Genomic DNA, 71,718 nt, shown 5'->3' with positions numbered 1-71,718 from the left:
AAATTCCATTGGTGTACAGTTGGAATGGAGACGAACTCTATGAATGGCCTAACCTTGCAACTCAACCTACTACCAATACCAATACCACGATAGTGTCTACTTGTACTTGGCACAATCGTCTCTCAGACATCCTCATTCACAAATTTTTAAATGTATTTTGAATAAATTTTCTTTACCAATCTCCTCTAAAATGCATCATTTAATTTTTTATCATTTTTCTTAAAGCAGCAGTGATGCTCCATTTCAAACTTTGTTCAGTGATTTGTGGGGACTCTCACATGTTCTTTCTATTGATAAGAAATACTACTACTACATTTTCATTGGCCAATATATCAAATATATTTGGTTTTACAACCTCCAACAAAAAAGTTTGGTTAAAGACGTTTTTTGCAAGTTTCATCCATTAATGAAAAAATATTTCAATGCCAAAATTTTATCTCTTTATAATGATGGTGGGGGAGAGTACAAAAGCCTTGGCTCATATCTTAATGCCAATGGAATCTAAAACCTAATATCTTCTCCTTATACCCCTCAAAGAGTTTCTTTGCCTGAACACAAACATTGGCATATTATTGAAACTATAAAAATACTTATGCATTAAGCTTCTTTACCCTCATCTTTTTAGTCTTTTGCATGTCCACATGCTGCCTATTTAATAAACAGACTACTACTCCACATCTGAATTATCAATCTCCCTTCGAAAAATTATTTGGTGTTAAATCCAACTATCACTCTTTAAGAATCCTTAAATGTCTGTCCGTGGCTCAAGTCTTATACAATGCAAACACTTTAACCCAAGTCTACTCCTTATGTTTATTTAGACTTCTCTCATACACATCAATATTTTGATCTAATTAGCTCTAAATTTTGTGTCTCTCAATATGTAAATTTTATTGAGCAAACTTTCCTATTTCAAACCATTTTCTCAAATGTTAAAAATTCCTTTCCTTCTGCCACATGAGAAATTATTGATGAAATATTTAATGTTTCACAAAACACAGTAGACTTGCAAGTCTCATCTTCTCTACCACAACATTTTCGCATCAAGGATCAACCACCTCAATCTGTCTCCTCCAGTCTACATCAAAAGAGTTCCACGGGTTCAGGTAATCTTCTATCTCCTTCCAATTCCTACTTAAAATCAATACCAACTACTCCTAACATACTAACGCCGACTACCTATACCACATGGGTTTGAATATTCTAATAAACCAAAGCATGTTTATCAACTACAAACAGCCATCTATAGGCTCAAACAAGCCCCTCGTGTTTGGTATAATGAGTTAATGTCACACTTAATCTCCATAGGTCTTGGGAACAATCGTGTCAGTTGGTCTTCAAAGAAGCAAAAAACTATTGCCCGCTCCTCTATAGAAGCATAATTTCGAGTGGTTGCAAGTACACTTGCTGAAATAACTTGGGTCAAGAATCTTCTCATGAAACTTGACATTATTCTTTCTCAGTCACCTATAATTTATTGTGACAATTTAGGTGTCACTTACTTATGTCATAATCCTATTTTTCATAGTAAAATGAAACATATTGCTGTCGACTTCTATTTTGTTTGGAAAAAGATTCAGAATCAAAAACTTATTGTGACTCACATCTCTACTCCATATCAGCTTGCTCACAGTAATGAAATCACTTTCCAAATACTCATTTCAATATTATCTCACCAAGCTAGATTATTGTTCGACATCATCTATCTTGAGAGGGTGTATTATCATATGTGAACTTTGTAATTATTTTCTATTGTACTTTGATTCTTTGACCATATTTGTAGGTGTTTTGTTATTTAAATTTTGTTTTCATAATTTACTTTTATTTGGATTACTTTTCAAGATTTTAGGAGTCTTTGCAGTATTTTATATTGTAAAACTTGTATATATATATCCTCTTATACCTGGCCCACTAAAAAAGAAAAAGAAGCCCATAAATATAAAGAAAAAGAATATTAAAATAAATAATAATAAGAGTTCTTGTTTTGGGAAGGGTCCCAAAACCTCATTTCCCCTTCCTCCCTCCCGAATAACAAAGGAGGTTTACTTTGTTATTTATAAAAAAAAATTCCTTTTTAATTCAAATTTTCTCCTTCTCAATCCAATCAATTCATAAACTTCCAAAAGTTTCAGCTAGATCCTTATTTAAACCAATGTCCTAACTAGAAATTTAATAACTTCTTCTAGAAACTCCAATATTTTGATAGGTAAGTTTTATTAATTTTATTCGGATTATTATGATTTAATTTATTTTCTCTATCATTAAATATTAATTTTTGTGATTTGAGAATTAAAAAAATATAAATTTTAGTTAGAACAATTAATGAGATTCTATTTTCAGGATTTATAATTTTTATAAGTTGATCTAATAATATTCATAGTTTATTAAGTGTTTTTGAGCTTATGAAATTTTGAGAGGTCTAGTTATATCGGAATACTGTCAAATTTTTTTTCTTAAAATATATATATATTTAATATTTAAAATTCACATTTCACGTTTTATATTTTCATCATAAAATATTTATTTATCACTTGATATTTTTTTTTAATTCTAAAAGAGGATCCAACTTCTAGTATAGATAATAGGGGTGTTCCTGAAATTTAAGTTTATCTTGCCCTCAGTACAAGTTAGTGGATAATATATAATATTGATATTTTTCTTTTGTATATATATTATTTTATTTATTTAAAATGAAAATGGATAAAATGAATTCGGATTTATTGAATTAATGAAAATGGAATTTAAAGTACGGCTGAAAAAATAGACTGATGAAAGGTGATTTATTTTTAGTTTAGCATATATTTATAGTGTCTTTGGGATAACGCTTGATATACATGCAGCTTTTAGGGCGTATGTCAGGTGGTCACCCTTTGGGTAGCTCTGCACATATGTATGACCATTATTTTATTTGCTCTTGGGTCAACATTGTCATCATAGAACTTAAGATGTCAGCTCTCAAACTATTATTATTTTATTTTAACACATTTGAGATGTCAATATATACACAGGGAGCATGTTCATGTTATGAGTGTAAGCGGATTTTATTTATTACATCCATGATTCTATATTCATTATTCCAGGAGTGATACCTTAGCAAATGTTCATTCAGCTTAATTTATATTAAATGAATTAAATTGTATTTATTCAACTGACCTAATTTAACTTAATATTTGGTACCACTACATACCTAAACTTTATCTACTCCTCTTTGTTGTTTATTTATCTATCACTGAGTAAATTGTACTCACCCTTATATTTTTAATATTACAGATTCTTTTGGTTAATCCACTGCTAACAGTCTACATCTTTTAGTATTGCCCTTTCTTCCACCTTCTTCAGCTTCAGAGTCTAGTGGAGGTCGGGTCAATCCTAAGTCCATTGTAACTTTTTGTAATTTTAGAGGATGATATATAAATTGTATGCTCAGGCTGTTGGACGTATTCTGTCCGGTATATATATATATATTTGATCCTCATAGAGAGAATAGTGCTATAAATATATTATGAATTAACTAGATCAGCCACCAGCCATCTTCTTCATATTTTTTTCTTATATTTTAAAATTGTTGCAGGTTTAATGTATTCATTATATATATATATATATATATATATATATATATATATATATATATATATATATATATATTTAGGGAAAATTTTGTTAATTTTTTTAGTCATATCCGTCCCTACATATTAGAGAATGGGTGTGACAAAATGAAACACATCTTTCTAATTATCTTGGCTTTTTTTACACTTTCTTCCCAAAAGAATTGGCCATACATCCTGCTTTAGTGAGGATTGGAAAAAGTTAAATCATCTAAAATACCGGTTGATTATTAACAATCATTTAATTTTTGTGATAGTAACCTTTACTAGCATATGCTGATAAATTAAAGCTTCTTCCATAAGGATGAATGGTGTTATATAGAGTATCTCACAATTTCCATAGTATGTATGATATTAAATAACTAATCTTTATTAGATTTTGTTCATTAGTCAACCGAACATTATGGAGCTTATAAGCTTCTGTTAAAAAATTCTCAAAGATCTCTATTCCATTACTCTTTTGGATTTTGCATTACTAACTATAAACGATGTGTTGAGTTTCATTATTACTGTCTTGTGTTTTCATATTCAATGGACATGTAGTGTTCTTTCATTGACTGCAATCTAGCAAGAAGATTCTTATTATTTGTTGATGCTGAAATAAAGTAGGACTTGGCAAAGATTTTTAATATAGTTGCTAAGGAGCTAGAACTATGATTAGGCTCCTGTGGGGATGGACCACCTCATTGGGACTGATCATAGCCAATTTGTCAAATTGTTAGCCTACGATCTTCGCTGCAATTTCTTGTAGCTTGAAACCAATTGAATACATATATTTTGGTTTGCAGATATCCTAGTTCATTTCAGTCAGTAATGATTCATTCATTGGTGAAATATAAGAGTTTGAAACTCATGATAGTTATATATTGCGTGTTTTTCTAAATTTGAGCTACCTTTCTCTATGGTGGAAGGATGACTAGCCCTTTAATTCAATTGTGATAATATAATAATAATAGGGTCCATTGAGATCTGTTAAGAGAAAGATTCTGTATTCAAATCGTTGATGAGAAGATTTACAAGTGAGGTATTTATACAAGTAAAATTTAAGTTGCCAACTCATCATCTAACAGTGGCGGGAAAAAATAAGCTAACTAACTTCACAGCTAACAAGACTTGTAATATAAATCTAACAAACTAATGCTATTAATGTAAGCTATTAGCAGAAGCATTTAAAACTGAACCACTGGAGCTTGATTAATCTTCTACACTCCCCCCTCAAGCTGATGATGGGCCAGAGAGACCAACTGAAGCTTGGACAACAGAGAATGAAACAAAGGAGAGGGAACAGACTTTGTAAAGATGTCTACTAATTGATTCGGAGAGTTAATATGTTGTGTTTGCAGAAAACCAACTGTGATTTGTTGTCTAACCACATGACAGTCAATGTCTATGTGTTTTGTCCTTTCATGATAAACAGAATAATGGCTATATGAATTGCTGCAAGATTGTCACAGTAAAGATGAACAGGCAAAGGAACTGTAATGTGAAAATCTTTGAGCAAATATGATAACCATAAAAGTTCACAAACCATCAAAACCATACTCCTGTATTCTGCTTCAGCAGAAGATCTACTAATAGTGGTTTGTTTTTTTGACTTCCAAGAAATGAGAGAGGACCCTAAATAAACACAATATCTTGAAATTGACTTTCTAGTTCTAATGATCCGAAAATCGGACCGCTACCGGCGCTAGGATCCAGGTCGGCTTAAGGCCGCCGGGACCCGTAGCAAGCCTAACATGCAACCTGTAAACCTGTTTAATCCCATACATGATCAACAACATACATAAAAATTAAAACTTTTCTTTCACTCATACACCAAACTCAACCTGTGAATGCACTGAACATAGACATAATCATAATCATGACCCCTCTGTGGGATCTCATCAATGCCCCAATGGGCGATACCTCATAAGTTGAGTTGGTTTACATACACATCATAAAATATCTAAGATCATGTATTAAAAGGGATATCTTATACATAAAGTCAAGCACAATCTCTAATCCTCAATATCATTACATGACTAAAGCTGTACTTTTACATAACATCAAATACATTTATCATGTCCACACTATCTATTACATAAACATGACTTCGTTACTCTTGCGAACCTCCTGGTCTACCCTGTACCTGCAAACCTGGGGAATATGGGAGAGGGGTGAGCTACTAGAGCCCAATGAGCAGAATAATAAAACATTCAAAACATATGCTAACATGGAATGCATCACATCACAACTAATCACATCAAGGATGAACTTGTCACCAATAGCCCTCTACATGGTCCAACTGTGCCAGAACGTAGAATGGGTCCTGGTCTTTCCCTTACATAGCATAACATAACAGTCCAACTGTGCCAGAACGTAGAATGAGTCTTGGTCTTTCCCTTAAATAGTGCCAGCGAACGTAGAATGGGTCCCACTGGTCTTACATTCCGTACCGTACATATCACATCGTCACATCATAGATCGAGGGCTATGGATCATCCAACATTCATCCACATCAACATTTAAATATGCAATGCAACATATTCGTGAATTCTAATGCAAACAACCTAGTCATCACATGGCATTCATGATGCATGAACATGCTCAAAACTTTACAATTTGATTTACTTTAAAACGTAAAGGTTTATTCTACTCACCTCTGGATAGCTCTGACTAGACACTGGAGCAGCTGACTCACTGCTGGGGTCCTCGGTTCCTCGGGTCCGAACCTACACAGGTGGACTCAAATGAGGGACCAAACAACTAGAACATAACTCTAAAAACATTCCCCAAAAACCCTCTAAAACTCCTCAAAACATCCATGCAAAAACATGCAAAGGAAGGCTGGACAGGGCACTTTCGGCGGCAGGTTCGGCGGCCGAAAGTCCCTCCAGAGCCGAAAGTCAGGCAGGTTCGGCGGCACCTTCGGCGGCCGAAACTCCCAGACAGAGGCGAAACTCATGCATGTTCGGCGGCACTTTCGGCAGCCGAAACTCCCAGACATAGACGAAAGTCTCCTTTTGGGGGCAAGTTTCGGCAGCCGAAGGCTACCTCCACAAGCATGTTCGGCGGCCGAAAGTTCCTTCGGCTGCCGAACCTGGTTTCTCCCATAGTGGCAGAAACTCAGCTCTTCTATGCACATTTGCCTCCAAAACTTTCCAATCATGCATTTCTCCTAATCTACAACATACATACTCAAGCATACAAGTTCCTAGGGGCATCAAACTACTTTAAACCCCATCTACAACACATCAAGCATCCACATTGTTCAAAAACGCATATAAAACCCATAAACCTAACCATGAGCTAAACATGCATTCTACCCCATAGATCTACTTAAAACTTACTTAAAACATGCAATAAGCTTAAGATCGGCTCTTACCTCGTGGAGATCGAGAGAGAGACGACCTAAACTCGGAGATGGGAGGGGTTGAGTTTCCTTGAACCTCAAAGCTCCAAAACTTGCTCAAAACTTGAAAATCTTCAAAACAAGGCAAAAACTCATGAAAATCTTGAAAGATCTGAAGGAAGAACTCAAAGATTGGTGAGGGACGGCGGAGAGCTCACCTTGGCCGACAATGGGGAGAAAAGCTCGCCCGTTTTCGGCTAAGGGACCCTTTTATAGTGGCTGGCCAGGCCACGTTCGGGGGCCAAACATGCCTCCGCATGCATGCCATGTTCGGCGGCCGAACTTGAGGTTCGGCGGCCAAACCTGGACTTTCCTCACTTATGCTTTCGGGGGCCCAAAAGCGCTCCTGAAGGCATGCATGTTCGGCGGCCGAACTTGAGGTTTGGCGGCCGAACCTGGGTTTTCCTCCAAGGTTGTTTTCATGCAAAAACTCATTTCCTTTTTACTTAAAACCATGAAATACCTTAAAACATTTTATGAAAACATGTTTCTACCCTACTAGAGGCTTCCGACATCCGAGATTCCACCGGACGGTACGAATTCCGATACCGGAGTCTAGCCAGGTATTACATTCTCCCCCCCTTAAGAACATTCGTCCCCGAATGTTCCTCAACTAGCACATGCAAAACATACAACATAACATACATATAAAACACATGAACTCACAAGGAACTAACCTTAGAAAAGATAAGGGTATTGCTGGAGCATGGACTCCCGAGTCTCCCAAGTGCATTCTTCCAAATTGTGGTGGTTCCAAAGGACTTTCACCATCGGGATTTCCTTGTTTCTTAGCTTTCTGATCTGGGTGTCTATGATCCGTACTGGCTGTTCAACATAGGTGAGATCCTCTTGGACCTCCACATCAGGCTCACTGAGAACCTTGCTCGGATCTGACACAAACTTCCTCAACATTGAAACATGGAAAACCGGATGGATTCTTTCCATTGAAGCAGGTAAATCCAGCTTGTACGACACATTCCCAATCTTTTGCAAGATTTCAAAGGGTCCGATGTATCGTGGGGCTAGTTTACCTTTCTTCCCGAAGCGAACCACTCCTTTCATAGGAGACACCTTGAGCAATACCATATCCCCCTCCTGAAACTCTACCTGTCTTCTGCGGATGTCTGCATAACTCTTCTGTCTGCTTGCAGCAGTCTTGATCCTTTCTCTGATTATGGGTACTACCCTGCTGGTAATCTCTACTAGCTCCAAGTATTTATCTGTGAACTCCTCTACACTTATGTGTTCTGTCTGCCTCAGCTGTTCAAACTCAATCATCTTCAGTTCTCTGGAACTATCTGGAAAAGCCCATCCAGCGAACTCAATTGCAAATTCCTCCCATGTCATACCGTCTAGTCTCGGGTCCACATAACACTTGAACCATTCCCGTGCCTTCTTGCACTTTAAGGTGAACCCTGCCATCTGAATGGCCCTGCTATCATCCGCCCCTAGCTCATCAGTTATTGTCTTCACTACTCTCAGATACTCAAAGGGGTCATCCCCTGACTTGTATTTGGGAGCATCCAGCTTAAGGTAATCTGTCATCTTCACTTTGCTCCCACCGGCTGAGCTAGGTCTAGAAGGTTGAGTAATTGGGGCTGCTGGTTCTGTAGGTGGTGGAGGTGGGGGTGCAGCATTCCCCGAGGTGGGGTTTGCCGGGTTAGGATAGAAGGGTGAGGGTGGATAAGCTGGGTACTGTGTGTAAGGTGGATAGAAAGGTGGATAAGGCATGTAGGTAGGGTAGGGGTTAAAGCTGGAGTAATCCGATGTGCCTCCCATCGGATACCCTGAACCCTGTGGGAAGGGTGGATAATGGGGTGGAAAACTATACCCCGAGGCCTGAGCACCTCCCTGCGACACCCCTGTCCCTTCTTCCGCCATGCTGACATCCAGATTCCCATCCCTCCTCTGATCCTCTTCCATAACCTCCCTCACATCTGAAGAACTTCCTCCTCTATCTGTCCCCCTTCTGCTAGCATCAAAAGACCTTCTAGGGTCCCTTGACACTCTTTCTCTGTTTGCTCTACATGACATTGCCCTAGGCAATGTAGGAGGACGGGCGCTCATGCCCTCATCCTCAGGTGGTACACTAGTCAATCTTGCAGATCGACGGGTTCCTCTCATCCTGTTTTCTGAAAAACAGTACACATCACACAAACATTAGCATCATATGGTTCATGTGGAAACACATGAACCTGCATCACATATACATCATTCATATCATAGCATCAATGCACATGTATATAATCATGGCATTTCACATCATCATACAAGACAGGACCTCGACATCCTATCCTAGTGGACATGATCTTCCTATTGTGCTTGACCTTCTAGAACAAAGTATGAGCCCGACACTCTAGGTCCGATCCTATGAACCTAGGGCTCTGATACCATTCTGTAATGACCCGAAAATTGGACCGCTACCGGCGCTAGGATCCAGGTCGGCTTAAGGCCGCCGGGACCCGTAGCAAGCCTAACATGCAACCTGTAAACCTGTTTAATCCCATACATGATCAACAACATACATAAAAATTAAAACTTTTCTTTTATTCATACATCAAACTCAACCTGTGCATGCACTGAACATAGACATAATCATAATCATGACCCCTCTGTGGGATCTCATCAATGCCCCAATGGGCGATTGATAGCGGTTGTCGAAGCCGTCAAAAATAAACCTATTATCAATCAACAAATAAATTTGTAGATAGTGGCAATAGGGTCGAACCACAGGGACTTGACACTACGGATTTTCCTAATAATGACTTTGGACAAGTAAATAACAAATAAATAAAAAGATGGGGGGTTTTGATTTGATGATAATGAATTAATACTAAATAGCAAGAGAAAGCAATAGTTTAAAAAGATAAGAATTTCAATGGGAGAAGGATTCTAGTTGAAGTATGGATGTATTCCAGTTTGTTTAGAATTGATCATTGATCTTATAGATACTCCTATTTATTTCAATAAATTAGTTTAGGATGTGGAAGACGCTTCTCACAATCCAAATTCCTCCTTAGTTCTAGTTTGATTAGGAAACGTTCGCTAATCAAACACTAGTTAACTAGTTGCCAAGGAACGTCCTTGGGGCCTTTGGCATCGAACAACTGTTAACTGCATTAAGACTTAGAGAAACCTAATTCTAACCTTGCCAACCGCGTGGTCAAGTTTAGATTATGCAACTTGATTAAATGTGTGTTTAAATAATCTAAGCAATTACGGACCTAAATTATTCAAACAATTGTTACTCAAGCAATTAAAAGCAATAGGCCTAAATTGATTCTAAAAGCAAAGCAACAATTATAGAAAGATCAAATTGTATAAATATTGAAAATAAATAGAAGTTTAACAATGGAGATTTAAATCTCCCAATTCATCACAAATCTGAATTTACCAACTTCAACTAGAAAAGAATGGATTTAGCCACTCATGGTGGACAAAATCACAAAAGAAAAGAAGAAGAGAAAGAAAAGAAGGGACTGCTGCGTTTCTGCAGAATTCCCGAAGTGGAGAGGATGATCAGATGCCTTTGATGCTGCCCTTTTATAGATGGAGAGTCCCAAATCCAATTTGATTAGGGTTTTGTAATCTTGATTTGATTTGGTCTTCTTTGTAGTCTTTGATTCCTCTTTGAATTTTGTATTTGATTGAGAATGAAACTCTCTAAATGAGGGATGTGGCTCTTGGAATTGATCTTGTAGTGTTTGAAGTGGGTTTGGACTTCTTTCCTTTGAATTTGGATTTTCTGCTCTTTTCCCGCCTCTGCTGTATTTTCTGCTGTCAAAGTGATTTGCCTGGTGATTTGAGTGTTTTGGGCAAATCACTGACCCAATCACTTTTCTGTGAGTCAGTCCTCTCTGTTTCTGCGAGTGATTTGACCAGTGTCTTCGAGTGTCTTGGGCAAATCAGTGGGCAAATCGCTTCTGCCTGTTGCCTCCAGGTTTCTGCTTCAGTTTGATTTGGGCAGTGATTTGGGCAAATTTGGGCAAATCACTGGTCCAATCACTTTTGCTGTCATTTTCTGCACTTTTTCTCCAACTCTTCAATTTCTTCCTTTTCTACAAAAACAAGATAAAAGCCATAAATTAAACTAAAAAATGTGTAAATAAACAATAATAATTATGATAAAAATGTGGCTAAATTATGCTTGATCAAATACCCCCACACCTAGCCTTTTGCTTGTCCTCAAGTAACAAACAACTTAGCCAATCAAGCCCCCTTTTCTTTTGAGCCTATATACCACTTAATCAACCCCCCCTAGACTCCCAAATTGAAGTATCACAGTATAGAATACATGCACCAAGGTTGTTTCTTCTTTTCCTTGTTTCCCCTCACCTACCATGGTCAAGAAAAAGGTTTTTGATTCAATCATGCATATTCTCTTTATATGAGCTCAATGCAACCTCTAAGAGTGACTTGCCCTTCTTTGAGTGTTTTATTTTATTATTTTCAGCAGCACTTTTTATTCTTGCCTGAAAAAATCACTAACCTTTTTACGCGAAGGTGCATATTGGTGATACCCACCCCCGGTTACTCAGTCAGTCACTTGTTCAAGTGGCTACTAGCTCTGTTCATAGCTTATTTGACCATTGGAACAGGTTTGATTTGTGCTTTTGTGCTGGTTTTTCTTTTTCTTTTCTTTTCATGACAGTTTGGGCAAATCACCTCATAGGGAGTTACACTAACTTTTTATTTGCATGTATTTATATTTTTATTTCCCTTGACCACAACAAATTTAAGGATTCAATTCAAGAAAAGAACTCCCTAAGTGAAGGTAACATACTGTGAATGATTCAATTTAGGTTTAAAGGGGTGGAAAATCAATGGGGTCATGAGATATGAAGCTCTTTTAACCTTGTTATCTATGCTGAGTAGAGCAAAAGTTAAGTCAAAATTCTGTGTGTGTGTGTGCAAAAAGTGAAAAAAAATGTGTGAAAAATTTTGGTGTGTGTTTATGGGGCAAAAAAGATGCAAAAGAAAGCAAAAAGAAAGCAAAGGATAATGTAATCAATGCAAAAATAACCTAACAGTACCCCCACACCTACTGCAAACATTGTCCTCAATGTGTAAACATATATATAAAAAATTTAAGAAGGAAAGGGAAAGGGACTTCCTGGCCTGGGGGTGATTTGGCCAGTGATTTGGACAAATCACTGGTCAAATCACTGTCTGTCATGGTGGTGGGGCAGAAAATGGTGAACTAGCAGCTGCAACATGCTTTCCATGTGCTGCATCATGTCTTGGGCCTCCACCGAATGGTCTTGAGGTGCCTTTTATGTCCTCCAAGGTCCATCCAATTGCTTTCTTGTGCTTCCTCAACACATCAAGGAGCTTTTCCTCTTCTTCTTGGCTGAGCTGGTTGGAAATAATTACTGGAAGTGTATTTTCAGCTCCCAAGTAGGCATATTTGAGGTGGCTAGGCAAGGGTTTCAGATCTGGTGTTTTCTCTGTCTGCTGGTTTTCTGTCTGCTTGCTGTCTGATTTGCCCAGTGATTTGGGCAGATTATCTGGTGATCTGGGCAAATCACTCTCTGTCAAGTCTGTCTGCTCCAGTGATCTGGTCTGTGATTTGAGCAGATTATCTGGTGATCTGGGCAAATCACTGCTGGACAGCTTAGTTTGCCCAGCGATCGGGTCAGTTTCTATGAGTGAATTGGGCAAATCACTGCCCTGATCACTTTCTGGCAGAATTTCTTCCATGGCCTGTTTTTGCAATTTTTCAACCCTATTGTCTTGCAACTCTTTTCCACTCCTTAATGTGATGGCACTAACATTTTGCCTTGGATTTATTTTAGTTTGGGAGGGTAGCTTCCCTTGAGACTCGTATTTGCTCATTGAAGTGGCCATTTGGCTCACTTGTTTCTTTGCTGGCTGTTCAAGAGCTGTTTCAGTGGTGTATGTTGCTGGTTCAGCAAGTGGAACAACTTCTGGTTCAGTTGTGTCAATTTCTGAGGTTGCTGGTGTTTGGACAGCAACAAGGGGTGCAATGGTGGCAGATTCAGCACTTGCTGATTTTTGGACAGCAGGTTCAGCAATTGCTGGTGCAATTGTGGAATTTTCAGAAGGTGGACAGCAACTGCTGTCTCTATTTGCAGTAGTTTGGACAGGCAGATTTTCAGCTTGAATTTTAGCTTCTTCACGTGTAACAGGGGGTTCTGCCATTGCTGAATTTTCTGCAGTAATCTGAAACTTGGTTTCTGGTGTAATTTCAGTAGTGGCCGGCGTGGCAGTAGGTGAATTTGCTGGTGCAGAAAATTCTGCAGCAGGTGCAGCAACAAAATCTGCAGGTGCAGAAAATTCTGCAGGTGCAGAAAATTCTGCTGGTGCAGAAAATTCTGTAGGTGATCTTTGAGCAGCAACAACTTCGGCAGTGACTTGCTGGACAGCAGGTGCTGTTTGGACAGCGGCAGGGGATGCAGAAGGTGGACAGCAATTGCTGTCTCTGTTTTCAGCAGCTTGGACAACAACAAATTCTGGACGTTTGACAGTAGGTGCTGCAGAATTTTCTTCAGCAAAAGTGTGTTGTGCAGCAGCTGGTTCAGTTTCAAGTGCAGTGGTGATTTGTGCAGCAGATTCAACAGCTCGGTCTGTTTCTTGAGAACCTTCGTCATCGTCCCATAGATCTTGAAGCTCTTCCTCTTTTCTTAATATGTGTGTATTCCAATGGTCAACCGCTTGATCCACTTGCTGTTGGAGAATTTTCCCAGAAATTTCCAACTTCCTTACCATCTCTTCAAGTTCCATAGTGGAGTTTTGAGGTGTTGCTTGGGCTTGATAGTTTTGGTAGTAGTTAGCCCTTGCATAGTCATAATTCGGGTGGTCCCTCCAACATGGATTGTAGGTATCAAGATAGGGATCATGTCTTGGCTGGCTATTGAATCCTCCAAAGGCATGTACTTGCTGGTCATATTGATAAAGTGTGGGACATTGATCAGTTGGGTGTCCCACATATCCACAGATCCTACATGGTCTTGGTGGCTGAAAGTGTTGAGCTCGACCTATGATATAACTATCCACAAGAGAAGTTAGTTCAGAAATTTGAGAAGAGAGAAAAGACATACTTACCGTAGCCATGCTTGTAAGGTCTTGGTAGTGCATTCAATTTCAGAATCGTAAAGAAAAGCTTGTTTACGATCAGCCCTGATCATAAAAGGAAAATACGTTAGTTAGATCAAATCCCCGGCAACGGCGCCAATTTTTGATAGCGGTTGTCGAAGCCGTCAAAAATAAACCTATTATCAATCAACAAATAAATTTGTAGATAGTGGCAATAGGGTCGAACCACAGGGACTTGACACTACGGATTTTCCTAATAATGACTTTGGACAAGTAAATAACAAATAAATAAAAAGATGGGGGGTTTTGATTTGATGATAATGAATTAATACTAAATAGCAAGAGAAAGCAATAGTTTAAAAAGATAAGAATTTCAATGGGAGAAGGATTCTAGTTGAAGTATGGATGTATTCCAGTTTGTTTAGAATTGATCATTGATCTTATAGATACTCCTATTTATTTCAATAAATTAGTTTAGGATGTGGAAGACGCTTCTCACAATCCAAATTCCTCCTTAGTTCTAGTTTGATTAGGAAACGTTCGCTAATCAAACACTAGTTAACTAGTTGCCAAGGAACGTCCTTGGGGCCTTTGGCATCGAACAACTGTTAACTGCATTAAGACTTAGAGAAACCTAATTCTAACCTTGCCAACCGCGTGGTCAAGTTTAGATTATGCAACTTGATTAAATGTGTGTTTAAATAATCTAAGCAATTACGGACCTAAATTATTCAAACAATTGTTACTCAAGCAATTAAAAGCAATAGGCCTAAATTGATTCTAAAAGCAAAGCAACAATTATAGAAAGATCAAATTGTATAAATATTGAAAATAAATAGAAGTTTAACAATGGAGATTTAAATCTCCCAATTCATCACAAATCTGAATTTACCAACTTCAACTAGAAAAGAATGGATTTAGCCACTCATGGTGGACAAAATCACAAAAGAAAAGAAGAAGAGAAAGAAAAGAAGGGACTGCTGCGTTTCTGCAGAATTCCCGAAGTGGAGAGGATGATCAGATGCCTTTGATGCTGCCCTTTTATAGATGGAGAGTCCCAAATCCAATTTGATTAGGGTTTTGTAATCTTGATTTGATTTGGTCTTCTTTGTAGTCTTTGATTCCTCTTTGAATTTTGTGTTTGATTGAGAATGAAACTCTCTAAATGAGGGATGTGGCTCTTGGGATTGATCTTGTAGTGTTTGAAATGGGTTTGGACTTCTTTCCTTTGAATTTGGATTTTCTGCTCTTTTCCCGCCTCTGCTGTATTTTCTGCTGTCAAAGTGATTTGCCTGGTGATTTGAGTGTTTTGGGCAAATCACTGACCCAATCACTTTTCTGTGAGTCAGTCCTCTCTGTTTCTGCGAGTGATTTGACCAGTGTCTTCGAGTGTCTTGGGCAAATCAGTGGGCAAATCGCTTCTGCCTGTTGCCTCCAGGTTTCTGCTTCAGTTTGATTTGGGCAGTGATTTGGGCAAATTTGGGCAAATCACTGGTCCAATCACTTTTGCTGTCATTTTCTGCACTTTTTCTCCAACTCTTCAATTTCTTCCTTTTCTACAAAAACAAGATAAAAGCCATAAATTAAACTAAAAAATGTGTAAATAAACAATAATGTCATTTTCTGCACTTGAATTAAAGGTGTTTGGACAATTGTAGCATCTTGTAATCCAGCAGTGACAATCATATCTTGTATATATTTCTGTTGTGTCAAGGCAATACCTTATTTGGTTCTAGAAATTTCTAAACCAAGAAAGTATGTTGCTGGACCAAGGTCCTTTATGGTAAACTATTGATGCAAGAATTGTTTAACCTCCTCAATCAAACTTTCAGTGGGACTAGCAATCAATAAGTCATCAACATATACTATTAATACCATAAAGGAAGAACCTGAACCTTTCACAAACAAACAATGATCATTAACAGACTGTAAAAATCCAAATTGTTGTAAGTGAGAGGTGAGTTCTTTATTCCATTGTCTCCCAGCTTGTTTGAGGCCATATAAAGATCGAGAAAGTTTGCATACCTGATCTGGGAGAGCTTTTGAATATCCTGCAGGCTGCTCCATATAGATATCCTCTTTAATGTAACCATGCAAATAAGCATTGTTAATGTCTAATTGGTGGAGAAACCAATTAGATGAAGCAACAAGAGTTAAGAAGACTCTAACAGTGACTAGTTTGGCTACAGGGGAGGAAGAATCTGTGTAATCTAACCCCAACATTTGGTTGAACCCCTTAGCCACTAGCCTTGCCTTATACCTGTCCAAGGATCCATCCTGTTTATATTTGACCCTAAATACCCATTTGGATCCTATTGCTTTCTTTCCTGCAGGTAAAGAGGTTAGTATCCAAGTATTATTTGTCTCTAATGCATTTAGTTCTAGCTGCATAGCATTAACCCAGTTAGGATCCTTACTTGCTTGTTTGTAGTTAGAAGGCTCTGTAATCTTAGAAACATTAGCTATGAAGGATATATGGTCCATAGAGGGAAAGAAATGAGTTAAGCTATATGATGAATTTGGCAAAGTAGTAGACTGGCCATTTGATTGAATCTGTGCAACAAAGTCTTTTAGCCAAGCAGGTCTATTGTGCTGTCTAGTACTGTGTCTAACAATAGGAACAGGTGGTAGTGAGGGTGGAATGGGAGGTTCAGTGTTATTAAGAGTAGGAATAGTTGGTGATGATGGTGAAATAGGAGATGCAATGTCTTGATGAATATGTGTAGGAGATGATACAGGGAAAGGTAACTGTGAAGGTGTAGAGGTAGAAGGTTTTGTGACTGGCGCAGTTGGTTGAAGGGCAGGTAAAGTATTGGTAGTAGTGTCTTGAAAGGTAATGTTGTCATTTATTGTTGACTCGCGGTTGTCGAAGCCGGTCAAAAATAACCTTTCTGGTTATCAACAATTTTATACTTACAGATAGTGGTGAAAGGATCGAATCCACAGAGAATTGAGAACTCACCTATTTCTCTTTTTATGACCAAGACAATAAACTGAAACGATAATAAACTAAAAATGAGATAAAAAAACTGAAAGCGGGATAAAACGAGATAAACTGAAATTGGGATTAAAAACTGTCAACAAAATAGCAGGGGGGTTTGAGATTGATTGTAGTAAACTAATAATGAGAATAATAATGGAAAGCAAATAATTAAATAAAAAGTAATCAATAATGAGAAAGCTCTAGTTGAAGTATTGGATTCACTTTAGTTATTGGGATTGATCACAGACACTTTGTTCTTTTGGGTTGACCCAATAGATTAGTTATGGAGTTGGAATAAGATTCTCACTACCATTATCTCTCCTTATTATCAAATTAATTAGGGAACGTCCTCTAATCAATTACTAATCAACAAGTTGCCAAGGAATGTCTTTGGGCCTCAGGCAACAAACAACTGTTAATTGTATTAAGAAATAGAGAGATCCAATCCTAGCTATCCAAACGTATGGAGATAACGCTAGATTATGCAACTTCCTTGGTTTTTATGCCAAGTGTTCTTATGTAAGAATAATCTAAGCAATTACGGACTTAAATCATTCAAACTAACAAATAATTATTTTGCAATCAAAAATCAATGTAGATCTCAATAACAAAGTAATATGAAAATTAAGTATGAAATTGTATGAATATTGAACTCCCAAAAGTTAAACAATATTTGATCAAGTCTCACAACCCATTAAACAACTAAAGTTTCAACCAATATTCAACTAGATTAAAAGAATTCAGCCACTCATGGCTGAATTAAAACAGAAATTAAAAGGAAAAAGAAAGAAGGAAGAACCGAAGAGATTGAATTCTTCAAATATGCCTTGCGCCGAACCCTTGCGGAAATTGTCGAGTTGAGAGTTGTTCTATTGGTGGGCCACTTAAGAGTCCTTATATAGGATGAAAGGAGCGTGCCCTAGGTTTCAATTGTGGTCCACGTGCGCGTGAATGGTGAAGTGCTGGCCACGTGCGGGTGAATGGTGAAGTGCACTGGTTCTTAATTGCAAGAATGGACTGTCCATGTGCGCGTGAATGGTGAAGTGCATTGGTCCTTAATTGCAAGAATGGGCTTTCCATGTGTGCGTCCATGTGCGGGTCCATGTCCGGGTCCATGGTGAAGTGCTTGATCCTTAATTGCAAGAATGAGCTGTCCATGTGCGCGTCCATCTGCGGGTCCATGTGCGGTGTTGATCAAGTGTCCTTAGCTGCCCATACACCTTCATGAGGCTGACCAAGTGCTTCCAAAGGGCTGCCCAAGTGCCAAGTTTGTAATACCCAGCTAGACTCCGGTATCGGAATTCCTACCGTCCGGGGGAATCTCGGATGTCGGAAGCCTCTAGTAGGGTAGAAACATGTTTTCATAAAATGTTTTAAGGTATTTCACGGTTTTAAGTAAAATGGAAATGAGTTTTTGCATTAAAACAACCTTGGAGGAAAACTCAGGTTCGGCCGCCGAACCTCAAGTTCGGCCGCCGAACATGCATGCCTTCGGGAGCGCCTTTAGGCCCCCGAAAGCACAAGTGAGGGAAGTCCAGGTTCGGCCGCCGAACCTCAAGTTCGGCCGCCGAACATGGCATGCATGCGGAGGCACATTCGACCCCCGAACGTGGCCTGGCCAGCCACTATAAAAGGGTCCCTTAGCCAAAAACGGGCGAGCTTTTCCCCATTTTCGGCCAAGGTGAGCTTTCCGCCGCCCCTCACCGATCTTTGATGTTTTTCCTCTAGATCTTTCAAGTTTTTCACTTGTTTTAACTTCGTTTTGAAGATTTGAGCTTTTGAGCAAAGTTTTGGAGCTTTGAGCAAAGTTTTGGAGCTTTGAGGTTCAAGAACTCGAATCTCTTCCAACTCCAAGTTTGGTCGCCTCTACTCTCGATCTTCAAGAGGTAAGAGTCGATCTCTAGCTTATAGTATGTTTTAAGTAAGTTTTATGAAGTTCATGGGGGTAGAATGCATGTTTAGGTCATAGTTATGTTTATGGGTTTTTGGTGTAATTTTTGAACAATGTGAGTTGCTTGTGTGTTGTAGTTGGGGTTTTTGATGGTTTGATGCCCCTAGGAACTTGTATGTTTGCTTGTGTATGTTTGGGAATGTTGTAGAATAGGTTTATGCATGTTTAGATGAGATTGGAGGCACAAATGCATAAGGGAGCTGAGTTTCTGCCATTCTGGGAGAAACCAGGTTCGGCAGCCGAAGGAAACTTTCGGCCGCCGAACGTGCTTGTGGAGGCAGCCTTCGGCTGCCGAAGCTTGCCCCAGAAAGGAGACTTTCGTCTCTGTCTGGGAGTTTCGGCCGCCGAAGGTGCAGCCGAACCTGCCTGACTTTCGGCTCTGGAGGGACTTTCGGCCGCCGAACCTGCCGCCGAAAGTGCCCTGTCCAGCCCTTTCTTGCATGTTTTTCTATCATTATTCCATGATGTTTGAGGGGGTTTTTGGGTAATAGTTTAGAGTTATGTTCATGTATGTTTGGTCCCTCATTTGAGTCCACCTGTGTAGGTTCGGACCCGAGGAACCGAGGACCCCAGCAGTGAGTCTGTTGTCCCAGTGTCTGGTCAGAGCTATCCAGAGGTGAGTGGAATAACCTATTATGTTTTAAAGCAAATAATGTACTTTTTAGCATGCTTCATGCATCATGAATGCCATGTGATGAATTAGGTTGCTTGCATTAGAATTCACGAATATGTTGCATTGCATATGTTAAATGTTGATGTGGATGAATGTTGGATGATCCATAGCCCTCGATCTATGATATGACGATGTGATATGTATGGTATGGAATGTAAGACCAGTGGGACCCATTCTACGTTCGCTGGCACTATGTAAGGGAAAGACCAGGACCCATTCTACGTTCTGGCACAGTTGGACCATGTAGAGGGCTATTGGTGACAAATTCATTCTTGATGTGATTAGATGTGATGTGATGCATTCCATGATCCACATGATTTAAATGTTTTTATTATTCTGCTCACTGGGCTCTAGTAGCTCACCCCTCTCCCATTTCCCCAGGATTGCAGGTACAGGGTAGACCAGGAGGTTTACAAGAGTAATGAAGTCTGATTTATGTAATAGATAGTGTGGACATGATAAATGTATTAATGTTATGTAAAAGTACAGTTTCAGTCATGTAATGATATTGAGGATTAGATATTGTGCTTGACATTGTGTATGAGGTATCCCTTTTATTACATGATCAAAAATGTTTTATAATGTTCATGAAAGCCAACTCATCTTATGATGTATCGCCCATTGGGGCATTGATGAGATCCCACAGAGGGATCACGATTATGATTATGACTATGTACAGTGTATGTTCAGGTTGAGTTGGATGTTTGAAGGAAAAGTTTTAAATTTTTATGCTTGTTGTTGATCATGTATGGGATTATACAGGTTTTCAGGTTGCATGTCAGGCTTGCTACGGGTCCCGGCGGCCTTAAGCCGATCTGGATCCTAGCGCCGATAGCGGTCCGATTTTCGGGTCGTTACAGAATGGTATCAGAGCCTTAGGTTCATAGGATCGGACCTAGAGTGTCGGGCTCATAGATGTTCTAGAAGGTCAAGCACAATAGGAAGATCATGTCCACTAGGATAGGATGTTGAGTCCTGTCTTGTATGATGATGTGAAATGCCATGATTATATATATGTGCATTGATGCTATGATATGAATGATGTATATGTGATGAGGGTTCATGTGTGCCCACATGAACCATATGATGCTAATGTTTGTATGATGTGTACTGTTTTTCAGAAAACAGGATGAGAGGAACCCGTCGATCGGCAAGATTGACTGGAGTACCACCTGAGGATGAGGGCACGAGCGCCCGTCCTCCTACATTGCCTAGGGCAATGTCTTGTAGAGCCAACAGAGAAAGAGTGTCAAGGGACCCTAGAAGGTCTTTTGATGCTAGCAGAAGGGGGACTGATAGAGGAGGAAGTTCTTCAGATGTGAGGGAGGTTATGGAAGAGGATCAGAGGAGGGATGGGAACCTGGATGTGAACATGGAGGAAGAAGGGACAGGGGAGTCTCAGGGAGGCGTTCAGGCCTCGGGGTATGGTTTTCCACCCCATTATCCACCCTTCCCACAGGGTTCAGGGTATCCGATGGGAGGCACGTCGGATTACTCCAGCTTTAACCCCTACCCTACCTACATGCCTTATCCACCTTTCTATCCACCTTATACACAGTACCCAGCTTATCCACCCTCACCCTTCTATCCAAACCCGGCAAACCCCACCTCGGGGAATGCTGCACCTCCACCACCTACAGAACCAACAGCCCCAGTTACTCAACCTCCTAGACCTAGCTCAGCTGGTGGGAGCAAAGTAAAGATGACAGATTACCTTAAGCTGGATGCTCCCAAATACAAGTCAGGGGATGACCCCTTTGAGTATCTGAGAGTGGTGAAGACAATAACTGATGAGCTAGGGGCGAATGACAGCAGGGCCATTCAGATGGCAGGTTCACTTTAAAGTGCAAGAAGGCACGGGAGTGGTTCAAGTGTTATGTGGACCCGAGACTAGACGGCATGACATGGGAGGAATTCGCGAATGAGTTCGCGAGATGGGCTTTTCCAGACAGTTCCAGAGAACTGAAGATGATTGAGTTTGAGCAACTGAGGCAGTCGGAGCACATGGGTGTAGAGGAGTTCACGGATAAATTCTTGGAGCTATTGCCTTTTTCAGGGCAAGCTCTAGATACAGATATGAAGAAAGCCAAGAGATATGTTATGAACTGCATTCTAGGTACTCCTCGTTGATACAGTCAGCTGAGAGAGAAAGTTTCCACACTGTGGTGGATATGGCTCGAAGGATGGAGGCGAGTGCTATAGTTGAGGGGTCAGTGAAGCAGTCAGTGACCCAGTCTTCAGGGGTTAAGACCCCAGGCAGAGGAGGACCAGGTTTCTCTTCTCAGAGCTCAAGTAAGAAGAGGTGGGATAACACCACCAAGAAGCCGAAGAAGAATAAGTTTTGGAACAAGTTGAAATCCGGTCTGGGATTTGGCGGTGGCTCGAGCTCAGGCTCAGATGGTACAGAATGCCAGAGATGTGGAAGACCGCACAGGGGAGTGTGTCGAGCTGGGACTAATACATGTTTCAGATGTGGACAGGAGGGACACATAGCTCGGGAGTGTCCTAGAGCACCTTTTATGGGTCAACCCCAACAGACAGCTTCTGGTAGTGTGGCACAGCCAGCAGCTCCAGCCACAACTCAGGGCAGTGGCAGAGGTAGAGGGAGAGGGGCAGCCTCTTCTTCTGGTTCCCGAGGTGAAGGTCCATCAGCTCCAGCCAGGATCTTCACCATGACTCAGCAGGAGGCTAACACATCCAACACCGTGATGTCAGGTAATCTCGTCATTGGGTGTTCTGATGTATATGCATTAATGGACCCGGGTGCATCTCATTCATTTATTGCTCCGAGAGCCATTGAGAGGTTGGGTCTGATAGTCTCTGGGTTAGAGTGTCCCCTATGGGTCAGTGGACCCAAGTGTGACCCGTCAGTGGCAGTGTCAGTCTGCCAGTACAGTCCAGTTTTTGTTGAGGGAAGATGCCTCTCCGCCGACCTTGTGGTTCTAGATTTGACAGACTTTGATGTCATTCTAGGGATGGATTGGCTATCTACCCATGGTGCTACCTTGGACTGCAGAGACAAGGTAGTCAAGTTCAGAGATCAGGACGGGTCAGAGGTCGTCTTCAGAGGAGACAAGAGGGGCACACCTAGAGGTCTGATATCAGCCCTTCAGGCTCGTAGGTTGCTTAGGAAGGGATGTCAGGGGTATTTGGCTCATGTGAAAGAGCTAGTCAGTCAGGTCAGGGAGCTAGCCTCAGTGCCAGTTGTCAGAGAGTTTCAGGATGTCTTTCCTGATGAGCTTCCAGGTTTACCACCTGCTAGGGAGATAGAGTTCGAGATAGAGTTGGTGCCTGGAACTAGACCTATCTCTATCCCTCCCTACAGGATGGCCCCAGCCGAATTAAAGGAGTTGAAAGAGCAATTGCAGGAGCTGGTAGAAAGGGGCTTCATCCGACAGAGTACCTCACCTTGGGGTGCTCCGGTCTTGTTTGTGAGGAAGAAGGATGGATCCCTTAGACTTTGTATCCACTACAGGCAGTTGAACAAAGTCACTACCAAAAATAGGTACCCTCTGCCAAGGATCGATGATCTATTCGACCAACTAGCAGGAGCGGGTTGTTTCTCCAAAATAGATCTGAGATCGGGGTACCATCAGCTAAGGATAAGGGATGAAGATGTGCCGAAGACAGCTTTCAGGACCAGATATGGGCATTTTGAGTTCCTTGTAATGCCGTTCGGGTTAACAAACGCCCCTGCAGCATTCATGGATCTCATGAACAGAGTGTTTAGCCAGTACCTGGATCACTTTGTTATTGTCTTCATAGATGATATCTTAGTGTATTCTAGGAACGCAGAGGAGCATGCCCATCATCTGAGGTTGGTTCTGCAGACTTTGAGGGAACATGGCTTGTATGCCAAGTTCTCTAAGTGTGAGTTCTGGCTAAGGAGCATTTCGTTCTTGGGGCATGTAGTGTCAGAGAATGGGATTGAGGTGGACCCCAAGGAGACAGAAACTATGGCTAACTGGCCTAGACCCACTTCAGTGACGGAGATCAGAAGTTTCTTGGGTTTGGCAGGTTACTACAGGAGGTTCGTTCAGGACTTCTCAAAGATTGCAGCTCCTCTGACCAGACTAACCAGGAAGAATCAGAAATTTCTGTGGACCGACCAGTGCGAAGAGAGTTTTGAAGAGCTTAAGAAGAGGTTGACTTCAGCACCAGTGTTAGCTCTGCCATCCAGTGATGAGGACTTTACGGTCTTTTGCGATGCATCCCGTGTGGGACTGGGTTGTGTACTAATGCAGAATGAGAGGGTGATCACTTATGCTTCTAGGCAGCTGAAGAAGCATGAGTTGAATTACCCCACACATGACCTGGAGATGGCAGCAGTAATCTTTGCACTCAAGATGTGGAGGCACTACCTCTATGGGGTTAAATGTGAGATCTTTACAGATCATAAAAGCCTGCAGTACATCCTGAGTCAAAGAGATTTGAATTTGAGACAAAGGAGATGGGTGGAGCTGCTGAGTGACTATGATTGCAAGATTCAGTACCATCCGGGTAAGGCGAATGTTGTGGCAGACGCCTTAAGCCGGAAATCACTCGGTAGTTTATCCCACATATCGGCAGAGAGGAGGCCAGTGGTGAAGGAGTTTTACAAGCTCATTGAGGAAGGTCTACAGATGGAGTTGTCTGGTACAGGTGCCTTGGTGGCCTAGATGAGAGTGGCACCCGTGTTTCTGGAGCAGGTGGCTCAGAAACAGCATGAGGACCCGGAGTTAGTGAAGATTGCCAAGACTGTTCAGTCAGGCAATGATAGTGAGTTCATATTCGACAGCAAGGGGATCCTCCGCTATGGGAGCAGACTATGTGTACCAGATGACATAGGGCTAAAAGGAGACATTATGAGGGAGGCTCATAATGCAAGATACAGCATTCACCCCGGAGCCACCAAGATGTATCAAGATCTAAAGAAGGTTTATTGGTGGCCAGCTATGAAGAAAGAAGTGGCACAGTTCGTGTCAGCCTGCGAAGTGTGTCAGAGGGTGAAGCTGGAACATCAGAAGCCAGCTGGAATGCTTAACCCGCTACCTATTCCAGAATGGAAATGGGAAAATATAGCTATGGACTTCGTAGTGGGGTTACCGGCGGTGTCCAACAGAGTGGACTCCATATGGGTGATTGTGGACAGACTCACCAAATCTGCTCACTTCATTCCTGTCAGGAGTGGCTACTCTGTGGACAAGTTGGCGCAGGTATATGTGGATGAGATCGTCAGACTGCATGGGGTTCCTGTTTCGATAGTTTCAAATAGAGGGCCCCAGTTCACCTCCAGATTTTGGCGGAGTCTGCAGAATGCCATGGGTACCAGGTTGGATTTCAGTACTGCCTTCCACCCCCAGACTGATGGACAGTCAGAAAGGACCATCCAGACTATCGAGGATATGCTCAGAATGTGTGTGCTGGACTTTGGCGGTTCTTGGAGGCAGCATCTGCCTTTGGTGGAGTTTGCCTACAATAACAGCCATCATGCTAGCATCGGGATGGCTCCATATGAAGCTTTGTACGGAAGGAAGTGCAGATCACCTGTTTGCTGGGAGGAAGTTGGAGAAAAGGCCTTGGCAGGGCCAGAGCTAGTAGAGATCACCAGTAGGGTGGTACCCATAATCAGATAGAGAATCAAGACTGCTGCCAGCAGACAGAAGAGCTATGCAGACGTTCACAGAAGACAGTTAGAGTTTCAGGAGGGGGATCTGGTATTGCTCAAGGTGTCTCCAATGAAAGGAGTGGTTCGCTTTGGGAAGAAAGGTAAACTAGCCCCACGATACATCGGACCCTTTGAAATCTTGCAAAAGATTGGGAATGTGTCGTACAAGCTGGATTTACCTGCTTCAATGGAAAGAATCCATCCGGTTTTCCATGTTTCAATGTTGAGGAAGTTTGTGTCAGATCCAAGCAAGGTTCTTAGTGAGCCTGATGTGGAGGTCCAAGAGAATCTCACCTATGTTGAACAGCCAGTACGGATCATAGACACCCAGATCAGAAAGCTAAGAAACAAGGAAATCCCGATGGTGAAAGTCCTGTGGAACCACCACAATTTGGAGGAATGCACTTGGGAGACACAGGAGTCTATGCTCCAGCAGTACCCTCATCTCTTTTAAGGTTAGATCTCTTTGTATTTATGTGCTAGGTATGTATGTCATGTTTTATGCCATGCTATGTGCTAGTTGAGGTACATTCGGGGACGAATGTTCTTAAGGGGGGGAGAATGTAATACCCGGCTAGACTCCGGTATCGGAATTCCTACCGTCCGGTGGAATCTCGGATGTCGGAAGCCTCTAGTAGGGTAGAAACATGTTTTCATAAAATGTTTTAAGGTATTTCACGGTTTTAAGTAAAATGGAAATGAGTTTTTGCATTAAAACAACCTTGGAGGAAAACTCAGGTTCGGCCGCCGAACCTCAAGTTCGGCCGCCGAACATGCATGCCTTCGGGAGCGCCTTTAGGCCCCCAAAAGCACAAGTGAGGGAAGTCCAGATTCGGCCGCCGAACATGGCATGCATGCGGAGGCACATTTGGCCCCCGAACGTGGCCTGGCCAGCCACTATAAAAGGGTTCGAGCTTTTCCCCATTTTCGGCCAAGGTGAGCTTTCCGCCGCCCCTCACCGATCTTTGATGTTTTTCCTCTAAATCTTTCAAGTTTTTCACTTGTTTTAACTTCGTTTTGAAGATTTGAGCTTTTGAGCAAAGTTTTGGAGCTTTGAGGTTCAAGAACTCGAATCTCTTCCAACTCCAAGTTTGGTCGCCTCTACTCTCGATCGTCAAGAGGTAAGAGTCGATCTCTAGCTTATAGTATGTTTTAAGTAAGTTTTATGAAGTTCATGGGGGTAGAATGCATGTTTAGGTCATAGTTATGTTTATGGGTTTTTGGTGTAATTTTTGAACAATGTGAGTTGCTTGTGTATTGTAGTTGGGGTTTTTGATGGTTTGATGCCCCTAGGAACTTGTATGTTTGCTTGTGTATGTTTGGGAATGTTGTAGAATAGGTTTATGCATGTTTAGATGAGATTGGAGGCACAAATGCATAAGGGAGCTGAGTTTCTGCCATTCTGGGAGAAACCAGGTTCGGCAGCCGAAGGAAACTTTCGGCCGCCGAACGTGCTTGTGGAGGCAGCCTTCGGCTGCCGAAGCTTGCCCCCGAAAGGAGACTTTCGTCTCTGTCTGGGACTTTCGGCCGCCGAAGGTGCCGCCGAACATGCATGAGTTTCGCCTCTGTCTGGGAGTTTCGGCCGCCGAAGGTGCCGCCGAACCTGCTTGACTTTCGGCTCTGGAGGGACTTTCGGCCGCCGAACCTGCCGCCGAAAGTGCCCTGTCCAGCCCTTTCTTGCATGTTTTTCTATCATTATTCCATGATGTTTGAGGGGGTTTTTGGGGAATAGTTTAGAGTTATGTTCATGTATGTTTGGTCCCTCATTTGAGTCCACCTGTGTAGGTTCGGACCCGAGGAACCGAGGACCCCAGCAGTGAGTCTGTTGTCCCAGTGTCTGGTCAGAGCTATCCAGAGGTGAGTGGAATAACCTATTATGTTTTAAAGCAAATAATGTACTTTTTAGCATGCTTCATGCATCATGAATGCCATGTGATGAATTAGGTTGCTTGCATTAGAATTCACGAATATGTTGCATTGCATATGTTAAATGTTGATGTGGATGAATGTTGGATGATCCATAGCCCTCGATCTATGATATGACGATGTGATATGTATGGTATGGAATGTAAGACCAGTGGGACCCATTCTACGTTCGCTGGCACTATGTAAGGGAAAGATCAGGACTCATTCTACGTTCTGGCACAGTTGGACACTGTTATGTTATGATATGTAAGGGAAAGACCAGGACCCATTCTACGTTCTGGCACAGTTGGACCATGTAGAGGGCTATTGGTGACAAATTCATCCTTGATGTGATTAGATGTGATGTGATGCATTCCATGATCCACATGATTTAAATGTTTTTATTATTCTGCTCACTGGGCTCTAGTAGCTCACCCCTCTCCCATTTCCCCAGGATTGCAGGTACAGGGTAGACCAGGAGGTTTACAAGAGTAATGAAGTCTAATTTATGTAATAGATAGTGTGGACATGATAAATGTATTAATGTTATGTAAAAGTACAGTTTCAGTCATGTAATGATATTGAGGATTAGATATTGTGCTTGACATTGTGTATGAGGTATCCCTTTTATTACATGATCAAAAATGTTTTATAATGTTCATGAAAGCCAACTCATCTTATGATGTATCGCCCATTGGGGCATTGATGAGATCCCACAGAGGGATCACGATTATGATTATGACTATGTACAGTGTATGTTCAGGTTGAGTTGGATGTTTGAAGGAAAAGTTTTAAATTTTTATGCTTGTTGTTGATCATGTATGGGATTATACAAGTTTTCAGGTTGCATGTCAGGCTTGCTACGGGTCCCGGCGGCCTTAAGCCGATCTGGATCCTAGCGCCGGTAGCGGTCCGATTTTCGGGTCGTTACAAAGTTGCTGCCCATGCACAAATAAGGAAGGTGTAGACTTTCCTTGCACATGTGAATTTTGAATGTGCAAAGTATGAGTTGGCAAGAATGTGATCTTCAAGATTTGGCTTCCTTAGCAAGCTGGATTTTGAAATTCAAAATTTGAATATGAATCTTGAAGATTTAAATTTCAAAATATTTTCCTCATTTAGCTTGACTTGAATCCAACTTGGCAGGCTTGCTCTCTTTTGCTCCAAATAAGACAATTTTAGGGGGATTTTCTCCAAATTGTCATTTTACACTATTTTCTGCAAAATAATATCAAAAGCACTAAATTAAGCAGAAATCATGTAAATATTCATCAATAATATTAATATAAAATGGACTAAATTATACTCTATCAATTGTGTTAGGAAGAACAAAGTTAGTAATGTCTGTGGATTTGGAAAAAGAAAAGGGAAAGCGATATTCGTAAAAAATGACATCTCTAGAAAAGAAACATTGTTTAGTATGGATATCGTATAATTTGTAAGCCTTTTGATTTTGTGCATAACCAATAAACACAGAAGGTATAGCTCTTGATTCAAATTTGGTATTATGTGGTTTTGTATTAGTAGCGTAGGCTAAACATCCAAATACTTTGAAGTAAGACAAATCAGGTGGTTCTTGATATAGTTTTTCAAAAGGTGTTTTCCAATCAAGTACAATAGAAGGGGTTCTGTTAACTATGTGTGTGGCTGTCATTAAGGCTTCTGACCAGAATTGGTTTGGGAGTTTTGAATGAAACATCAAAGATCTAGCTACTTCTAAAAGAGTTTTAAATGCTTCTGCTAATAGCTTACATTAATAGCATTAGTTTGTTAGATTTATATTATAAGTCTGTTAGCTGTGAAGTTAGTTAGCTTATTTTTTCCTGCTACTGTTAGATGATGAGCTGGCAACTCAAAATCCAGGATATCACCATATTATTAGCTCTATTCCATTTTGGCAATAAAGGAGAATCAGCAGAGGGTTTCTTGCATGTTCCATTTATGAATCCTATTTTATCTTTTGCAGTCAAAGCAATTATCATAGATCTATTCCAAGAGAGGTAATTGAATTCAGTCAAAGGAGTACTTACTAGAATCTGGCTTGGCGAATCAGAATTCAGCAAGTCAATCTCAAATTTAGATGTAATTAGATCTGTATCAGATGATTCAACGACTTCAAAGGTAGGATTGGTAGTCATCTTCGTAGGATTAGTATGAAAATTGGAGAAGATCAAGAAAATTGCAGAGAAATTTAGGGAGAAGAAAGAAAAAAATAACTATTAATAAAGAAAGTTCTGAATCAGGAGCCTTGGTAGCTCTGATACCATGTTAAGAGAAAGATTCTGTATTCAAATCGTTGATGAGAAGATTTACAAGTGAGGTATTTATACAAGTAAAATTTGAGTTGCCAGCTCATCATCTAACAGTGGCGGAAAAAATAAGCTAACTAACTTCACAGCTATCAGACTTATAATAGAAATCTAACAAACTAATACTATTAATGTAAGCTATTAGCAGAAGCATTTAAAACTGAACCACTGGAGCTTGATTAATCTTTTACAAGATCATGACACATGTATTATGTATACTGGAGCTTGATTAATCTTCTACAAGATCATGACACATGTATTATGTATACAGGATACAAAACAGATAATAAAAAACACGACCTAATAAAGTATAAAATATGAAGATCATATTTTCAGCTCCTCAGACCATACTAATACTCAAAATGGACCGACCGACCTCTTTAAAGTCCGATATCAATGTGTAGACCTTTTAAAGCACGTATGATATCACTAGAATTATGATTGCGCGTGCAGTAGGAATGAGGATGTAGGCTAATCGGCTCAATATTTGCTAGTCGACTTCTTACCATTAATGATCTAATCTGATAGGACATCAACAAATACGTACCAAGGTGTTTGGAGCATAAATACCCCTGAATCTACCATATTAAGAAGCATATTTTTTTTTCAATTTCACCAATAGACTATATACTCATATCCTTCTCTAAACCTCAATCTCCACGAAACGGTTACAATCTTATTAATTTTCAATCATCCATTTAAATTTATTAAATTTTACGTAAAATTAATGATAAATTTTTATCATTATTGAACCTCCGAATATCGAATCATTAAATTAGATTTAATACTAATTTTAATTAAAGTATTTTACTTAATTCTAAAAACCGATTTAAAAGTAATTTGAATGTTAAATTCAAAATAATATTAATTCATAGAGAATTTCTGTAAATTATTAGTTGCACTCCGTATGTATATTCTCATTCACAATTTCCGGACTCCACTATCCATAATTCAACTGAATTACGATCACCTATACACTAAAAAATTTCTAATTTTAATTCGCATTAAATTCGGGTAAAAAAATAGTATCTAAAAACCATAAGATGATGTTCGTTTTAACTTTTATATCTCACTTCAGTATAAAAATTTTGACTGGGTCAATGCTGATGAAGTAACCGGTGAGTGCACTTGCATTATCAAAACAACGTCGTTTTTTATTGTGCGTACGACGTCGCAATAATGGCGAAATCGAGAAGATTTTAAAAGATGACCAACTCCTGCATGGCCATTTCAGTTAATTTCCGTTAATCATTTCTCTTCTCGCCTGTGTCTATGAACTCCCGCCGTTAATCCAAGCTTCCACTTCTTAACACTAACCACGAATCGTTTCAATTAATTTCTCTCAAAATTTGAAAACTACCACCACCATGATCAAAAGATCAATGTTATACGTTACTATCGCGCCATGATCAATCCGTAACTGCTTGATCAGATCAAAACTCGAGAATTATCTTCATTCTCCAGCAATGTCTTGGGGATTAGGCTGGAAACGACAGTCGGAGATCTTCCGTTTAACGCTTAACTATGGCACCGAGGAATCGGAGGATGATCTTAACCATATGTCAGCGTCGTCGTCATCGAGTTCATTATCTTCATCTTCTCCTTCGTCACCTTTGTCTCCACCTCGAGATCAAGACCTCGGGTTTCGGATTGATTTGGATTGGACGGCTGCGGATGACGATGAGCAGGTCGCTTTGAGGTTGCAGTCGCAGTTGATGGTGGCTCTGCCTTTGCCACAAGATTGTGTGACAGTGGATTTGAAGAGTAGAGACGACGAGGAGGGGGAGGAAGGGAATGTTGGGGTGGAGATGAAGGTGGTCAAAAGGAGGGAGCCATTGCGAGGGATGACGTTGAGCAAGGCTGGGTCCGGACAGCAGAGCGATGGGCTTGGGGTTTTAACAAGGTTATTGAGGTCCAACTTGTCTACCGCTGGTGGTGGAGTAGGGGATTATTCCGCGTTGGGTTATGGCGAGCATTGGCGGAACGTCACCTTGCTTAGCCTCTGTGGTTGTGGTTTGTCGGTAAGGAGCTTATTTAGTTCGTCATTTTCTGCCAGTTTGGATATGGGATGAAATGGACTATAATGTATAGATTTTTTGCAATTTTATATTTAGCTCATGATTATAATATTGATTTAAGTTAGTGGGAATGCTAAAAGAAAAAAATAAAACTTCCACTCAACTGAACCCAATGTTCTACCCTGTGAATAGAATTAATTTAGCAGTATGCCTACTCTCACGCTTGGGATGTAGAAGCAGACATGACTGTGTGGCCCTTGTACCATGCTGATTTTATTGACAGGTATTACCAGCTGAGTTAACCGGATTGCAATCCCTTGAGAAGCTTTATCTTGACAACAATAGGCTTTCAGCTTTGCCACCAGAGATTGGTGAACTGAAAATTTTGAAAGTTCTCTGTGTTGATTACAACGCATTGGTTTCACTTCCTGGTATGCATTGGTTAATCATATATGTTACGCAATGCTTGCTTCATGATTGCTATATATGCTCTTGCGTAAAATATTCAGTTCTATGGTCTTTGTTGAAACAACAGTTGAACTGAGGCAATGTGTGGGACTGGTGGAATTGTCTCTGGAACACAACAAGCTTGTTCGACCTCTTCTCGATTTCAGGTCATTTTTGTCAAAAAGAAAAAAAAAAATCAACATACATCGTTGTCCTTTCTGGTATAATAAAGCTATTGTAAGCACTAGAATGTTCTTGGGTCTATTGTTTATCTCTAGTTGAATGGCAGGGCTATGGCTGAGTTACAAATTCTTAGACTATTTGGTAATCCTCTGGAATTCCTTCCTGAAATTCTTCCGTTGCACAAACTTCTCCACTTGTCTCTTGCTAATGTCAGGATTTCAGCCGATGAGAATTTAAGAGCAGTGAACGTAGAGATAGAGGTAGTAATCATACAGCAGTTACAATAGTCTCATAAGTTGGGACATTTGCTTGCTTAATTTAATTTTTCTTATTTGTCCATTTTAGATGGAGAATAGTTCTTATTTTGGTGCATCTAGACACAAGCTGAGTGCCTTCTTCTCTCTTTTATTTCGTTTTTCTTCTTGTCACCACCCTTTGCTGGCATCTGCACTGGCAAAGATAATGCAAGATCAAGGAAACCGTGTCGTAGTTGGTAAAGATGAGAACGCAGTGCGGAAACTTATTAGCATGATAAGTAGCAATAACCAGCATGTGGTATGTTGGCAATCCTTGACTTGTTGCTACCATGAGTTGAACCTTTGCTTATTTCTCTGTTATTCCATGTACTTCTGTAAGAATTCTTATTTTCTGGTAGGTCAAACAAGCATGCTCTGCTCTATTAACTTTTGCTGGAGATGTTCCTGTCGCAATACAGTTGATCAAATGTGACATAATGCAACCCATTCAAACAGTGTTGAAATCGGTTGCACATGAAGAAGTAATTTCTGTGTTACAAGTTGTGGCAACATTGGCCTTTACGTCTGATACAGTAGCTCAGAAGATTTTGACCAAGGACTTGTTGAACTCATTAATATTGTTATGTGCCCATAAAAATCCAGAGGTGAATTCCCAAACTTATTATATATGACTTTTCATTGCCACTTTCAGTATTCTGCTGTCTTTTAAATTAAATTCATCTTTTATTAGGTGCAAAGGTTAGCTTTATTTGCAGTTGGAAATTTGGCCTTCTGTTTGGAGAATCGCTGCATCTTGGTCACCTCTGAAAGTCTACAGGACCTCCTGTTGAGGTTGACAGTTATATCTGAACCGCGTGTAACTAAAGCTGCTGCCCGTGCGTTGGCAATTCTTGGTTTGTTTCTCGGATTATACTTCGTTTATATTTGAGATTGCTCAGTTTATTAATATACAAGTGGCTTGTCCATTTTGTGCTACTTCTAGGGGAAAATGAAACTCTGCGGCATGCCATAAGAGGAAGAGAAGTTGCAAAGCAGGGTCTCCGCATACTCTCAATGGATGGAGGTGGAATGAAAGGTCTGGCAACTGTGCAAATCCTTAAAGCAATTGAGAAGGGAACCGGAAAACGTATACATGAATTGTTTGACCTTATATGTGGGACATCAACGGGTGGGATGCTGGCTGTTGCTCTTGGTATAAAGCTTATGACCTTGCGTGAATGTGAAGAAATATATAAAAATCTTGGTGCGTATTAATTTTCAGAGGATACTACTTCACAATTTCTTGTTTATGACACAATTTATTATCCTCTTTTACAAATTAGGAAAACTTGTCTTTGCTGAACCTACAAAGGACAACGAAGCTGCAAGTTGGAGAGAGAAGTTCGATCATCTTTATAAAAGCTCATCGCAAAGTTTTAGAGTTGTGGTACATGGATCTAAAGTATGATTTCTACTTTTTCAGATGTTGCTTCACTTAATTTATCATTGCCAGAGTTTCTTTCGTAACATGCACACAGTCGCGCACACACATCTATACACATGACGGCATTTTCAGTAAGTGAACATTAAATTAATCATATATGGTACTTTGCTTACAAAAAAGAATTAGTGATGCTGCTAATTCTCATTTCTTACTTTTTCTACCAAAAATATGATTATTTGATCAAATATTAGAAGTCATTTCTTTGTAAATATTACCAATTCAACTACTTTATGTTACTCTGTCTAGTGTTTTCTGCTAAGTGCCCCCTTTCCTTATATGCTAAAAACAGAACATTATCCCCATTATCTTTCAGCACAGTGCAGATGAGTTCGAGAGGTTGCTAAAGGAAATGTGTGCAGACGAGGACGGAGACTTATTAATAGAATCGGCAGTAAAAAACATACCCAAAGTTTTTGTGGTATCAACTTTGGTTAGCGTGATGCCAGCTCAACCATTCATATTTCGCAATTATCAGGTTCGACACTCAGAATTATTTGCTGTTTGATATGATCATTAATTCTCCTAGAACTCTTTTGTTTTCTTTGCATTTGGAATACTTTGAGAATCGAAAAAAATTCATTTTCTTTTATCAACATATTTTTCTATTTGCAACTGAATAGGAAGGAAAATATGCACAAAAAAAAAAAAGAGTTGTTAATTGTGGTTTGTCATAGGTGATGTCCAAGGAGAATTTTCTGTGATGGTTGACTATTGGGTATGTGCCAATGTTGTTTGTTCAGACTTGAGTTCATAAGGTCTAAGCAGGCTGTTTTACAGCCAAGTATTAGGGAGACAGTAAACAGAACTGGTGAAGGGAAGGGATAATATGAGAGAGAGGTTGTCTGGAAATCAAGAATGTTTATATTCAACTATTATCTCCTCAATACAACTCTCCTCATGCTTTTATCCAATCAACTTGAATGTAGGACCAGATCAAGAAGTAACATAGACAAAAATAACCAATTTGAATTTAGGAACCGAAGCAATAAGTAATATAAACAAAAATAAATAACTTAGCTACTCATCAGAAATGGCCATGAATATAGGACTTGAGTTCATAAGGTCGTATGGTTTGATGGCCAAGAATTAGAGAGAAAGGGAAACCAAAATAGCGAAGGGAAACAAAAAGATGATAGATAGAGAGATAGGGAGGGAGGAAGGGAGATTTTATTGTAAATTGAAATGTTTTGTATTTAGAAAAGTTATTCTTAATAAGACTCCCTTATTTATATAATCAACTGGAGTTTAGGAACCAGATCAACCAACGATAAAGTAAAAAAAAACTAACTTTGCTACTTCTAACCAATCAGCTTTATTTACAAGCATGTTTGACTTATTCACTAACAAGTTCAATAGCCAACTAACAGTTCAGTAACACCTAGCACTAAGCATCCAGCTCAGCAAGGCTAGTTCGAACATTTCTTCTATAGATTTCTTCTCTTTTCATGAGTTTGTGAAATTTCAGAATTTGAGTTTCTCCAAAAGCATGAACTCATCATCAAAACACTTTAGTTTTCCCTTTAACAATTGAACAAGTTTTATGAATGTTCAAAACACTGAAAATGAAAATAAATTATTTCCAGGAAACTATTTTCTGTTATATAAAGGGAGCTTTAGACTTAACTTTGTTTATTCTGCTGCAAATATGCATCAATTTTCCCATTGTGATAATTATTGTTGGAAGTGGTTCAACAAATTTTATTTTAATCCTTGTTTTTCGGTCTCAATATACAGTATCCTGCTGGAACACCTGAAGTGCCTTATGCAATTTCAGAAACTTCAGGGGTCACAGTGTTAGGATCACCGACACCTGGAGCTCAAATTGGCTATAACTGCAGTGCTTTTATTGGGAGCTGCAAACATCATGTTTGGAAAGCTATCAGAGCATCATCTGCCGCTCCATATTATCTTGATGATTTTTCAGATGGTATTATTCTCTTCACCTCCTTATACTTTTTGATTCCCTTCCTCAGGCCTCGTAAATTCAAACAAAAAAATGAGCTGAAAATTCATTACATCATATAGATATAAACCGCTGGCAAGATGGTGCTATAGTAGCAAATAATCCTACCATCTTTGCCATAAGGGAAGCACAACTTCTGTGGCCTGACACAAAAATTGACTGCTTGGTTTCAATTGGCTGTGGTTCTGTGCCAACTAAGGTGATTCTGTCTCTACCTCTCATGCTCCCTTGCCTCATCATTCTTCTTTGTTTGTAGTTTATTCTGGCTGGTTGATTGGCTTTAATCAATTTGGGCTTGTTAGGAAGTTAAGATGTTCACTTTTTGTGTTTTAATTGTACTTTAGTACACCAGAGATCCACAAATTTGTAGGACTCCTATTCCTGAACATCAAATGTCAAATGAAAGCCATCTATATTGTTTAATTATTAAAAAAAAAAATCATATCAAGTTAATATGGACATTATCCTCTAAAGAAATGATGTGCATCTCCCCACCCCAACCCCTTTTTTCTGTTCCTTCTTTTTTTGTGCTTGTGGTGTCGTCTCAGGAAAATTTATAGAAAATAAGTTGAACAATAACAGTGGATAGGTAAAAAATCAGAAAGGTGTTAATGATTTTATAGGGTTAGGATTCTTGGTGTATGTGATTTTCTTTAAAGTAGGACAATGAGGATCAATGTTACTATATATCACTACATACCTTGAGACTTATGAACTGGTTCACATGATCCAGATCGTGGTGGCTCATTGTGACCTGTGTTTATGTAAATACATGTTACAATATGCAGACAACGATGTGGCATTGAAGCAAGCAATCATAGTCACACAATCCTTAGATGGTTTTGATATTTTGATGCTTTGGATGATTTTATTGTGTTGAAGTAGTTAATATAGAATGCATAATTGAAACTGTTATTGTACTAATATTATCTTAGAGAACATGTTGGTAATTTTTATTTTATTACAGTATATGACTATTAATTTGCTATAGATTATGAAACATGCAATCATCAAAATTGCATTGCATTTTGGATAATTAATATGAATTTCCCACCAAGTGATGTGAAGATGTCTTCCCCTTACCATATCAGTTATTGCATCTCAAGAGAGGGGACTTTTCATGCGTCTGGTTTTGTTCATGTACTTGACAGATGAGTGCTCTAGCCATCAGGTAATCTTGATGAGTGCTGTTGTGTGATAAATGATTGAAAATTTAATCAGAAACTTCTAAATTTTGGAAACGCTTACTTTATTTGCATAATATTTGGATGATGATATCAAGAAAATTGGATAAGACACTTGATTTAGAAAAACTGAAAATGTTTTCATATTTAGAGTACACCTGACTACCTGAGTAATGTAATGTCGCTATCTTTGTCAATATTGAAAAGTCAATTACTTGTGGGTACTACTGATCAAAGCCATGTTACCCTCTAGAAAATTGGGATCCAACTTTCATTTTTCTTTTTCCTAGGATCTTTGAAGTTACTTTCTTATTGTGATTTTTCTGTTGAAGGTGAGGAAAGGTGGTTGGCGTTACCTAGATACTGGGCAAGTGTTGATTGAGAGCTCATGTTCTGTGGACCGAGTAGAAGAAGCTTTGAGCACACTGATACCCTTGCTTCCCGAAATAAAATACTTTCGTTTTAATCCAGGTACATAAAGTGTTGAAAATCTGGAGTTATTTATTGCGTAAGAGCATGAAACAGATACTTCACTCTTGAAGGATGTTCTTATAATTTGCTTTCTTATTTAGCATACCTTAGATGATTTTATTTTCTATATAGCAATTTATTATTAAAGAGTAGCTCTTTTATGAGAATTTCTAGTTCTTAGGCAGCGTCCTCCATGGTTACCATTGCAGTTGATGAACGTTGTGACATGGAATTGGATGAGACTGATCCAACGCTCTGGCTGAAGTTGGAAGCTGCAGTTGACGAATATATCCAGGCTAATTCAGAAGCCTTTAGAGATGTTTGTGAGAGACTACTTTTGCAGCATGACGATAAGTTATCTGAGAATTTGAAAGATCAGCAATTCCAAAAGGCAAAGGTATTATATATAGGTATGGTTGCTCATATTCTCTTAAGTTACTTTTGAAAAGGTTCTCTCATTTTTAATGCTCCTTTTGCTGAATCGAAAATATTCTGGCTTGCCACTATACTAGGTGAGCATAGTCCCTTTTTGGGTTGGAGGCGTAATGTGCTTCTTGTTGAGTCTTTGCATAGTCTGGATTCAGGAAGGGTTATGCACCATGCTCGAGCAGTTGAATCTTTTTGTGGCCGTAATGGAATTAGATTATTTCTTATGCCTGGGACATCAGGAACTGCAAAGACAGTGCCAGCCACAATATCCCCATCACCATTTACTTCACCTCTGATTACGGGAAGCTTTTTCTCTAGTCCATTTCTATACGGTCCTGATGTTGTCCCCAAACAGACTAGCCAAATCAACATGGTTCTTCCCTTAAGCTCGGATGGAATTCAATCTGGAAAGAATCCTATGTCACTCCCAATGTCTCCTTCAGGGCGCAGACAGTTATCTTTACCTGTTCAGTCGTTGCATAAAAAGTTACAGAATACTCCACAACTGGGAATTGTACATTTGGCCCTTCAAAATGATTCATTTGGCTCAATATTAAGGTGAAAATGCCTCTTTTTATTTGGTTGGTCAGTCTTCCATGTGAGTTACTTTCAGCCATTGTCTTAACATGCTCAATGCTTATCTCCCCAGTTGGCAGAATGATGTATTTGTTGTTGCTGAGCCAGGAGATCTTGCAAATAAGTTTCTCCAAAGTGTCAAATTTAGCTTGTTATCTATGATGCATGGCAGCCGAAAGAAGGTCTTATCCTTTCTTGCCAATATTTCAACCGTTGCCGATCTTGTTCAGTGTAAACCATACTTCCAAGTTGGAAATGTTGTTCATCGTTATATTGGACGACAGACACAGGTTTGTGTCCATGGTTTCTGTACTCCTGGTTGGATGTCTTTGTTGTCATTTGTAAGGACTATATTACTTTTGATTATTGATATTTTCTGAAGGTTATGGAGGATGACCAAGAAATTGGGGCTTATATGTTCCGTAGAACCGTTCCTGCTATGCACTTAACACCCGATGACGTTCGCTGGATGGTATGTTTTTGCTTTAATTTGATTTAATTGTTTTCCTAAATTTTGTGAAGCTTTAGGTGAGGAAATTATTGGTTTTTGATGAGATTATTCACTACTCGCCTTAAGTTGTTTTTATGTCTAATGCTGACATATTCTAACAAGAATGCACTCTGAAAAGCTCCTGTTGAAGCTGGTTTATGGGGGAGGGATAATCTAGTTCCAGTTCTAGTTTTCAGTATGTTCATATGAAGTAGGTCAAGTGATTGCTTTCTGGACATGAATCCTTGCACTTAGTCTTGATCTTCTCATCCTTTCTGGACATGAATCCTTGCACTTAGTCTTGATCTTCTCATCGCTATTCTATTTTCTGGATATTAGTTGGTATTTCCTCCAGCATAATGGTTTATACTGTTAGTGTTATTTATGTGGCTTGAAATTGAATTTGTTTTTTCAAAAAAAGTTCTGCTTAGCAGTTAACACTTCGTAATTGGACAAGTTATTTGGAACATGACAGAATGAAAGATCAAGGAAAAGAAAGAAGAATACACCAAAATGCATGTGCGCACCAAATGCTGGTGGTTGATTCCTGTTATGAGTGAATGCAATGAAAAGGACCCGAAAATAATGAATCCATATATTGACATTTTGTGCCCATTTCAAAATTTCTGCTTTGTTATCCCCATCTGCGATCTGTAGGAATATTTTGTGAAAACTATGGCTGTAACAAGGGATTATAGAGTATTATATTTTCTTCTTATTACAGAAGCATTATGAGAATTTTGGAAAATATATTAGGGTTAAGGTTAGAGAATTCTGAGAGATTATATCTGGCTCTTTTTATCCTAATAGAACTTTAATTGCACTCTTCCTTGTGAACATAGAGCTTACTGTCGAACCATGTAAATCTTGTGCCCATTTTTTTTTCTCTCTTTTTGTATTGTAATTTTGTGATTTTGTATACTTTAAATCTGTATGTCTGTTCTAACTGTGAGAGCTCTAAAAGGATGTTGCTTGAAAACTTCACTAATTATGATAACACAATATCTTACAGCTGAACCATAATCCATTGGTTCAGAAAGTCAATAATTTTGCAGGTTGTATAAACAACATTCATCCTTTAGGGTTAACACTAATAGGCTGGTTAAATTCTAGCAGTTATTTTGGACAACAGTGTTTTAGACTTGAAAAGTGGTTTCTCTCTCTCTTTCTTGTTTGCAAGGCTTGTAAACAAAACAAAGGTAATGAAAAGAAATAGTAAGACAACTTTTTTGGTATTATCATATATCAATAATTTTGAATGTTTCTTCTTTTCCTTGTATGTCTACTGGGAATCATTAAACTGTAATAATTATTTCCCGCTAAGATGTATTTTATTAGAGGTTTGGCTTCCTGCTTGTTCATGTGGCACTCTAGACTTCGACAATTTCCTTTTTTTTTTTTTTTTTGTGAAAAAGAAAATCTAATGATTTCATGTGGCTACTTGATCTTGTATTACACAGATTGGAGATTGGAGGGACAGGATCATAATATGCACAGGGACATATGGACCTACTCCGACTTTAATCAAGGCCTTTCTAGATTGCGGTGCAAAAGTGGTTATATGTCCATCTGCAGATCCCCCAGAAATTCCAGTGACATCAGCGGATGGATCAGGGGAGTTCCATGTTCTGGAGAATGGGAAGTTTGAGATCGGAGAGGATGACACAGAGGATGAAGAGGCAGAGCCTGTCAGTCCTCTAACAAGTGATTGGGAAGACAGCGAACCCGAGAAGAATTTGAAGCATTCTATGTATTTTTGGGATGATGATGAAGAGGAATTATCACAGTTTGTATGTCAGTTGTATGATAACTTGTTTCGAGAAGGGGCGAGAATAGATATTGCTCTACAAAATGCTCTTGCTTCACATCGAAGGATGAGATATTCTTTGCATCTTCCCAAGCATAACTAGTTAAACATTTATTCATACAAGAAAATGAAAATCAAGGACAATTTCAGAATGATTAGAAGGCAAAAAGGGAAAGTTGAATAAGATGTGGATGAGTTTATGAATAATTAACAATGAGAACGAGAGATTATTTCCAATTTTGATGCTGATGTAAAGCATGCTTCATAATGCAAATATTGTTTTTGATGTTGCAGATTTGCTATTTATTTTCCCTGAACTTGCATTTTCTCATTGTATATATATGTATATTGCTTGAAGTTAGGCATTCTCGGATCAGCTTTCAGGTATTGAGACTGAAATTGTTTCACCCAGCAACGTTAAGAGCGCAATCTCCGCACTAGTCTGGTGTATTTAAGATAAATTCTCATTTTTATTTTTATTTTTTTAAATTATTCTTCTACTAATGGCGATTGCATTGTTAGCAAAGCATTAGTGGGATATGCTGAAAATTAGTAGATATGCATATTAAACAAAAACAAGGATCCCTGTTAAATCTATTCAAGATATGCTTAGACTAACAAAAGAGAAGTAGATTAGGTTTCTTCAATTTTATTTTGGATTCCCAATTATTTCCAGGCAAAGTTTAGCATTTTGGTTTAGATTTTTCTCTTTTTCTTTTAATTTTTAATCTTTAGTGACTTGTTATTAGTTGACTATTTAAATCAAACAATGTCTTATATTTTAAGTTCAAACTCTTGGTAAAGATTAATTAAAAAATGCTTTTAAAAACGAAAAGTCCACTGGGAGATGGCTGAAGGGCCACAGCAAATCAGCCAAAACCCTTCAATCTCGCAGGAATTTTCTAAAGTGTAAAGTGTGTTGGACTTTATTCTTCTCAATTGTCCTACCCTTTACTTTCAATTCCTATTAGGTAACAACACAGTTAAATCATATGAGATTGATCCACACTTATACTTTGTCATTATGATTTTATTTTTTGTCTACAAATTGGGGGATGGGTTTAGTGGGAATCAAACCCGGGGCACAGCCAAGGAATTACCTTTGTTAACTCAATTAAGAGTGGCAGACTTGTCATTATGATTTGTTTTATTACAAAATTAAAAACTAAATAGGCTAATCATAAAAGCAAAAGAAATCTCATAACTCAACATAGAAAGCACTAAATGTTCAAGGCCTGACAAAAGGAAGGTTAGATATTACAAGGAAACCAAGTAAAAATAGAATTCTTATCAGCAATAACACCCTTAACAAAAATTATTTTATTTATCAGTTGGTCAAAATATAATAGAATGAAATAAAATAAGATGATTAAAAGTGAATGAATAAGTTTTAATTTATTAATATTACAATCTCTTTAAAACGGTAAAATTTATTTTATTGTATTATATGATGTCGAAGAGATATAAAATACAAGTGTTTTGCATATAACTATATCTAACTGCAAATTACACACTATGTTAATTGAGTTTAATGCAAAAGTAGAATTTTAAGCCATAGATGTTCTCTTTATTTATTTTTTATTACATAGTCAAAAGGGGTAAATAAAATTTATCTAGTTAAATTGCATAAGTTTTCATTACAATCACAAGATGAATATGATGACTGTCCCAATCCAAGGCTCCAATTATGCAAAATATCATGCTGGCCACTTTAATAAAGCAGTTCATTATAAAGAAAACATAAAAACACTAGAAATGAGATGCCTCAACCTTAAAGCAAAACCTCTCCCTTAAACAAAACAACTAAGAGGACCACCACTTTCTTCAACCAGAAGCCTCCTCCATTATCAAAAATCACATTAAGATGCATTATAAAGCCCGCACAATAACCACCACGTTCCCTGAGAAAATGTCTGCATCCACTCCAGTTGCAATAGGCACCAGGGGCACTGTAGGCTCGCTTTTGAGGAAAGAAATTGAGTACTTCACCAAGATTGAGCTAGATAGATGTGCAAGCTCCAGGAGAACTCGGGGACAGATGGTTGATATGGCTTCCAGAAGTGAGCATTCCATTTCCAGGCCCAGTTTCTGGTCCTTGTCATTGAACTGGAAAAGGAAGAAGCGAAGAGGAAACAGCTCTGTATTCCTTCCGAGCATCTGCTCTGCTGTGGAAGTTGCAGACACCAATCGGCTTAATGGGATTCCTGGGTTTAGTTATAAGATCCTCACAAATGATGAGAAAGGCATGACTGTTTAGTCAGACATGCTTTGTGAATTCTGGTCTCTCTAAGCTGGTGCTGTATATATGTTTTGTGATCAAGGGGCAACACCTCTGCTGATACTTTCACTTCAGACCCATAACTTTTCTAATGGGATTAATTGTAAAGAGATTTTATCACAGAAAGAGCTAAAAAGCACCTGGATTTGGAGGAGAGATTTCTTGGAATGAATTCTGCAGGTTTATTTCTACTAGAATTTGGTGTCTCCATTGTGTTTTGATTTCTGAATTACATATCCCACATAGAGAGGGCAACGACTGCCATTTCTACTGTGTTGAAAACCATCTTTCCAAGCTTTGGCTTTGAGTTCCAATCATAAATTTTTCAAGATCTTTCTAAGACAACACTGAAAGCTTTAAACGAGAAACAAAATCTGAACTGTTACTTTAATATTGAACCTCTGAGATTCATTAAGTGAGAGTTAGTATCCCAAGTTGTTTTGTTTCATTGTTTTCCTTTGCATAACAATTAGTCGATTGTAGCTCTCTATCCACTGACCTCTCCAAACCAGATTCTCCACCTATACTTCTTCAAAGAGATCATTCAAAGTTCTTGGACACTTTCCAGAGACATGAATCTTTGGTTCTTAATTTGGTTGGAGAATATACTAATCATCGACATTCACATGTTACAGCCCTTCTGCCATTGATCCGTTTCTGTGCCCAAAGGATCAGAAAATCCATCTATAAGGAAAGGTCACGAGGTCGTTAATATCTTGCTTGTCTTGAATAACGAGGGAAATGTTTCCCTCGAGCAAGGTAAAAAAATACCTTGTTGTTCGTAAACGACAAGTAAAAGTTCTCCTAGTGTTTGTCGACGACGATGGAAAATTTTCCTTTCCTCAAAGGAAAGGTTTCCATCATCCGTATTGCAATGCAGATAAGAAAAGTTGCATTATTACAGCGATAGATTATAATTTTAAAAATCAACTTAATTTAAATGTTAATATTTTAATATTTTTTAAAAATTAATTATATGCAAATATTGTTAATTATAAATATTAATAAATTTAGTAATATTATATTATAAGATAATAAGTTGTTTATATTATTAACCATAAAAATTTAAAGTGAATAATAATTTTATTATTTAAATTAATTTAAAGTTGGTAAATAATTATTTTAATTTTAAAATATATATATAAATAGTAAAATAGATTTTTTAAAATAATTTTAATTTTGTTAATATTAAATTGATATATAAGTGTTTTAATTTAAAATATTGATTATAAGAATAATAAAGTGATGATATAACTTATTTAAATGATAATGTTAATTTTATATTTATTTAAAAAGATTAAAATAATAGTTATAATATTAAATTAGAAAATAAAAAATTTAAATTTTATAAGATGATAATTATAAGATAATAAAGTAAAATTTTAATATATATATATATATATATATATCAAAATCAATAAATTTGATAATATTAATCTTATTTTTTAAGAAAAATAAGATAATTATATAATTATATAATTAATTTTTTATATATTTAAAAGAGTCATAAAAAATAATTTAGATCAGTACAAAATATTTTCAATGTATTAAATTAAATTTCAAGATAATTAGGATAATTTATTTATTATTTTTATTATTTTCTGTATATCTCTTTATTCTAAAAATTTTTAACATAAAATTTTAATTTATAAATATTAATTATTTTCAACCTGGTTTATTTTGTTTACACTGTTATAGTTAATTTATAGATGAAATTATTAACATGGAAAAAAATAATAATAATCAATGTATAAATTATTTTTTATAAAAGAAATAAAATTATTAAATTTTATTATTGGTTTGGTTATATAATTTGAAAATAGATTCAATAAATTAAAAATTAATATTAACTAATTTTAAAATAAATATTATATTTTGTTATAAATTATATTTTCATATATTTTATATTTATTTTATTATTAAAAATTTTATAACAGTTTATTTTTTATAGAAAATAAAAATTAAAACTATTATATTTAAAATCAATATATTTAAATATTTATTTAAAAAAAACAATCCTAATGTTTAGGAAAAGTTTAAATTAATTAGGATTTAAATTATTTTATATTAATATTTATATTTTATTAATTACATTTTTCTATTATTTATAATATTAATAATTTTTAAAAATTATTTCATATAAAAAATATAATATAAATAAAAAATTATGAGTATATATAACGAATATTAACCGCGTGCAAGATAAATTAATTAATATTAATTATTTTTAATATCCAGAATAATTTTAAATCTAATAAATTTATCATAAACCACTTAATCCATCATAATCCGATTAATATTATTTAAATAATATTTTAACCATTTAATTTTATATTTTTAATTAGTAATATATAATTTTATACAGAAGAGAATGTAATGCATTGGTCTGACAGTTCCATTTCATGTTTTAAGACGAAGAGGCCGTGTGATGTCTATTGGGCTTACGGACCAAAATTTACCCGAGAGGTCCAAACAACGCTGCTCTGTGTTTAACGTTGACCAAGGCCCACTATGTTTTCTACGTGTGAGGAAACAGTGTTACCCACTTGTCAAATTAGACACGTGGCGCATCGCTTGTGTCTCCCAGCTCCATCCCTAAACCCCAGCAAAACCTAAAAAGTCCTTTCGGAAGATCCTGTGAAAATCTCCGAAAGAGAAAAAACATTAACATGCTCCATCAATGGTGATGTATAGATCGCTAAGAACCCTAACTACTAAAAATCATAATAGAGATAGGAGTTTCTTCACAGCTGCAGCAACCTCTATAATCCCGTTTCCCTACACTACTTCCACTTTCCCTCTCCATCCTTTGCATTTCTCTCCTTCTCCTCATCCCCCTCCTCGCTTTTTCTCTCCTCTCTCCAAATGGATCGCTCCCTTTCAAGGTCAACGGAGAGGACCTCTCTTCCTCTCCTCGCCTCCTTGGAAGCTCTTGCAATCTGCCACTCCGCTTTATCTCCGTGGAAATGCCGTCGTTTTGAGGAAAGTTGAAGTTCTGAACTTGAATTTGCTTAGGACTCGGATCAGATCGGGTTTCTCCGGTCAAAATGTGTTGGATCGAGTCCAACAGTTGAAGGAGGGTGCTGCTGAAGATGGGCTTTTTGAGAGTTTTGTGAATCTGCCTAATTTTATCTCTTTGACTCGTTTGGTCTCTGGGCCTCTGATTGGATGGTATTCCTTTTTCTTTCAATTCTTTTTATTTGTAATGCTACCTTGTTATTTTCCTTTTGGTTACCTTACACAGAAAATAGAGGGAAGGGAAACAAACTGAAAGAATCTCTTTTTCGAAGTGAATGTAATTTGTACTTTTCTGGTTTAAGTTGGAGCCTGAAATTTAACATTCCTTGCTGGACTTGTAAAATCATGAGGTAAGCAACAAGATTCTCATACTGGGACAGTTATTTAGTGAGAAACACGCTGATCACGTTGATGAGGAAATTAGTGGAATTAACTTGACGATCCTGGTAAGCAATGCTGGATAATGCTAACAAATTTTAGTATGACACGTAGACAGCAGCTGCAACGTACAGGCTTCTTGTGTTTGAGGATAGCTGTTTAGATGTGAGGGATTATTAAAACAAGCCTTTTGTTGGTCCTTACATATAATTAACTACCCACAAATTAACTTAATTTTTATTATGTTTGTGTTTTTCTGCTCACTTTTAGAATGATGATTCGCAATTTCTATGCAGGATGATCACAAATGAAATGTATTCTTCTGCATTCGTGGGATTGGTTCTCTCCGGGGCAACTGATTGGGTAACTGTAACAATTCATGCGATAGCAAATCAAATCCATAATGTACAGAACTGAATTTAGTTCGTTCTTATATCTTGTAGCTAGATGGTTACGTTGCCAGGAAGATGAAAATCAACTCTGTAGTAGGTTCCTACCTTGATCCTCTTGCTGACAAGGTAAACTTTTAAGCATCCAAGTCTTAGTACTATTTGTTTATTGCTTTTCTCAGGTTGTCAGCTTTTATTTAGGTAATCGTGTCTTTACTTATTCATAATCTTGTACAGGTTCTTATTGGATCTGTTGCCTTGGCAATGGTGCATATGGAGCTTCTGCACCGTAAGTTTTCTTTGTTATGAAGCTTATAATATTGTAATCTGAACCGTGTCCGTGTGCATGTGTGGTAAGCTTTTGTTATCTTCAAATTTTGGCGTTGGCAGATTTCAATCTGCTACTGCTAGTTTGAATTTTAGAATCAGCACTCAAAATTAGGAAGGTTTTGAATGGCTTTCTTTTATTATTCTATCCTTTGCTGCTGGCTTGTGGCATTATATAGCTAATGGGTGGCTTGAGTAGTAGTTTGAGGTTATTGTATATCAACCTAAGTAATAATACTGCCAAAAAGTTTATTCATATGGACATGATGTGCTATTCTTTATTGTAAAAATATGGTGGTTATTCAATCTTGTCATGTCTTTGTTGGGTAAAGCTGGACTTGTTGGCATGGTTGTGCTGCGGGATGTTGCACTTGTTGGTGGTGCAGTATATCATAGAGCTGCTAGTTTGGGTTGGAAGGTGAGATAGAGTTAACTGGACTTAGCTCTTGGTGTTTGCCCCTTTCTGAAAAGATTATCATTGAATTACTTGTGTGGCTAAAATGTTGCTTTTACATAGTTGGATTTTTCCCTTTCAGTGGAATAGTTGGTACAATTTCTTCAATCTTGATGGAACCCAGCGTGAGAAGATTGAGCCTCTTTTCATAAGCAAGGTTTGTTTCATATCATTTTTATCTAACTAGTATTGTATTGTGGTTTAAGCCACAAGAATATGTCACTTGAATAAGGCTGGAGAAGTATGAAAATTTCCTAAAGTCATTTGTTCAAATTTTTTTTCCTTCCATTTGAACTAGTGTTTTTTGTGGTAGAGATATTAAAATAATTGAGCTTCTTTTGAAGCAAAAAGTTTTAGGGAATTTAATAATGCTGCTGCCTTGTAAGAATTTAATAAACTGAAGAGGTTATATATTTCATTTAAAAAAAAAAAATTATGCAGTCCTTGAAAGCTTGAAGGCAACCCTGAGGGACAGTGTTAGGTGTGTATATTAACAGTCTTTTAACTATGTCAAAATAGGCAGCTTCATATTGTTACTGTTCACAATTATTTGTTCTCAGTGATGCACGTTCTTACTGACGCATAGAAAAGGTTTGCAAGCATGTCAATCATCAGCCCGCAGCAAATTTGATACTATATGCATGAGATGGATATCACTTCGGTTTAAATGCCTCTGTTAAAATTGACAGGTCAATACAGTTTTCCAATTGATTTTAGTAGCAGCAGCCCTCCTTCAGCCAGAGTTTGGAACTGAGGAAACTCAATCATGCATAGCACACCTGAGGTAAATCTGAATACATCCAAGTAGTTCTAGTTGCACACAACTATTTAGACAAATTATTTGGTAACTATCTAGAATTGATTTCTGTTTGCCGCAATTTGGTGCAGCTGGTTAGTGGCCGCGACAACAATGGCATCTACAGCTGGATATGGAGTACAATACATAAGGAATAAATCAGCATTGCATGCAAGGAAATCATAGATTCAGTTTTGCTGCCCAAATATCGAACTGGGGGAGTGACTTTGAGTGATGAGTCCAGCGTTTGAAGATTTTTGAGGAAGACAGGTAGGTATCTGGGGATGCAAGTTAGACGAAAAGATTTTTGAGGAAGATACTTGGGTTCTCTTTCGTGGTTCCATAGTTGTTGATTAGCTTTAGCCTTTAACCATGAGACTGGATGCTGTGTGGATGGGGGACAGTCTGACAGCTTAGGCAACCGTAACAGGTTGATGATATACTGTAGATTTAAGTTGCCCAAACTTGTAAAGCAGGTCTTTTCAGCGAAAAAAATTTCAGGCTTTTTCTGAAGTCAAACGTGTGTGATAGTGAATAAAAAAATTTGTCTTCCTTCCAGCTCTGAATTAGATGAGAACAACGCCGGTGTAAAGCCGATCAAAATCAGTTAACTCTCTAATTGACTTGAACCGTGAAAATCTAGTCAGAATTGGCTTGTGCATATTCTTGTGTTAAAATTGAAGTCTTTCATTTTAAAGAGAATTACTTCTGTAATTGCAGCTTCTGGAGAAAACATGTTGAAAATCAATATTTTTCTTCACAAATTTCACTCAGATATCTAATCCTGGTAGATTCAATTCAATCGGCCTAATGCAGAAGCTCCATTTCAGTCAAAATAATTAACATTCGGATCGCCACTTCCCGGAACCACCGACCGGATTAGAATTGGAATTCACGATGCTAATGAAGAAGTCTCTGCTAACTGAACAGCAAAGCAATTACATTGCAAATGCTCAACGATCCAGTCGTCAATATCATAAACACGAAACTCAAGTGGCCTGTTTCGCTTCTAATGCAGAAGGGGTATATCTCATATAGCATTATTACCAACTTACGACGTCTATGTGCATGCTAATCTTGAGAAAATTTCTAGACAAAAAGATGTGCAAATCAAATACATTCACAATGCGAGCTAATCACGATCATCAATGTCCATATCACCGCTTCCCAAGACTGAATTAGAGGACATGCAGTAGTAATCCACTGGCAGTCAGCTTATTTGTCAATCAGAAACTGGAACATTGGTGCGCAGTTGAGAAAGAGAAAGCATGTGAGAACAAGTGGTTTTACCCCCATCTCACAATTCAAGAGCTCTGCGAAACAAGTTCTGAACATTGTTTCTTTTCTATATTACAACTGCAAAGCCATAATTTTGATGAGCCTCAAACCCTGTAATGTACTCCATACCACAAAAGTGAACGGCAGCACCATTTTCATTTAATTATGAAACACGTCGAATAATACAGTAAATGGGTGCAACATTTCCTCTTAAGATTAGCGAATATGTCATTCTCATAGAATATTACCCGACCGTCCAACTTCATCGCCTTATCAAACAAAACAGGGTTTAAATGCCCCTCCCCCGTATTGCGGCAAACTGGCTTCAATCTCATCCCAGATACTAGCATTCTTGTAAATCTCTGCTTCATTTGCCCAACAAGCTCCTTTGCCTCTGCCACCTTACCGACGCCCAGCAAGCCCATTCACCGTGGAACCCATCACTTCTCAATGCTCTCCTTACAAATCCTAAATGCAATGCAGATCAAAATCTCCGCCTTGTTCAAGTAGTGGACAAATCTTAATTCCTTAAGTAACAATCAGCATCTGGTTTCCCCTCTATGAATTATACTGTTAAACAATCTCTTTCTCTAAATTCCTTTCTCTACGCAACCGATGAATCAAAATGCTATATGTAACTCGATTTGGCTTTATCTTCCTAGAGATCATCTAATCAAGTAAAGTTTTCGCCTCTGCGGACCTCTTGAGCTTCAAAAACTCTGAATCCTAATATCATAAGCACTAATCCCAAAGCACATTCCAAATTTTCAATTCATCATTTCCAACACTTTTTCCAACTCTTCGAACTTCTCCTCTTAATGAAACCCGCCAAGCAAAGTTCAAAAAGTGGTCGCCTTTAGCTTCACCCGCGTCGTATTCATCTCTGCTACAACGGAATAAGTAGAACTGGAACTCCCAGAGTCACAAAATGCCTAGATAACCGCATTATAAGTGTTAGAATTCGGCTCAATGCTACAAGTCTTGGGGAACTCGAGAAAAATCCTCTTCACCCCCCCTTCCCAACGAATAATTCTTAGCCAAAATACAAGCTAAAAGCAGAGCATTCAGAGCCAAAATACAACATAGGCGTGATACTCCTGGGTGTTGGCCAGCCCGGTGAATCGTTCAGAGGAGCAAAGTTCATCGCGAGAAGACCGAAGATCGTGGAGGAACTGCTGGATGTAGGAGAAATGGTTGAATTTGTAAAGCTTGGAGATTGCAACGGAGAAGGCGATCCCATTTTAGAAGAGAAAGCGGCTCTTATTTTCTTCTTAGAGGACAGTCGACGGTGGAACCTGGAGATAGGATTGTGGAGAAGCAACGTCTGTTTGTGGTTAGAGAGTGTTCGGAGACGAGAGAATAAAGCCAATTGAAAAATAAATAAATAAACGATTTTACAGTGGCTAGGGTTTTAAGTCGAGGAAGAGATAATATAAAAAAAAAAAAAAAAAAATCACGCTGAGCGAGGAAGAGAAAGGGAAGGGGGTTGAGAGTGATATCGAGTGCGGACGATTCTAGAATAGGATCAGGGTCAGAGAAGAAAAAGATTAATCCGAGGGGGATTTGAACCCGACGTGAATCGAACACGCAACCTTCTGATCTGGAGTCAGACGCGCTACCATTGCGCCACGGATCCGTCGTGGTATCTTGACAATGTGTGAATAAATAAATCTCTAATCAAATTATGAAAAATTCTCATTTAGGCATCTCATAATTTATTTTTAAAAATAGTCAATATTTAAATTTTTAACGAATTATATTGGAAGTAAGGTACATTAAACAGTTAGTTCAATAGATTATAGACATTCTTGGATTAGTTTCCTGTTTTCTCAGTTTTTGTTTGTTTTTTTATGTTAAAAAAAATATTCAGACGAAATTTATATGAATGCAAATCACATTAATAGACAATTGTTATATAAATGCATCTGTTTTTTTCAAGGTTGATCACTGAAGGAATCTAGATAAAAATTTGCCTTGTATATTTATTTGCCACTTTTGCATAGATTGGACGTATGTTTATTGGTTAGTGAACCTTCAAATCAAAAAAGAGAGGCACCGGCAAACCGCCCAAGCCACGTCTAGCCGCGAGAAATTTCATGTAGCCACATCATGTGATGAAATGAAACCATGCTGATTTCCATTCTCCTTTTTCCCTTTTTTTTTAATAAAAGAAATCGCATTATTATATAGTATTTCTTTCACTTCTGCTAATTATTGATTTTCTTCTTTCTTTTTTACATGCAACCAATTGCATTGAAAAGTCTTCTGGACCAAATATTACAAAGAGTAGTCAGAACCCATCAATCCAAAAAATGGAAGCTCAAACCGAAACCCATGGAAACAAGGTCCAAACCACAACCATTCTCATAACCCAGTCCCATAGCCCATTCCCAGAATGGTCGGTGAGTCATCCAACGCCTCCACAGTTTCAACGTCACCCGTCGAGACTGCAACCCATCCGCGTCCCTGCTTTCTCAATCGTTTGCATTAAATTAAATTGTGATGATCTGAAATTTAGAAAAAAAATAGAGTTTTTGTGTATGAGTAAATTTGGTCTGAGTGGATTATGCTCTCCATTTTATTCCTTTTTTTTACTTTCTAATGGCGCATAATTGCCACCCTGTTATAGTGCCACCAGTTGTTGTCACACAGTATCGTACGTATGGGTATATCTGTCTGTCCACTATTGTCAGGCGGCCATTTAATTCCCTTCCGGCGCTCGTGCTAATAGGGTCGCGGCATAACTGGACTTACTCTCCTACTCCCTATCATGTCATATGAGCTGGGTTCCTCTCTAATGAGCCCGCGTCCTCAGTCAGCACGGCCTGCTTCAACCGCGGATTGGATGGTGTGCTGATGGATTAACTTATATAGTGGGCTCTGATGGGTTTTGGGCATGTCTCTTCTTACAGCGCTCGACCTCAGTCTGGGTACCAGTGGTCCAGCGGTCATTAAGTGCCCCTTTACCTTCTCATTAGTTATTCCATTATTAATGAGGGGTAAATCCCTAGGTCTCAATTATGACCGCGCTGTAATACCCGGCTAGACTCCGGTATCGGAATTCCTACCGTCCGGTGGAATCTCGAATGTCGGAAACCTCTAGAAGGGTAAAATCGTGTTTTCATAAAACGTTTTAATGTATTTTAAAGTTTTAAGTAAGAAAGAAATTGAGTTTTAAATAAAAAAGACCATGGAGGCATTTCTAGGTTCGGCCGCCGAACGTGGGATAGTTTAGGGGGGCACGTTAGGCTTCCGAATGTGGCTCATGTTCGACCGCCGAACCTCATGTTCGGCCGCCGAACATGCATGCGTTTTGGAGTCGCCTTCGGCTTCCGAAAGTGGCCTGGCTTGCCACCTATAAAAGGACCCATGGCCAAAAATGGGCGAGCTTTCTCCCCTATTTTCGGCCAACGGTGAGTCCATGCCCTCCCATGGTTAGTTTTGATGTTCTTCCTCAAATCTTTCGAGTTTTAACTTGGTTTTGAAGATTTTTGAAGCTTAGAGCAAGTTTTGGAGCTTGGAGATCCAAGGAGCTAGATTTCTCCCATCTCCAAGTTAGGATCGTCGTTCCTCTCGATCTTCAAGAGGTAAGCCTAGATCCTACCTTTCTTGTATGTTTTAAACAAGTTTTATGAAGTTTATGGGGTAGAAATGCATGTGTAAGTTAGTTGATTGCATGTTAGGGTTAATGTTGAGTTTATGAGTAATGTATGTTGTTTGAGTTGCCTTTTGTGTTTGTGTTGGGGTTTAGGATAGTTTGAGACCCCTAAATGCTTATTTGCTTGTGTATGCTTGTTGTATAATAGGTAAATGCATGTTTGAATGGTTTGGGAGGCAAAATGTGCATGTGGAGGCTGAGTTCTGCCCTTTGGAAGAACTCAGGTTCGACAGCCGAAGGACTTTCGGCCGCCGAACGACTTTCGGCCGCCGAACGACTTTCGGCCGCCGAACGACTTTCGGCCGCCGAACCTGCCTGTGGAGGCCAGCCTTTGGCTGCCGAACCCTGACCCCGAAAGTGGACTTTCGGCTCTGGAGGGGAGATTCGGCTGCCGAAGCTGCCGCCGAACATGCATGAGCTTCGTCTCTGGAAGGGACTTTCGGCCGCCGAACCTGCAGCCAAAAGTGCTCTGTTCAGCCTTCCTTTGCATATTTTCTATGATTATTTTAAGGTGTTTTAGGGAGTTTTTGGGGAGTTGTTTAGAGTCATGTTCATGTATGTTTGGTCCCTCATTTGAATCCACCTGTGTAGGTTCGGACCCGAGGAACCGAGGACCCCAGCAGTGAGATAGCTGCTCCAGTGTCTTGTAAGAGCTAGCCTGAGGTGAGTAGAATGGACTTTTATTTTCAAAGCAAATAAATAAATTTGAGCATGTTCATGCATCACAAATGCCATGTGATATATTAGGTTGTTTGCATTAGAATTCACGAATATGTTGCATTGCATAATATGATGATGATGTGGATGAATGTTGAATGATCCTTTAGCCCTCCCTATGATATAACATGATATGGTGATGATACAGTATGAGAAGACCAGTGAGGCCCATTCTACGCCCCTGGCACTATGTAAGAGAAAGACCAGTGAGACCCATTCTACGCCCCTGACATTTAGGAATGTTATGTATGTTAATATAAGAGAAAGACCAGTGAGGCCCATTCTACGCCCCTGGCACATTGGAATGCTATGTAGAGGGCTATTGGTGACAAGTTCATCCTTGATGTGATTGGTCTGTGATGTATCAGCATTCCATGATAGCATATGTTTTAAATATTTTTACTATTCTGCTCACTGGGCTCTAGTAGCTCACCCCATTCCCTTAATCCCCCAGGTTTGCAGGTACGGGCTAGATCAGAATGTCAGCAAGAGTAAAGTCAAGTTTTATGTAATAGCTAGATGTGGACATGAAAATAATGTAATGTGATGTATAGTTCAGTAATGTAATGTAATGATGTTTATTGAGGTTTAGAGTTGTGCTTGACCCTAGTATGTAAAGTTAATCCCTTTTTGATACATAATCTTTTTAATGAAAGGTTTTAATGATGTTTATGTAAACCAAGTTTAATGTATGATATGTTATCCCATTGGAGCATTTGATGAGGGCTCCAGTGTGGGGTTTTATGATTATGAGTTGTGCATGCACAAGTTGAGCTTGGTAAAAGAAAGAAAAAGTTTAATGTTTTATGTATATGTTTGATCATGTATGGGATTTAACAGGTACACAGGATGTATGTTAGGCTTGCTACAGGCCTCGGCGGCCTTAAGCCGATCTGGATCCTAGCGCTGGTAGCAGTCCGGAATCCGGGTCATTACACGCGCGGCCTTAGGGAGGCTCCCATCAAAATGTCTCTTTCCTGCTTTCACCCATTTCAAATTCGTGCTTTCAGTTTCTCTCTAGACTCTTTTTCTCGCTCTGCTTCCTCTAATCCATCTTTCCTCCTCTCTACAAAAGTTTTCCGAGGTATGTCTCCATTTTTCTGATAGCCACCGTTAGAATCTCTGATGTTGTAGGTCTAAGGTCCATGATCACCCCTTCTGCCCTTTTCAATTTTTTCTCCGCTACTACATAGACACCTCCATCTATAGGATTAGGGCTCCTCTTCGTAATAAGAGGATTGTACTTCCTATTCCTTCGCCAGTAAGCTTGATAGACCTCCAACAAGGTTGCAGCTTGATTTTCTATGTCAAGCAAACTTCGGGTTAACCTTTCCTTTCTCTCCCTTCTTCATTGAGGTCTTTTCGTCACTTCGAAGTGACCCCTCGCATGTTATCTCCGAATTCCATCCTCTTCATGTGTTTCTTTGAGTCGATAAGCATGTGCTGGGGTTTTGTCCCTTCTGTAACTCTGTTTTCTACCCTTTTTCGTTTAGTCCGGGCAAATTATGAGTTTTACTACTTTGCTCCCCGGAGAGGGTTGTCCATCTTTGTGGGGTACAAAGATTCAATAAAAAGCTGGGCTGAGGCCTTTGTGGTGGTGGAGTTGAAAGAGGGTTATGGGATCGACGGGAATGTTGATCTCTCCAAGAGGGAGATTCCCCAGGGTTGTAACGACCTTCCTGGGCTGCCCTTGGTGGACCAGATCTGCCTTCTTCGACTGACTTCTGTTCAAAAGAAATATGATGTCAAGAAGGGTATGTTCGTGTCCAGTCTCCGGCACTGCCAGGAAGCCGGTACTCGTCAATGACCGTTTTCCTGTCTTTTTCCTTCCCCCCCCCTTTTTTCTTCTTTTTTTTTTCTTTTTTAGTTGCATTTTTTTCTTTTATTGTGCTTGGCCTTGACTTGGGTTGTTTTTATTTTTTCAGCTTCCTCCGTGCCAATGGACAAGATCAGGCTACCCATGAACTTCACCATGTCCAGGGAGAGCATGAAGGCCACTCTGGAGGCCTTCAAGGCAGGCTGGTCAGTTGCGGATGTGACCCGCAAGGTTTTTCATGCAGTCTCTCCCACTGTGGCAGGTTGGAATGCTGCCCCTGCTTCTTCTTGGGCGCTGGTGCTCGTGGCTAAAGACTCTCGGTCTGTGGCCTCCACTTATTGCAAGGCTTTAGGCTCCTCCAAGTATCCCACGGCTTCAAAGCCTAAGTCCACCTCCAATCCAGCCTCCCGAGAGCCTATCACCATCAATGAGTCTACTGAGAGTGGCTCCAGGGGGGTACCGAGGTCGCTCCTCTAGCGATTCAATCCTGCTAGGCTACTACTGCCACCATAATTGGTGGGGCTACTGGCAAGCGAGCCCAAACTTCTGAGGCCTACCTTGAGAGTTGGGCTACCAAGAAGACACACACGGCAGGCCTTCAGAGACTGCCCCTCCTTCCTCTACAGTCAAAGGGAAATAGGTCGTGGAGCAGCTAACCTCAGCTCCCGACAACGAGCTCCTCAACGCTGCCGAGGTGACTCCCGAGTCTACAGTGGCTTCTGTGGCTGAGATGCTGCGGAAAAAGATTGTTCAAGGGGGTCTCCAACATTTTTGATCCGTGCTTCCTTGCTCTCGCCATCCATCTAGCCTGCTCCACCAAACAACAGGTGGCCTTCTGTTCGCGATCTTGGGAGGACCTGGGAGATAGCTTGAGAGAGATGCTCCTCATGGTGAGTCATCTGCTTTCCTTGGGCATATTTTTATTTTTATTCTCTTTTTAATCTCTATTTGCTACCTTATCTTAACAGGCGCTGGGCGTATTCATGGAAATCGACGCTCGGGATCAGTCCCTTCAGAGCTCGATGGACCAGTGCATCGATGAAGCACATCATGAGGAGAATATCGTGGCTACTGTTGAGGCCCGTGGGAACATCATGGAGCTCTAGAACCAGATCGAGGACCTCACCAAACGCCTAGAAGACATGAGGGAAGAGGTCGACAGGGCTTTTGAACGGGCTTCTGCTGTAATACCCGGCTAGACCCCAGCATCGAAATTCCTATTTTTCGGTGGAATCTCGGATGTCGAAAACCTCTAGAAGGGTAAAATCATGTTTTTATAAAATATTTTTACATGTTTTATTGTAATACCCGGCTAGAGTCCGGCATCGGAAGTCCTGTAGTCCGGTGGAATCTCGGATGTCGTAACCCTCTAGAAGGGTAATACATATGTTTTCGAAGGTATTTTAACATGTTTTCATGTGTTAAATTGTTAAAGGAAAAGAGTTGTTGAATGAAAAGCAATAAGGGAGAAATGCTAATGTTCGGCCGCCGAAGGTCACTTTCGGCCGCCGAACCTTGCATGGTTTCGGAGTCACGTTCGGCTGCCGAAGGTGGTCTGGCCAGCCACCTATAAAAGGGCCAAAGGTCGGTGAGAGGAGGGTATTTTCTCCTCCACTTGCAGCCAGAGGTGAGCCAAAACCTTCTCACGTTGACTTTGATGAGTTTTTAGTTTTCCTTCAAATCTTTCAAAGTTTTAAAGGGTTTTATGTTTGTTTTGAAGGTTTTAAGCAAAAGAGCAAAGTTTGGAAGTTTGGAGCTTTGGAAGCTTGGTTCTTCATAACTCCACGTTGGGATCGTCTAATCTCTTGTTTGGAAGAGGTAAGAGAAGATCCTGACCTTCCTTTCTTGATTTTTGAAGGTTTTATGAAGTTTGTATGGGTAGTATGCATGTTTAGGTTGAGGTGAGGGTTTTGATGATCTTTGAGTTGAAGCATGTTTAAGTGTTGTTAGATGTGTTTGTTTGGGGTTTTAGGATAGTTTTAGACCCCTTTGTGCATATTTATGTGTATGTGCTAGTTGGGAGTAGTTGATATGCATGTTGTAGGTTTTTGGGCAAAGTTTGCATGAAACAGAGCAAGGTTCTGTCCCCTGGACAAAACCAGGTTCGGTCGTCGAAAGAAGGTTCGGCCGCCGAACATGCTTGGAGGATGTTTCGGCTGCCAAAGCTTGCCCCCGAAAGCTAAGCTTTCGGTTTAGAAAGGGACGTTCGGCCGCCGAAAAAGGGAGTTCGGCCGCCGAAAGTATGTGAGTTTCGTCTCTGGACGAGACCTTGGGCCGCCGAAGGTGCCGCCGAACATGCATGAGTTTCGTCTCTGGAGAGGGGTTTCGGCCGCCGAACCTGCCGCCGAAAGTGCCCTGTCCAGCCTTCTTTTGCATATTTTCTGTGAATGTTCTAGGATGGTTTAGAAGGGTTTTGGGGAGTTTCTTAGAAATGTTTTTGAGTGAGTTTGGTCCCTCATTTGAGTCCACCTGTGTAGGTACGGACCAGAGGAATCAGGGAGGTCAGCAGTGAGTCCAGTTTCAGAACCTGCAGAGTCAGTTCAGAGTCAACCCGAGGTGAGTGGAACTGAACTTCGTATTTTAATATGAGAAACGAGTATTTTATCATGCTTCATGCATCATAACTATGCTATAGGCTGAGTGCATTAGTGTACACGAAGATGCTGCATTACATTTATCCTTGATTCTATGACTGTATGGACATAGTAAGGATTCAATAGCCCTCAGAGGAAAGACCTGGAATAGCCCTACGGGGACCAGGCACAAAGACCTGGAACAGCCCTACGGGGACCAGGCATATGGTATAGAGGGAGTGTTGATCCGTCCATGCTGAGATGTGATTACTTGTGATGTGATACATGGCATGAGAGCATGTTTTATCACCTGTTCTTTATTACTGTTCTACTCACTGGGCTATAGTCGCTCATCCCTCTCCCCTAACTCCAGTTGTGCAGGTTCAGAGGTCAGAGGGAGGTCAGCAGGGTACAGGAAGAGTACTTATTGTAATAGCTAGTGTGGACATGTAAATGTATAGAGATAGTGTATATGTACAGTGTATAGAATGGTGCTTGACTTATAAGAGTTGTAATCCCTTTTTGTGTTTTCACATGATCAGTTTATGTTTATATATTGTTGTATGTTTATGAGAAAAACCAGGCTTAACATTATGAGTTTTATCCGCCTAGAGCACTGAGGAGCTCTAGTAGGGATTGGTAGAGAACAGAGATAGTGCATGCACAGGTTAAGCCTTGGAATGAAGAAAAGTTTTATGTTTTTACAGAAAATGTATGATCATGTATGGGATTTCACAGGTACACAGACAGGATAGCAGGCTTACTACGGGTCCCGGCGACCTTAAGTCGATCTGGATCCTAGTGCCGGTGGCAGTTCGGTTTTCGGGCTGTTACAGATTGGTATCAGAGCCCTAGGTTCACATGGTCGGACCTATATAGATAGAGTTGGGCTCATAGAGGTTTACTGGGTCAAGCACAGTAGGAAAACATGTCCACTAGGATAGGATGTTAGTCCTGTTTATCTGTTGATGTTGTGCACTGCCATGATGCATGTGTTGTTTTCCTCCATGTGTTGCTTATGTGTTCTGTTATGTGTTGTTTCCAGAGCGTTACGATGCGAGGAACTCGTTGATCCGCGAGATTGACTGGAGTCCCACCTGAACGTGAGGGTACAGCTGCTCGTCCTCCTGCATTGCCAAGGGTAAGATCGCACAGGTCAAGCAGGGAGGGAACGTCAAGAGACCCTAGAAGGTCTTCTGACGAGAGCATAAGAGGAATAGGCAGAGGGGGAAGATCAGAAGAAGAGAGGGAGGAGGCTCAGAGTAGAGATGTCAGTATGGGGGTAGGAAGGTCAGAAGAAGGTATGGGGGAGTCCCAGGGAGGCGCTCATGCCTCAGGGTTTGGCTATCCACCCTTTCCTCAGGGCCCAGAGTATCCGATGGGAGGCACGTCGGATTACTCCAGCTTTGCCCCATATCCACCCTACATGCCATATATGCCCTATCCTTCCTTTTATCCACCATATCACATGTATCCACCCCCACCTTTTCATCCAAGTTCAGCATCGCCTGAAGCTAGAGAAACAGTACCTCCACCACCACCACCTGAACCAGTAGCCCCTGTTGTTGAAGCACAACCCAGTTCTTCAGGGGGAAATAAGGTGAAGATGACCGAGTACTTAAAGTTGGATGCTCCTAAGTTCAATACGGGAGATGATCCCTTTGAGTATCTTAGTGCAGTCAGAATGAAAACAAGTGAGTTGGGAGCAGATGAGAGCAGGGCTATTGAGATGGCAGGGTTCACATTAAAGTGCAAGAAAGCTAGAGAATGGTTCAAGAACTATGTGGACCCCAGAATTGACAGTATGACATGGGAAGAGTTCGCCAATGAATTTGCTGGGTGGGCTTTCCCTGACAGTTCTCGGGAGTTAAAGGTTGTGGAGTTTGAGCAGTTGAGACAGACGGAGGCGATGAGCGTTGAGGAGTATACAGATAAGTTCTTGGAATTGTTACCATACGTGGGTCAGGCGTATGATACGGATCTGAAGAAGGCAAAGAGATATGCCACAAGGCTTCATCCCAGGTATTTCTCTTTGATTCTTCATGCGAAGAAGGAGAGTTTCCACTCCATTATGGATGCTGCTAGAAAGATGGAGGCCAGTGCCATAAGTCAAGGTGTAGTCAAGGCACAGTCTTCTGGTGTTAAACCAGGTTCCTCCTCACAGAGTACAACAAGTGCAAGCAAGAAGAGATGGGAGAAATTCAGAGGAAAGAGAGGCAAGTTCTGGAACAGAATTAAGACTGGTCTGGGAATGAGTAGCGGCGCCAGCTCTGGCACAGATCTTCCAGTTTGCAATAGGTGTGGGAGACAGCACAAAGGAGCTTGTTTGTTGGGATCTACAGCCTGCTATAGATGTGGGCAGGAGGGACATTATGCACGAGAATGTCCTCAGGCGACTTTGGTTACACCATCCCAGCAGATGACTTCAGGTAGTGTCGTCCAGTCCGCAGCTTCAGTTCGTCCACCAAGCAGTGGCAGAGGTAGAGGAAGAGGGGCAGCCTCTTCATCAGGGATGGGTTCCCGAGGTGCAGGTCCGTCAGCTCTAGCACGGATTTTCACCATGACGCAGCAGGAGGCAGACACTTCGAACACAGTGGTGTCAGGTAACCTCATCATTGGGTGTTCAGAGGTGTATGCTTTGATGGACCCCGGTGCTTCTCACTCTTTCATTTCTTGTAGAGCCGCAGAGAGATTGGGGTTGATTGTATCCGAGTTAGAGTGTCCTCTCTGGGTCAGTGGACCTAGATGTGACCCATCATTGGCAGAGTCAGTCTGTCAGTTCAGTCCAGTGGTTATAGAGGATAGATGCCTTCCAGCTGACCTTGTGGTACTAGAGTTGACAGATTTTGATGTCATTCTAGGGATGGATTGGTTATCTACCTATAGTGCTACTTTGCACTGCAGGGACAAGGTCGTGAGTCTCAGAGACCAGGATGGGTCAGAGTGTGTCTTCAGAGGAGACAAGAGAGGGACACCTAGGGGTTTGATATCAGCCCTCCAGGCTCGTAGGATGTTGAGGAAGGGGTGTCAGGGGTTCCTAGCTTATGTGAGAGAGCTAGACAGTCAGGTTAGGGAACCATCCTCAGGACCAGTTGTTAGAGAATTCACAGATGTGTTTCCTGAAGAGCTTCCAGGACTACCACCTGATAGGGACATAGAGTTCGAGATAGAGTTGATGCCCGATGCTAGACCGATCTCTATTCCTCCCTACCGGATGGCACCAGTAGAGCTGAGAGAGTTGAAAGACCAGTTACAGGATTTGGTAGCAAAAGGTTTCATCCGCCCGAGTACCTCCTCTTGGGGTGCTCTAGTATTATTTGTCAGAAAGAAGGATGGACCACTTAGACTTTGTGTCGACTACAGACAGTTGAACAAAGTCACGATCAAAAACAAGTATCCTTTACCCAGGATTGATGATCTATTCGACCAGCTGTCAGGAGCAGGTTGTTTTTCTAAAATAGATCTGAGATCAGGATACCACCAGTTGAAGATCAAAGAAGGAGATGTATCCAAGACTGCTTTTCGAACCAGATATGGGCATTATGAGTTCCTAGTAATGCCGTTCGGGTTGACTAATGCCCCTGCAGCATTCATGGATCTCATGAACAGGGTTTTCAGGGAGTACTTGGATCGTTTTGTGATCGTCTTTATAGATGATATATTGGTGTACTCCAGGAATGCAGAGGAGCATGCCCAGCATCTGAGGATAGTTTTGCAAACGTTGAGAGAGCATGGCTTGTATGCCAAGTTCTCCAAGTGCGAGTTCTGGCTAAGGAGCATTGCCTTTTTGGGACATGTCGTATCAGAAGAAGGAATAGCAGTAGATCCCAAGAAGGTAGAGGCAGTAGCCAACTGGCCTACACCCATGACAGTGACAGAGATCAAGAGTTTTCTGGGTTTGGCAAGCTACTATCGGAGGTTCGTTCAGGACTTTTCGAAGATAGCTGCTCCTATGACCAGACTGACCAGGAAGAATCAGAAGTTCGTATGGACAGAAGATTGTGATGAGAGTTTTGAAGAGTTGAAGAGGCGGTTAACTTCAGCACCGGTGTTAGCTTTGCCGATCAGTGAGGAAGATTTCACAGTGTTCTGTGATGCATCCCAAGTGGGATTAGGTTGTGTGTTAATACAGAATGACAGAGTGATAGCTTATGCTTCTAGACAGCTAAAGAAGCACGAGCTGCACTATCCGACACACGATCTTGAAATGGCAGCTGTTATCTTTGCACTTAAGATGTGGAGGCATTACCTCTATGGGGTAAAGTGTGAGATCTATACGGATCATAAGAGCTTGCAACACATCTTCAGTCAGAGAGAGTTAAACTTAAGGCAGAGACGGTGGGTAGAATTGCTCAGTGATTACGATTGTAAGATCCAATATCATCCGGGTAAGGCTAATGTTGTAGCTGATGCCTTAAGTCGGAAGTCACTTGGCAGTTTATCCCACATTGCAGTGGAGAGACGACCGGTGGTGAAGGAGTTTTACAGGCTTATGGATGAAGGGCTACAGTTGCAGTTATCTGGTACAGGTGCTTTGATTGCACAAATGAGAGTTACACCAGTGTTTCTAGAGCAAGTGGCTCTGAAACAGCACGAAGATCCTGCGTTAGTGAAGATTGCCAGGACTGTTCAGTCTGGCAACAGTGCAGAGTTCAGATTTGACAGTGAGGGGATTCTTCGTCATGGCAAGAGATTATGTGTACCAGCTGATAGTAGTTTGAAGGAAGACATTATGAGGGAAGCTCATAATGCGAGGTATAGCGTTCACCCTGGAGCCACTAAGATGTATCAGGACCTGAGAAGGGTGTATTGGTGGCCAGCGATGAAGAGGGAAGTGGCACAGTTTGTGTCAGCCTGCGAGACATGTCAAAGGGTGAAGCTAGAACACCAGAAGCCGGCTGGAATGCTTAACCCACTGCCGATTCCAGAGTGGAAATGGGAGAATATCGCTATGAATTTTGTAGTGGGGTTACCGGCGACGTCTAACAGACTAGACTCCATATGGGTGATTATGGATAGACTCACAAAATCTGCTCACTTCATACCAGTCAGGAGCAACTATTCTGTAGACAAGTTAGCGCAGGTGTATGTAGACGAGATAGTGAGGCTGCATGGAGTTCCATTGTCGATAGTCTCAGATAGAGGACCGCAGTTCACCTCCAGATTTTGGCGGAGTCTGCAAGCTGCTATGGGTACAAGATTGGATTTCAGCACTGCTTTCCATCCACAGACAGACAGTCAGTCAGAAAGGACCATCCAAACCATAGAAGATATGTTGAGACTGTGTGTGTTAGACTTTGGCGGTTCTTGGAGACAGCATCTACCTCTGGTAGAGTTTGCCTACAACAACAGCCATCATGCTAGCATAGGGATGGCCCCTTATGAAGCTCTGTATGGGAGGAAGTGCAGAACATCTGTTTGCTGGGAAGAGGTAGGAGAGAAGGCTCTTGCAGGGCCAGAGTTAGTTGAGATTACCAGCAAGTTGGTGCCTGTGATCCGAGAGAGGATCAGAACAGCAGTAAGCAGGCAGAAAAGCTATGCAGACATCCGTAGGAAGCAGATAGAGTTCCAGGAGGGGGATATGGTATTGCTGAAGGTGTCTCCAATGAAGGGAGTGGTTCGCTTTGGAAAGAAGGGTAAATTAGCTCCACGGTACATAGGTCCCTTTGAGATCTTGCAGAAGATCGGGCCTGTGTCGTATAAGCTGGATTTACCTGCATCAATGGAACGAGTTCACCCGGTATTTCATGTTTCTATGTTAAGAAAGTTTGTGTCAGATCCAGAGAAGGTTCTGAGTGAGCCTGAGGTGGAAATCTTAAGCGATCTCACCTATGTCGAGCAGCCAGTGCGGATCCTTGACACCCAGATTCGGAAGCTGAGAAACAAGGAGATACCAATGGTGAAAGTCCTGTGGAACCACCATAACCTAGAAGAGTGCACCTGGGAGACTCGTGATTCTATGCTTCAGCAATACCCATATCTGTTTTGAGGTTAGTTTTCCCCTTTTCTATGTGTTGTTTTTGTTGTTTTATGTTGTGTTAGGAACATTCAGGGACGAATGTTCTTAAGGGGGGGAGAATGTAATACCCGGCTAGAGTCCGGCATCGGAAGTCCTGTAGTCCGGTGGAATCTCGGATTTCGGAACCCTCTAGAAGGGTAATACATATGTTTTCGAAGGTATTTTAACATGTTTTCATGTGTTAAATTGTTAAAGGAAAAGAGTTGTTGAATGAAAAGCAATAAGGGAGAAATGCTAATGTTCGGCCGCCGAAGGTCACTTTCGGCCGCCGAACCTTGCATGGTTTCGGAGTCACGTTCGGCTGCCGAAGGTGGTCTGGCCAGCCACCTATAAAAGGGCCAAAGGTCGGTGAGAGAAGGGTATTTTCTCCTCCACTTGCAGCCAGAGGTGAGCCAAAACCTTCTCACGTTGACTTTGATGAGTTTTTAGTTTTCCTTCAAATCTTTCAAAGTTTTAAAGGGTTTTATGTTTGTTTTGAAGGTTTTAAGCAAAAGAGCAAAGTTTGGAAGTTTGGAGCTTTGGAAGCTTGGTTCTTCATAACTCCACGTTGGGATCGTCTAATCTCTTGTTTGGAAGAGGTAAGAGAAGATCCTGACCTTCCTTTCTTGATTTTTGAAGGTTTTATGAAGTTTGTATGGGTAGTATGCATGTTTAGGTTGAGGTGAGGGTTTTGATGATCTTTGAGTTGAAGCATGTTTAAGTGTTGTTAGATGTGTTTGTTTGGGGTTTTAGGATATTTTTAGACCCCTTTGTGCATATTTATGTGTATGTGCTAGTTGGGAGTAGTTGATATGCATGTTGTAGGTTTTTGGGCAAAGTTTGCATGAAACAGAGCAAGGTTCTGTCCCCTTGACAAAACCAGGTTCGGCCGCCGAAAGTGTGTGAGTTTCATCTCTGGACGAGACCTTCGGCCGCCGAAGGTGCCGCCGAACATGCATGAGTTTCGTCTCTGGAGAGGGGTTTCGGCCGCCGAACCTGCCGCCGAAAGTGCCCTGTCCAGCCTTCTTTTGCATGTTTTCTGTGAATGTTCTAGGATGGTTTAGAAGGGTTTTGGGGAGTTTCTTAGAAATGTTTTTTAGTGAGTTTGGTCCCTCATTTGAGTCCACCTGTGTAGGTACGGACTATAGGAATCAGGGAGGTCAGCTGTGAGTCCAGTTTCAGAACCTGCAGAGTCAGTTCAGAGTCAACCCGAGGTGAGTGGAACTGAACTTCGTATTTTAATATGAGAAACGAGTATTTTATCATGCTTCATGCATCATAACTATGCTATAGGCTGAGTGCATTAGTGTACACGAAGATGTTGCATTGCATTTATCCTTGATTCTATGACTGTATGGACATAGTAAGGATTCAATAGCCCTCAGAGGAAAGACCTGGAACAGCCCTACGGGGACCAGGCACAAAGACCTGGAACAGCCCTACGGGGACCAGGCATATGGTATAGAGGGAGTGTTGATCCGTCCATGCTGAGATGTGATTACTTGTGATGTGATACATGGCATGAGAGCATGTTTTATCACCTGTTCTTTATTACTGTTCTACTCACTGGGCTATAGTCGCTCATCCCTCTCCCCTAACTCCAGTTGTGCAGGTTCAGAGGTCAAAGGGAGGTCAGCAGGGTACAGGAAGAGTACTTATTGTAATAGCTAGTGTGGACATGTAAATGTATAGAGATAGTGTATATGTACAGTGTATAGAATGGTGCTTGACTTATAAGAGTTGTAATCCCTTTTTGTGTTTTCACATGATCAGTTTATGTTTATATATTGTTGTATGTTTATGAGAAAAACCAGGCTTAACATTATGAGTTTTATCCGCCTAGAGCACTGAGGAGCTCTAGTAGGGATTGGTAGAGAACAGAGATAGTGCATGCACAGGTTAAGCCTTGGAATGAAGAAAAGTTTTATGTTTTTACAGAAAATGTATGATCATGTATGGGATTTCACAGGTACACAGACAGGATAGCAGGCTTACTACGGGTCCCGGCGACCTTAAGTCGATCTGAATCCTAGTGCCGGTGGCAGTTCGGTTTCCGGACTGTTACATTTATGCTTTGAATAAAGAAAGAAATTGAGTTTTGAAAGAAAAGATCAAAGGCTGGAAAAGCCAGGTTCGACCGCCGAACGTTGGTGACTTGCGGGAGCTCTGTTGGCCTCCGAAGGTGGTCTGGCCAGCCACCTATAAAAGGCCCCTTGTCCGAAAATGGGCGAGTTTTCTCTCTCTATTTTCGGGCAAAGGTGAGATTTCGCTCTCCTTTGGTTGATTTTGAGTTTTTCCTCAAATCCTTCAAGTTTTAACAAGTTTTAACTTGGTTTTGGAGATTTTTAAGCTAAGAACGAAGTTTTGATGCTTGGAGATCCCGGAGCTCGATTTCCCCCATCTCCGAGTTTGGATTGCCTCCCCTCCCGATTTTCAAGAGGTAAGAGTAGATCCTACCCTTCTTTTATGTTTTTAGTAAGTTTTGAGGGGTTTGAAGGGTGTTGGATGCATGATTAGAGTAGTTGTAAATGTTAGGGTTTATGTGAGTTAAATGATGAAATGTGTGTTTAATGTGTTGTTATGTTAATGTTTGTTGGGGTATAGGCTAGTTGAGACTCCTATATGCTTGAATACATGTTTATGCATGCTTGTGAGTGTTGTGTATGAGTTTGGAGGGTTTGGAAGGCAAATGTGCATGAGAGGCTTGAGTTCTCCCATTCTGGAAGAACTTAGGTTCGGCCGCCGAACCTGCCTGTGGAGGCAGTTTTGGCTGCCTAAACTCGCCCCCTAAAGTTTGGACTTTCGGCTCTGGAGGAGACTTTCGGCAGCCGAACCTTGCCCCCGAAAGTGCCTAACTTTCGGCTCTAGAGGGACTTTCGGCCGCCGAACCTGCCGCTGAAAGTGCCCTGTCCAACCTTCCTTTGCATGTTTTCTATGATTGTTTTATGATGTTTTAGGGAGTTTTTGGAGAGATGTTTAGAGTTATGTTAGTGTATGTTTGGTCCCTCATTTGAGTCCACCTGTGTAGGTTCGGACTCAAGGACCCTAGCAGTGAGATAGCTGCTTTAGAGTCTTTTCAGAGTCAGCCTGAGGTGAGTAGAATGGATCTTTATGTTTCAAAGTAAATAAATTTTGAGCATGTTCATGCATCACGAATGCCATGATATGTACTAGGTTGTTTGCATTAGAATTCACGAATATGTTGCATTGCATACTATGATGTTGATGCGGATGGATGTTGGATGACCCATTAGCCCTTGATATGATATGATGATGATGATACGGTATGGAAATCCAGTGAGGCCCATTCTACGCCCCAGGCACATTGGAATGTTATGTTATGTTATGTTAAGAGAAAGACCAGTGAGGCCCATTCTACGCCCCTGGCACAGTTGGATATGTAGAGGGCTATTGGTGACAAGTCCATCCTTGATGTGATTTATTTGTGATGTGATGCATTTCATGAAAGCATAGATTTTAATATATTGTTTTACTATTCTGCTCACTGGGCTCTAGTAGCTCACCCCTTTCCCTTAACCCCCAGGTTTGCAGGTTCAGGATAGACCAGGAAGTCAGCAAGAGTAAAGGTGTTATGTATGTAATAGTTTAGTATGGACATGAAAGATAGTGTAATGTAATGTAAGATATTGTACAGTTTTGTTTTGAGGATTAGTATTGTGCTTGACCCTAGTGTGTATGATTAATCCCTTCGATACATGATCTTTATGTAATGTTTTATTAATGTGATGTAAACCAAGCTTGATGTATGTAATGTTGACCCAACTAGAGCATTTGATGAGGGCTCTAGTGTGGGGTTTGTATGTATTCAGTTTCACTGCATGCACAGATCAAGCTTGGTGTGTGGAAAGTTTAAAGTTTTTATGTAAATGTATGATCATGTATGGGATTTATCAGGTATGACAGGTTGTATGTTAGGCTTGCTACGGGTCTCGGCGACCTTAAGTCGATCCAGATCCTAGCGCCGGTAGCGGTCCGATTTCGGATCGTTACATATGTGGCAGAGTCTCAATGAGACGAGGCCTTGGCGCAGTTGTCTACTTTGGAGGAATTTTTTCGCTAGCATGATGAGGCCCGGGCCCACTGCGATGAGACTTTAGCCTATGCTGCTGTCCTCCAACAGGAGCTTAATAAACACATCGAGGACATGAAAAGCATGGCCTTGGCAGCGGAGGAGTCTCGCCTTCAGCAACAATAACTTTTCTAAGAGGTCAGCACTCTGAAAAAGAGATGTTCTGTGCTATTGAAGGATGCCCGGGCTGTAGAGGATAGGGTCCATCTGGCCTGTGAGGAGCGTCTCCAGGAGTATAAGGACTCTGCTGAGCTGAAGACCAAGATTCAATAAGCCTAAGAAGCGCGTCTTGAAGAGTACGAGGCCTCCGATGAAATGAAGGAGAAAGTATATTGTGAGGCCTTCCATATGTACGCTTTTGGCTACAATCAAGGCCTAAATGCAGCTAGAGATGCCCCCCCTCCACTCCATTAGCAGTTCTGTGAGCCCCTAAAGTCCATTCCAATGGCGAGGAGGTATGCTACGGAGAGGACGACAATCCCCTACCCAGGAGGGCTCCTCTCTCACCAATTGGACCTCAAGGAAAGGACACTGTAGATAAGCTTTTGAACGATCTTGTTAGTTCCGACTCCCCTTCCCCTGCTGTATCTGTAACACACTCTAATGAATAAATAAAGATATTCTCTTTTATGCACTTTGTCTTTGTTTCTATTTATTGTGTTTTCTATCCTGTTTTCTAACTTGGAACTTTTTGTATGACGACCTGAGCATGTTTAATAGCTTCATGTATTCCATCTCAGTGTATTTCCACTTGTATACTTAGACTATTTTTGAATATATGACTTTCTTTACTCTTCCGAGCTATTTAATCCTTTAGGACTTAGTTTGACCATGCTTATTTATGTTTGTGTACTTAAACAATTATTTAAGTATGTGACTTTCTCACTCTTCTGACCTATTTAATCCTTTGGGACTTAGTTTGACCATGCTTACTTTTATTTGTGTACTTAGACGATTTTTTAAGTATGTGACTTTCTCTGCTCTTACGAGCTGTTTACTCCTTTGGGACTTAGTTTGGTCACGCTTATTTATTGAATTGTCTTCGCATCTTGGTTTACGAGCTCGTTTATGTCATGTTTAGTTCATTTTTGCATTTTTGCCTCGTGAGCTCATTTGCACTGTGAGCTCGGTCACCCTATACTTAGGCTGATTTGGCGCGTTTATAGTCTGTGAGCCCATCTGAGCTACGAGCTCGGTCATTTTATACTTATCCTATCTTATCATGCATTTGTAGGCTGCGAGCCTGTCCGTACTATGAGCTCGGACATTTTATACTTAGCTTATTTTATCATGTGTTTGTAGGCTGTGAGCCCGTTCATAATGCGAGTTCGGTCGTTTTATATTGAGCCTATTTTATCATGTGTTTATAGGTTGCAAGCCTATCTGTGTCGTGAGCTTGGTCATTTTTATGCTTAGGCCATTTTTGCGTGTTTATAGCCTATGAGCTCGTCTGTACTGCGAGCTCGACCGTTTTATACTTAGCCTATTTTATCATGTGTTTATAGGCTACGAGCCCGTCAATGTTGTGAGCTCGGTCAATGGGGTTTTCCTCTTTTGCCCTTTGTGTAGCTGCTAAGCTAGGATTTAGGCATTTTTGTTGATTCATGATTTCTATGTTCTGAGCCTTTGAATGAGGTCGGTATTTGGCTTTTTGTTTGTGACACGGGCCCCTTTATGAGGCTGGTCACTTAGGTTGCCCCATTTTTCCTTGAGTCTCAAGCGCGTTGAGGTCCTCTCTTTTAACTTTGCTCCCTTGTCTGAGCTCTCTGGATCTCATATCATTCTGGACTCTTTAGCCCTGTCTTTGGTTTAAGTCTCTTACTCTTAAGTTTGTCCGTGTACGCTTTCTGGGCTGCTTGCCCCCAAGCATCTTTCAAATCCCCCCTTTGTTTTTTTAGGTAAAGTCCTAAGGTTCTCTTCTTACCGGACTGGTTTGTTATCAGGGGGTCAATCTTTAGGGTTGGCACTTCTCGTTATTGCCCCTGCTTTTGATTGCATATGGGCCTTAAGGTCCGCGTGTGAAAGTTGAACCCATAACTAACTCATAGAAGATGTGGAGAAGCTTTGTAGCTGCATTGACGGAATTTCTTGAGAAACGCAAAAGAAGAAGGACCCACTTAAATTGGCCATAAGCGTACATAGAGAGATATAATGAATTTGATTATTGAATTATACTTTAATGGTTATTGTGGGATCGAGGTCTCATATTCCTACGATTCGAGCCTTTTGGCTAGGTTAGAGCTATACCTTCCATTGGTATTCTTGCAATCTGCATCCTCTAATGAGGTTAGATTCAAATTTTTTACTTACGTTCTTGCAATCTGAGCTTTTGTGTGAGGTCGGAGTTAAGTCATTGTCTTATTTATTGGGCTTTACGCATGCCAAGACCCTTTTTGTTGGGAAATCCCGAGATTATTGTAACCCAAATTGCGCAGCGGAAAAATAAAAATATCTGATTTTCTTTCCCAGAATCCGAGTGCTTCGTTTATTTCAAAGGAAGGATATGAGACTAACCTGTTAATCTTGTCGAGAAGATATAATGCCGGACTGATGGTGCTGCCTTTTCAAACGAACACCCTCAATGGTATCCACACGAACGTCTTCTATCCTTCTAGAGTGCTAGCTCTCTCAAGGATGGATAGATTATGTACTCCACAATCTGCAACTGCTAGACTGGATTTTTAAAAAAACTTTCATCATCTCTCCTAAATTCGTAGAAGGAGTATTTATATGTTTCAGTCTTTTATTTTCCCACAACTCTTTTTCCGAAAGAGTTCTGTTCAGAACCCACTATCACAATCTCGCAGATACTCAAATATCTTATGTGATAGAGTCCTTTATTTGTAACAGTTATAGATAGACTACAGATCTTTTAAATATTATTATCTTATAATAATAAATAATTAATAATAATAACACTTTATTATTATTAATTAATGATTAATAATAATAACATTTTATTATTATTAATTATATTAATGGGCTTTAGGTTTTTAGCCCATTAATATGTTATAGCACATCAACAACATTCTTTTGTGTGTGACTCAATAGGCTCACATTAATTGGCAATAGGCCCAGTCCCACAAGGCCCATAAGTCATAAGTGGCCTCTAGCAAGACA

At 40.0% G+C, this 71,718-nt stretch overlaps 3 protein-coding genes, 1 non-coding gene and 1 pseudogene across 4 annotated transcripts; 3 read left to right on the top strand and 2 right to left on the bottom strand.

Annotated features, from left to right (window-relative positions):
• The first annotated feature begins 30,801 nt into the window (after positions 1-30,801).
• Positions 30,802-41,200, top strand: LOC110605034 (phospholipase A I). The gene is made up of 18 exons (XM_021743329.2): positions 30,802-31,541; positions 31,822-31,969; positions 32,074-32,152; positions 32,275-32,428; positions 32,514-32,723; positions 32,824-33,069; positions 33,156-33,318; positions 33,408-33,668; positions 33,748-33,866; positions 34,222-34,383; positions 35,643-35,835; positions 35,934-36,070; positions 37,388-37,526; positions 37,736-37,936; positions 38,039-38,513; positions 38,605-38,821; positions 38,914-39,003; positions 40,482-41,200. Exons 1-18 carry the CDS (start codon positions 30,987-30,989, stop codon positions 40,929-40,931), a joined length of 3,999 nt encoding a protein of 1,332 aa, XP_021599021.1. The 5' UTR covers positions 30,802-30,986; the 3' UTR covers positions 40,932-41,200.
• Positions 41,201-42,587: 1,387 nt separating this feature from the next.
• Positions 42,588-43,449, top strand: LOC110605035. The gene has a single exon (XM_021743330.2). The coding sequence runs from the start codon at positions 42,693-42,695 to the stop codon at positions 43,083-43,085; it is 393 nt and encodes a 130-aa protein (XP_021599022.1). The 5' UTR covers positions 42,588-42,692; the 3' UTR covers positions 43,086-43,449.
• Positions 43,450-45,703: 2,254 nt separating this feature from the next.
• On the top strand, positions 45,704-49,026 carry LOC110605235 (cardiolipin synthase (CMP-forming), mitochondrial). Its single transcript, XM_021743652.2, has 8 exons — positions 45,704-46,277; positions 46,799-46,865; positions 46,946-47,020; positions 47,129-47,180; positions 47,551-47,636; positions 47,755-47,829; positions 48,362-48,456; positions 48,561-49,026. The coding sequence occupies exons 1-8, from the start codon at positions 45,787-45,789 to the stop codon at positions 48,652-48,654; spliced, it is 1,035 nt and encodes a 344-aa protein (XP_021599344.1). The 5' UTR covers positions 45,704-45,786; the 3' UTR covers positions 48,655-49,026.
• An 846-nt stretch (positions 49,027-49,872) lies between these two features.
• On the bottom strand, positions 49,873-50,987 carry LOC110604871 (annotated as a pseudogene).
• Positions 50,988-51,310: 323 nt separating this feature from the next.
• TRNAW-CCA lies at positions 51,311-51,382 on the bottom strand. The gene has a single exon. It is a non-coding gene; the product is annotated as a tRNA-Trp (tRNA).
• Positions 51,383-71,718: the final 20,336 nt, after the last annotated feature.

The sequence above is a fragment of the Manihot esculenta genome, chromosome 17, assembly GCF_001659605.2.
Source record: "Manihot esculenta cultivar AM560-2 chromosome 17, M.esculenta_v8, whole genome shotgun sequence".
Classification (NCBI taxonomy): domain Eukaryota; kingdom Viridiplantae; phylum Streptophyta; class Magnoliopsida; order Malpighiales; family Euphorbiaceae; genus Manihot; species Manihot esculenta.
Note: the sequence above shows the minus strand (reverse complement) of the source record. Positions and strands in the feature narration are given on the sequence as shown.

Bases quoted from the DNA above. Each gene is read 5' to 3' on its own strand.
- LOC110605034 (XM_021743329.2), top strand. From the start codon at position 30,987: ATGTCTTGGGGATTAGGCTGGAAACGACAGTCGGAGATCTTCCGTTTA. The intron at 32,153-32,274 runs GTCATTTTTGTC...GTTGAATGGCAG, and splicing joins CGACCTCTTCTCGATTTCAG to GGCTATGGCTGAGTTACAAA. The intron at 39,004-40,481 runs GTATGTTTTTGC...TGTATTACACAG, and splicing joins CCGATGACGTTCGCTGGATG to ATTGGAGATTGGAGGGACAG.
- LOC110605235 (XM_021743652.2), top strand. From the start codon at position 45,787: ATGGTGATGTATAGATCGCTAAGAACCCTAACTACTAAAAATCATAAT. The intron at 47,181-47,550 runs GTAAGTTTTCTT...TGTTGGGTAAAG, and splicing joins GCATATGGAGCTTCTGCACC to CTGGACTTGTTGGCATGGTT. The intron at 48,457-48,560 runs GTAAATCTGAAT...AATTTGGTGCAG, and splicing joins TCATGCATAGCACACCTGAG to CTGGTTAGTGGCCGCGACAA.
- LOC110605035 (XM_021743330.2), top strand. From the start codon at position 42,693: ATGCATTATAAAGCCCGCACAATAACCACCACGTTCCCTGAGAAAATG.